Source organism: Musa acuminata, chromosome BXJ2-2, assembly GCF_036884655.1.
Source record: "Musa acuminata AAA Group cultivar baxijiao chromosome BXJ2-2, Cavendish_Baxijiao_AAA, whole genome shotgun sequence".
Classification (NCBI taxonomy): domain Eukaryota; kingdom Viridiplantae; phylum Streptophyta; class Magnoliopsida; order Zingiberales; family Musaceae; genus Musa; species Musa acuminata.
Window position 1 is genome coordinate 16,907,945 of NC_088339.1, and position 72,089 is coordinate 16,980,033.

At 39.5% G+C, this 72,089-nt stretch overlaps 3 protein-coding genes across 6 annotated transcripts; 2 read left to right on the plus strand and 1 right to left on the minus strand.

The window, feature by feature from the left end:
• Positions 1-13,520: 13,520 nt before the first annotated feature.
• Positions 13,521-33,331, plus strand: LOC135605166 (uncharacterized). Its single transcript, XM_065094938.1, has 2 exons — positions 13,521-13,678; positions 31,963-33,331. The coding sequence occupies exon 2, from the start codon at positions 31,975-31,977 to the stop codon at positions 32,995-32,997; it is 1,023 nt and encodes a 340-aa protein (XP_064951010.1). The 5' UTR covers positions 13,521-13,678; positions 31,963-31,974; the 3' UTR covers positions 32,998-33,331.
• Positions 33,332-34,625: 1,294 nt separating this feature from the next.
• Positions 34,626-41,933, minus strand: LOC135605167 (organelle RRM domain-containing protein 1, chloroplastic-like). Of its 4 annotated transcripts, none has more exons than XR_010484382.1 (10): positions 41,520-41,933; positions 41,327-41,424; positions 40,018-40,261; positions 39,843-39,940; positions 39,686-39,751; positions 36,446-36,514; positions 35,389-35,457; positions 35,209-35,315; positions 34,890-35,129; positions 34,626-34,811 (listed from the first exon to the last, which is right to left on the minus strand). XR_010484382.1 is itself a non-coding variant. In XM_065094940.1 (10 exons), exons 1-10 carry the CDS (start codon positions 41,870-41,872, stop codon positions 35,025-35,027), a joined length of 1,101 nt encoding a protein of 366 aa, XP_064951012.1. In that variant the 5' UTR covers positions 41,873-41,933; the 3' UTR covers positions 34,626-35,024. The 4 variants fall into 4 exon arrangements, 2 of the variants coding, with proteins under 2 accessions (XP_064951012.1, XP_064951011.1); XR_010484383.1 differs by having other exon boundaries at positions 34,886-35,129; XM_065094940.1 differs by having other exon boundaries at positions 34,626-35,129; positions 40,018-40,105; positions 40,214-40,261.
• Positions 41,934-42,321: 388 nt separating this feature from the next.
• On the plus strand, positions 42,322-43,220 carry LOC103969053 (small ribosomal subunit protein cS23). The gene is made up of 2 exons (XM_009382471.3): positions 42,322-42,685; positions 42,790-43,220. The coding sequence occupies exons 1-2, from the start codon at positions 42,416-42,418 to the stop codon at positions 43,066-43,068; spliced, it is 549 nt and encodes a 182-aa protein (XP_009380746.2). The 5' UTR covers positions 42,322-42,415; the 3' UTR covers positions 43,069-43,220.
• Positions 43,221-72,089: the final 28,869 nt, after the last annotated feature.

A 72,089-nucleotide genomic window follows, 5' to 3' on the forward strand; every position in this document is an offset into this window, starting at 1 on the left:
CTTTGCAAGCAAGCATGAGAGGTGTATTTATAAGCCCCAAATAGCTTCACCACTTGCACTAGGCAGTACCACCACTTGTTACCCTGAGCACCGGCAGTACAATCACTTATTTGGGTGGTATCACCACACGACATAGTCTAAAATAACGTGCCTTGGTAGTACTACCGCTAGTTTGGGTGGTACCACCACCAATTTGGACAGCAATACCGTTGGGTTTTTCGAAAAAGTATATTTCGTACATTTCAGCTCATAGGCGGTTCCATTGCTTGGCTTGACGGTGCCACCACTTGGTCCAACTTTAGATCACTGAATTGGCCTTTTAATAAGCCCAATTCACTCAAGCCCAATGGGCCCCTAACTAAGTTAGATTGGTTACACCCAAAACCAACTCAATTATGTTAGGATCAAGAGTGACACTAAGAGGAGGGGGCGGGGGGGGGGGGGGGGGGGGGTAAATTAGTGCAGCGGTAAAAACGTTGGTTTAAAAAACTGAGTTCGACGAAAATCATTTCGATTCAATTCGTTTCGTGAGAAATTGAATTTGAAAGCTTTCGTAAAAGTGCAAAGAGAAGATTAAGGAGGTCTGTAGTAATTTAAATTGCACAATTAAAAAGTAAACCGATTTATAGTGGTTCGGTCGTCGTGACCTACATCCACTCCACCGATTCCTCTTCCGTTGAGGCCACTAGTATTTACTAACGGTCTTCCTTCAATAGGCAAAGACCAACCTCCTTCTTACAACTCTATTCTCCTTTTGCAGGTTTAGGAGAGAACCCTTACAAGTCTCACACCTCACTTGAATGATCTTAAAACTTAGAAAGGGAGGAGGAAGACTCTAACACTTTTATACCCCAATAACTCAAGATTATGTCTATCATTTTCTTTTTCTTTTAGGCAGAAAAGGGTGGGTTTTTTATAGGTCCCAATGGCTTCAAAATTGGAGTAAAAAGGTATCATATCCCTAGATTTCGAGGTACTGGTACTACCACCGTCGTTACTGGACAGTACTACCGTCGGTGATCTGACACTAGGTGGTACCACCGCTTAACAGGGGTAGTACCACCATTGGCAGCATTCATTGTCGGCGGTACCACCGCCCAGACAACCCGGGACATTGTCTCCCAAGCAGTGCTACCGTCGGTTGGGCTTTCAGGTGTTGAATGAGCTATTCAATTGTACCCAATTCAGCCCTGTTAAGGGCCAATTGGCCCCTAATTAAGTTAGTGGGATTACCTCTCAATCCTAACTCCAATTATGTGCTAACTACAAAATTTAAGATATTTACTAAGCTAAACAAGTCCGTAAGTTTAGGTTTCTTTCGACGAGCTTTCGGTGATCTTTCGACAAACTTCTGATGAACTCTCAGCAATGTTCCGACGGACTCCCGACAAGCTCCTAGACTTCACCACGATCTTCTTGGCGAGTTCTGATAAGCTTCTTTGATAAGCTCTAGGACTTCTTGTCAATTCCGATAGAACTTCCGACAAATGTTCGGACTTCCAAAGAACTCTCGAACTCCCAACAAAATCGCGTTCTTGACTTTGGGACTTCATTTTGCTTTATGTCTTGCTATCGTAGTTAATCCTGCACACATAAAAACCAACTTTGATCTAGATAATTATTATAAAGCTTGAATTATGTTGTCCGGCATGTCATTGGTTCATCGACGCTTCGTCCGATTCTTCGGCACATCGTCCTCTCTTGCGACCTATTGCCCAATCGGCTAGTTGACCTCTACAACTCCGATATCCTTAGCACAATATCCGCTCTTCTTGGCCCGATGCCCAAATTCATGGCCCGAAGCCTTCTACCGATATGTCGATCGATCCTCCGGCCCGACGTCTAATCTTCTAACATGTTTGCTCTGGTCCAACATGATTCTTCCTGCTTCAATTGTCTCTCCTTGATCGAAGCTTCCTGCGTCGCTTAAAACACATATCAAATCATAAATACTATCAATTGGTTTCATTATCAAAATCTGAGATTCAACAATCTTCTTATTTTTTATAATGACAACCAATTGATGACAGAGTTTAAATAAACTATCGGAGTTTAACCAAACTCCCTCTATCAATATGTCATATTGATAGAACTCTTATATTCAAAAATTCAAGCAACATGTTATCATAAACTTATGTATAACATCATACTTCCCCCCCTTTGTCATCAACAAAAAGGAAAAGTGCAACTTTCGAAGTGTTTAGACATACAAGTTCAAATCATTGCATAATAAACATAATATCAAGTTTTATCATCATTGCAAGTAAGCAACTATTTTGAGTTTTGCAAGTTTGTAAATTTTGATAGATGTGCAAGTTTAGCATGTTTTGCATCTTCTTGAGATAGACGAGATAAGCACTTTTGCAAGCTAGCAAGTCTTGGTGATGTTCAAGATAGTAAGTTCTATATCATGCAAGCTAGTAAATTTTTTATATTATTTAAAAAAAATCAGCTAGCAATATTTTTGATGTTTAAGAAAACAATTTTTGCTTCTTGAAATATACAAGTTAGCTTTGCTTCTTTTTTGAGATGAGCAAGCTAGTAAGTTTTGCTCCCCTTTTGTCATTGTAAAAAAGAAGGGGTGGTTAGAATAGTACAAAACTTTTCTCATTACATCAATTTTCAAATTATGCCATAATTGAGATAAACCTTGAATTCAAATTGAATTCAAGTCAAAGCAATTTTAATCATGGTTCTCATATGATATGCAATACATCAAATACATCATCATAATAAAATAATAAGTATTGTATGTATCATTCCGAGTCATAAATATTTCACATCATGATGATATCAATTTATCAAATTACATCCTACATCATAACTTCTCCCCCTTTTGTCATTGTAAACAAGAAAGAAGAAGGGAAGAACATAATGGTGTAAAATATTTCAATCATTATACGGCATATAAGTCATAAATACAAAGAAATCATGTTATGAAAGATAAGACTATTTGAATACCAAAAGACATGATTCATATAGTAAATCTCTTCTTTAAATAAAATACCAAAAAAAAATCGTAGAAGTACAAAGAAGAGATCTTGAAAAAAAATCTCAAGTAATTCCAAGAAACCAAGAACATGATTTTGATAAAACTCATTCAAATTCAAATCATCAAAATCATCAAAATCTCAACATTACTTTCAAGAGATTCAAAATGGCATAAATAATTTTATTAATCTCTTAGTGAAAAATCGATAATGTAGGGATTGAGAAGTTTTCAAGAAAAATACTTTTCTCTTTTTGTTTCAACTTATTGATTGATTTCATACATGAATGTTCTTTTCTTTTATGCCAAATCTATGTATCATTCATTAACATCGAAAAAGAACTTTCAAAAGATCGTAAAAACTATCATGCATAGGTTTGAAATATAAACTCGTTAAGCATGCTTTTAAATCATCATTATATTTTTATTAAGACATCAAGCCTGGTTTCATTGAACATAATGTTGAATGATTCTTAAAAATATCTAAACTTCCTTAGTTTCAATTTGTGTGATTAACTTTATATTAGAAATATTTGTTCTTATGTCAAAACTATACATTATGTTTAGGATCAAAAAGTAAATTTCATCATAAAAACCATCAAGTCCAAAAAAATATAATGTATTAAATATAAGGCTTCTTTAAACAAGAGATTTGATTTATCATTTTAATTCCAATGATAATATATTTTTCTTTTTATTTATTTCATTTCAAGTGATTGATTTCATATAAGCATGCTCAAGTTTTTCGTATGAAAACCATAAATCATCGAAAGAGCGAATCTCATCATGAAAGTCATCAAGATCAATAAACTATAAATTACCCAAAAATTACTTTAAATCATCATGCATAATTAAATATAAAATCATCAAGCATGATACTTATATTATTTCATTATTAAACCATTAAGCATGATTTCATTAAAAATGAAGTATTTTTTAATTAAATTTAAAAATCATCAATTTAGATACACATTTTTTTCTCTTAAAAACATACATAGGATTAATCATTAGATTTACATTTTATTATATTTTCATAAAATATGTAATTATCATTATCATTTTTAAAATTACTAGAAATATATGCATGATCTTAAAACTTTCAACATTAAATATGCAAATTTTTTTTAAAAAATTATATAATTTTTTAAACTAAATTAAAAATAACTCATGAAGAACATCAAGTAATTTCAAAGTAAACTAAGGGGATGTTGATTACCTCATTGTAGAAAGCCGTTAAGGCATAGTTTGCCACATCGCTTTTGTTGATTTTTTCCTTGTCTTCGGAGGAGCTCGATTCATTCCAAAGTACTTCCCTCTTCTTGTGTTCATAGAAAGTAGTTGCATTCTTTTTATTCTTTAATTTTTATTTCATGAACTTTTTAAATTTCATAGTGAGGAATTCAAGTTCGCCATCACTTGAGCTTATGCTCGAGTGGTCTTCGATTGTTCTAAGTCTAAAATCCTTCCTGTTCTTTGGAAGGTTGTTCTCAAGCTCGTTTTGTATCATATATGTCATAAAACTCATTTCATAGGTAATTAAACATCCAATTAGTTCTTCGAGTGGAAAATGATTCAAGCTCTTTGATTCTTGTATTGCTATTATTTTCGAATCCCAATTTTTAGAAAGCCATCATAAAATCTTGTTAATGAGTTCAAAATTAGAAAAGCATTTGCCAAGAGCTTTTAAACCATTAACAACATCCGTAAAACGGGTATACATGTCAACAATGGTTACGCTTGGCTTCATTCGAAAAAGTTCAAAATCATGCATCAAAAGGTTTATCTTAGAGTCTTTTACTCTACTAGTGTCTTCTATGTGATTTCAAGAGTATGTTAAATATCGAAAGTCGTTTCATACATAGAAACATGATTAAACTCAGTTTTATCCAAAGCGCAAAATAAGGCGTTCATAGCTCTAGCATTTAAGGAAAAAGTTTTCTTCTCCAAATCATTCCATTTTTTCATTGGAGTAGAAGACTTTTGAAATCCGTTTTCAATGATATTCCATAAGTTTAAACTATATAATGCAAGAAAACTCTCATTCGAGTTTTTCAATAAGTGTAGTCCATCCCATTGAATATAGGAGGATGAACGATAGAAAAACCCTCTTGAAATCCATAAAGAGCCATTTCTCTTGGGTGTTAAACCAAATGAGAAATGAACATGGCTCTGATACCAACTGTTAGGATCAAGAGCAGCACTAAGAGAGGGGGTGAATTAGTACAGTGGTAAAAACGTTGGTTTGAAAAACCTTCGTATGATAAAATCTGATTTCGATGAAAATCATTTCGATTCAATCCATTTCAAGAGAAATTTAATTTGAAAGCTTTCATAAAAGTACAAAGAGAAGATTAAGGAGGTTTGCAGTAATGTAAATTATACAAATGAAAAGCAAATCGATTTATAGTGGTTCGATCGTCGTGACCTACATCCACTTTATCGATTCCTCTTCTATCGAGGCCACCGACATTCACTAACAGTCTTCCTTCAATAGGTAAAGACTAACTTCATTTTTATAACTCTATTCTCTTTTTGTAGGCTTAGGAGAGAACTCTTATAAGTCTCACACCTCTCTTGAATGATCTTAAAACTTAAAAAGGGAGGAGGAGGACTCTAACACTTTTACACCCTAATAACTCAAGATTATGTCAATCATTTTCTTTTTCTTTTAGGCAGGAAAGGGTGAGATTTTTATAGGCCCTAATAACTTCAAAATTGGAACAAAAAAGTATCATATCCCTGGATTTCGTGCTAGTCATATGTGCCCAACAAGCCAATCACGTGAGTGATGGCACGTGTGACTTGATACAGAATCTTTTTGCTTATTATATTTTGGCGTATATCACTTTATAACTATTGCATAAATACATATATATATATATATATATATATATATATATATATATATTGTGATGTCCTTGGATTTGTGCAATGGGAATCGGATCGTGATGAGATCACGATAATGAGATCGATTCACCTTTAAACACATATCCTAAATAATCCCGGTCATAGGTTACTCGAGAGGGACATCGTGATAACCGGACAGATTGGTGTGCTGTATACCCGTCCATATGATGTATGCAGCTGGTCTCATAGCTGCTCGTGTAGGGACACTAGGGATATAGTACAGGTGCTCATTGTAGAATGAGTTCACTGATTGATCCGCTTACGGAATGCTGGATGGTTGATGATGCCTTATTGTCAGACAGCGATTCCGTAGTCCTAGTGGTGTATCTGGTCCTTAGACTTGAGACACTAAGGATATCCTGTATGAGTGCTCCACTCTTTGATACCAGACTTATAGGTTTGGCTGTCCCAAATCTAGTACAGTTGGTCATTGGGAGTGGTAGTCGACCTTACGAGGGCTATTGAGTGTCGATAGAGGATCATCCACTCTCGCTGTCATGAGAGGAATATCCCATGTGTTCTTGCTCAGACAAATCCCTAGCCAGGGTCATTCGGGTTGAGAGAGAAAGAGTTCTCCGGGAGAATCCGATTAGAGCGAGACTCGAGTAGAAACCGCATGGGTCTGACAACACCATGTTCGATATACGGTCTCTGGGATATTAGATGAATGAGGGACTATAGGTACACGGTAACTGAGGACAGACAGGTCCAATGGATTGGATTCCCCTATATCGTTTGGGGACTACGGCGTAGTGTCCTAGTACATCCGTAGTCGATGAGTCGAGTGAATTATTACAGAGATAATAATTCACTGAGTTAGAAGGAGTTCTGACAAGTATGACTCACGGCCAGCTCGATATTAGGCCTAGAGGGTCACACGCATATGGTAGGCATTGCGATGAGTAGAGGTTCGGATATGAGATATCCGACGGAGCCCTTGTCTTATTGGATGCAGATCCAATACCCACTAGGGGAGGACCCATTAGGGTTTGACAGGGGACCTCTATAAATAGGAGGGATTCAGAGCCTCATAGGCTAGAGCCTTTACTTGCCTTTCCTATTCTCCTCTCCCTCTCTACCTCAAAGCAGGCCTGGAGTTTTGAGGAGTGTCGTCGCAACCCTGCTGTGTGGATCACCGCTAGAGAGGAGGATGCTTGACCTCCTTCACCCTCTCCTAAGAATCTGCAAGGAAACATGGATATACGATCTCCCTAGGTAATACAATCTACTCTATACGCAATTTTAAGTTTCACGGATTTTGCGCACCAATCTTCGCATGACGACGAACATCTCTTTAGGAGTCAGGGATTTTGTTTTCTTGTTCTTCCGCTGCGCATGTGATGTCGCCCCAAGATTTCTCAACATTTCGGGGTAATGGCAGTACCACCACCGTTACTAGGCGGTACTACCATCCGTGATATGACACTATATCACGGACTTAGCTGATTTTGCCTAAGTCATATGGTACCCTTGCATGTCTGTCCGTAAATGTCAGCCTCCCTAAAACCTCCCATGGTCTCTTAGAACCTATAAAAGAGAAAACATGTTAGAGAAAGTGCCTCACTCGGGATCCATAAGCAAACATTTCCGAAAACACCTCATAGACAATGCAAATTATAAATAGACTTTATAAGCTCTGAACGGTTGAACAATAAAATATCAAAATAGTCCATTACAGACCGAATATCTCTCACAAGTGTCCATATGATAGAACATTTATTTACAAGCCTAATAAGGCTATCAAAACTAACTAAAATAGGGCTATTAAGCCTTCGACAATTCCTCTACATGTTGTGCAAAGCATGAACAAACAGAAAGACACAGACATACATAAGTATTACATCAAACATCTTATTTAGAATTTTATTTATGACATTCTCCTCCACTTATTCCTTCGACATCCTCGTCGAAGCCTTTGCTGAAACTGTAACTTCTCGCCTTTGCTGAGTCTTCAATCTTCTGCTCTAGCTGTAATGCGCCTCTTGGCTCCTAGTTGCTCTCCATTGCTATTTTTGAGTAGTCGAATCTTTAATCCACCATGCTGCTTCAACTCGTTAATAACTCCAACTCTAGTGTGGGGTTGGCTGAGTTGTGTTGATCCATGTCGGTTCCTGTGGATCCTCTAGATAAAGAAAAAGAACATCCTTACTATGTGCTAGTCTCTCAAATGCCTCATGTTGCTTGAACTGGATGGATGCTTATTAGAGCTTTAATGAGCATCACCTCGTAAACTTCTAAAGTTTTGGGTCCTTCCTCCATAAAATTTGCTCATTGACTCTTCTTTCACTTAGTTGTCACTTCCAAGTAGATTCGCATCACTTCCACTTTCGATTAGCATTTTATTAGAAAATGAAGCGGATAATCTACTCTCAGTAGTACTAATCACCATTGGTGAGGATTTAACAACTATTGTCTTCTAATATCTTCGAAGGGTCTTTAAACCTGTGCAGAGCTCCTCTACTGGATAGATAAGAGAATTAGGGTACTCAGTTTCACCTATTCTCATAAGAGTTGAGAAGGCAATGTTTACTTGACTTCGCCTGCCTCCTTAAGGGTTGTACTCCATGCATCGAGCTGGTTACCGACCTTCACCTGCTCTTTGCTTATACTTCTAAGGCACTTGAAGTGTTTGCACTCCTTGCATTGAGTTAACTATTGTGATTCACATTCTCAATGCCATCGAACTTCTGGAATGTAGAAATTTTTCACTCCAACTTGGAGTAAGTCTCTAATAGTTTGACTCCTCGCCACTCACTTAGTCCATTGAGCTTCGTAGAGTTGTTATTTTTGAGGTACTCCTCCTCAACATGTGCAGTCTGTTGCACATGATTCTCCCTTTGGAGAAATGAGATCTATCCCTCCTGGATAACTATCCCATTGGAGCAACATCTCTCTACACTTCTTTCTCTCTAAAAGTTTCGGAGACCACCATCCCCTTGGACTACTCTGATTTGCTAAACAAACTGTGTATTGTTCTACCTCCTGCAAACGCACTTGCTAGATTGTGACTCCACGTCAATACAACCCTTGCAGCACCACTCAAGACCTAGCAACATGCTAAACTCACTACACACTTCAGCCTCCTACGGACGTATCCTTCACATGCCGAAGAGAAAGTTTCAATGCTCCATGGCGTCGAGTTTCGATCGCCTTAGGATGGCCACGAACATTCCATCGTCCGCATATAAGCCCTTGCATGAGTACTGAATTCTTCGAGTTAACAATTCCCCTCACCTTTGTGAGCTTTGCACAACTCTTTTGGTCGCTGAGCAACTCATTCCACCTTACATGGTCTTATCCTTTACTAAGCGCCTCGCTTGCCTTGAGCACCATCAAGTGTTGTTGTCAACGTCGAGCCATAGCTCTAACTCAACCATCCTAACCTTTGTGCACTTTGTATTCTTCCAATCTTGCTTGTTCTCATGGTGCTTCTTACGCGAAGGGTTGGCCATTCCTCTAAATGCCAATCTCAGATGTCTGCTCCTCTTACGACTCCTTTTCCCTACATCTCCATGCTCGTTTTCCCCCAAATAGTTGCGCATGCTGACTACCCTCAACGCAGCCCCGCAAGGTCCCCACATTTATATGCCAAGTGTTTTTATGAGTGCTTGTCCGACTTTGATACCATCTGTCACAGACTTAGCTGGTATTGCCTGAGTCATGCGGCACCCTTACGTGTCCGTCTGCAAAGGTCAGCCTCCTGGAAACCTCCCATGGTCTCTTAGGACCTACAAAAGAAAAAACGGGTTAGAGAAAGCGCCTCACTCGGGATCCATAAGCAAACATTTCCGAAAACAACTCATAGACAATGCTAACTATAAACAGAGTTTACAAGCTCTGAACGGTTGCACAACAAAGGGTCAAAATGGTCTCATACAGGCCAAATATCTCTTACAAGTATCCACATGATACAACATTTATTTATAAACCTAAGAAGGCCACCAAACCCAACTAAAATAGGGTTGTTAAGCTTTCGACCATTCCTCTACATGCTATGTAAAGTATGAACAAACAGAAAGATACAGACATATATAAGTATTACATCAAACATCCTGCTTAAAACTTTGTCTGTGATAACTAGACGGTACCACCACTGGCAGCATTCACTATCGGCGGTACCACCGCCCAAACAACCTGGGACACTGTCTCCCAAGCGGTGCCACTACCGGCCTTAGCGGTGCCACCACCGGTTGGGCTTTCAGGTGTTGAATGGGCTGTTAAGGGCCCAGTTGGCTCCTAATTAAGTTAGTGAGATTATCTCTCAATCCTAACTCCAATTATGTACTAACTATAAAATTTAAGATATTTACTAAGCTAAACAAGTCCGTAAGTCTAGGTTTCTTCCGGCGAGCTTCCGGTGATCTTCCGACAAACTTCCGATGATCTCTCGGCAAGCTCTTAGACTTCACAACGATCTTCTTGGCGAGTTTCGATGAACTTCTTTGACAAGCTCTAGGACTTCTCGATCAATTCCGATAGAACTTCCGACGAACATTCGGACTTTCGATGAACTCTTGAACTCCCAATGAAATTGTGTTCTTGACTCCGGGACTTCATTTTGTTTTATGCCTTGCTATCGTAGTTAATCATACACACATAAAAATCAACTTCAATCTATACAATTATTACAAAGCTTGAATCATATTGTCCAGCATGTAATTGGTTCGTCGACGCTTCGTCCGATTCTTCAGCGCATCGCCCTCTCTTACGACTTATTGCCCAATCGGCCAGTTGACCTCTGCAACTTCGATATCCTTGACGCAATATCTACTCTTCTTGGCCCGATGCCCGAATTCACAGCCCGAAGCTTTCTGTTGATACGTCGACCGATCATTCGGCTCGACGTCCAATCTTCTAACATGTTTGCTCTGACCCAATATGATTCTTCCTACTTTAATTGTCTCTCCTTGATCGAAGCTTCCTACATCGCTCAAAATGTATATCAAATCATAAACACTATTAATTGGTTTCATCATCAAAATCCAAGATTCAACAAATTAAACTCTAACCTACTTCGATCAAGACACAAATAATTATAATCATGAATCCTTTGTTGTTCGACATATTATTGGTTCATTCGGTATTTTATCTGAACCTTCGGCGCATCGTCCTCTCATTTGGTATATCGCCCGATCTATCGATATGTTGACCTCCTGCAATATCCGATCTTCTTGGCGTAATGCTCGATCCTTCTGACCTGATGCCCCAACTCATGGCACGAAGTCCATCTTCTAGCACGTTGATCAATCCTCCGGCCCAACTTCTAATCTCTAACATAATGCTATCTAGCCCAACGTTTAATTCTCTTGCTTTAATTGATTTATCTTTCCATGATCGAAGTTAGTCCTGCGTCACTCAAACACTCATTAGATCATAACTTTATCAATTAATTTCATCATTAAAATTTGAGATTCAATAATCTCCCTATTTTTTATGATGACAATCAATTGATGAAACTAAACCCTCCCTTTCTATATGTCATACTGAAATAAACTTAAATTTAGAAAAAATAACCTTCTAATGCTAGGATGAAACTATTTTAGTGAAAGTGACTTTCACACTTCATACACATAGTTAACATATCATATCAAATCATGAGTTAAGATATCATTACATACATAATTTCAAGGTATATCATGTATGATTCCAAAACATTAAAATTTCAAATCCTCATAACTTCTCCACTTTTATCGTAACAAAAAAAGAAAAAAAGAGTGGCAAATATGTAAGTTAATAAATATTTGTCACTAGAGATCAATTTGATGATGAGGTATACATGTCATAAACATAAAGAGTCTTTTGAAATAAATAAATCTCAAATTATGAATATCGAAATAGCATAATTCATTTTGATAAATATCTTTTTAATAAAAAAATATTATGAGATTAAATATCTTGATTCATACAAAAAAAAAAGAAAAAGAAATATGAAGTCATCAAATCTGATAAATTAAGAAAAATTATAATTCATTTGAATAGTTTTTCTCTTTTGTAAATAGAAAAAAAACATAGGATTGATGTATGTTCAATCTTTTTTTTTTTTTTAATGAAAAACGAATTTAAACATCATCAAAATCATAAAAAACATTGCTACTTCCTCTCCCCGTTACAAGCCAGAAACAACAGATCTCTGTAGGAAGCTCTTTTGTACGCAAAGAGATCCAACATTCGTAATAATTTTGTAAGTGGATCAAAACCTACTGCTTGGTCCCTTAGATCCATCTTCTCAGATATTTTGAAGTCGGCTGATGAGATCAACACAGTAGAATTTTAGTTTTTGCCGAGAGAATTAAACCAACTGCACCGCACATGTCAAGTACGATTTGTGGCATTGCTAAGTAGCCTCACTTGGGGAAGCTTCTTCTCGTAATGTCTGTCTCAAGCTCTTTGATCAATGAAGTCCATTTTTCTTTTAAAAGAAAATTTGATGATGTTTCAACAAAACTTCTCATAATTGCCCACTAAATTACAATCAATCTTATCGAACAAAAACCTCAAATACGTACATTGAGATGGAAAATTAAGCTCTCTCTACATAAAATTTTACTCCCATAATATAGATAATAGATATATTCTAATTTCAGTATTACAGACGTATTGTTAAGTCTCCTCCTATCGCCCAAGTCTTACAGCCGACTCACTCCCATGTTCTTCCTACACCGATCCTGAAATGAAGGCGCAACCTCGTTGACTCTATAATACTTGGTAAGACAACTGGAATCGAAGATTAACAATAACCACTTGGATCCCTTTACTGAAAATTCATATGATGTTACCAATTTTATGTATACGACTCAAAGGCATGATGAGTCTTAGTTATCTACCTTTAACTTTATAATATCGACAAGTGTAGAGTTAAGGAAAGAGAGAGACTTCACTGTGACGTAACGTTTGAAACTAGGTTTCACTGAAATTATGAGACAAAATTATTTAAAAATTAAGAAAGGAAGTCAAAGTGATAATTCATAAGAAAAGCCAATAAGACCCAAATCTCGATCATATATTCATAGACTCAAATCTATGAAGTGTTTTATAGAATGTTTGTTTGTGGATCCCGAGTAAGGTATTTTCTCTGATCCGTTTTATCTTTTGTGGGTCTTAAGGGATCATAGGAGACCGATCTTTCTGGACGGACACATAAGAGTGTCGTATAATTTAAGCAAAATCAGCTAAGTCATGATAGATGATTTTATAGAAAAAAAAGTGATAGTTCCATCACCATTATTATATCACATACCGACCTTACTTCACATTTGAAACTAGGTTTCACTGAAATTATGAGACAAACTTATTTAAAAATTAAGAAAAGAAGTCAAAGTGATAATTCATGCGAAAAGCCAATAAGACTCGAATCTCGATCGGTAAATTGCACATATATTCACAGAGATATAATTCATGTGACATCATCTATCTATTGAAATAAATTGAAATAAATTTGATGAAACAAAATTGTCAAGAGTTGAATTCAAGCACTATTTTAAGTTTTTTTAGTAATAATTTAGTTACAGAATTAATAATGTTTTTTCATTATACTATTTACAATTGTATAACTCTTTTTATCTTTTCCTACTTACTAAATTTCAATTCTATTCGATTTTTCTTTCGTTTCTCTTTTCTTTTTCGTGTTTCTTCTTTTCCTCTCTGAGCAGCTCAGCCTCTCTTCTTTTCTTCTCTCTTCTTTTCTTCCGAGGGAAGCTACGAGTCTGCCTTGTGGTCTCCGCCTTCCGCTCTCCCCGCTCCGCCGTCCGCCTTCCGCCTCGGTCGCACTGCCCCGCCTAAGAGGTAACTCCTCCTCCCCTCCCCCATCCATCCTCCTCCTCGGGTTGCAGCTGGGGACGGTTGAGCCGGTTCGAGCTGATCCTTGAGCGGATGGGCCGATCCGCTCCAATTCGAGCAAACCGTCGGTGCGAATTCAGAATCCCCACATTATCGCTCTTCTGGGATTCAACGAGCCCGATCCCTCGGCGGATCGGTCAAGTTGGAAACCTTGATTCTATAGAAGCAATAAACTGATCTGGCCGCAACCATTTGTTGTTCAACGTTTACTATTAATTCTCAAACGTTTCATTTCACGTTTGTTATCTGAGGCTCAATTTCATGCGTTCATCTCCGTTGCAGATCCCTGTTCCGGGATGGTCAATACTGTAAATGGTATGACAGGCTTGCTGCTAATCACCGGTTCGACCGAATGCCACTGGTTGGTAGGCGATTGACTGATTAGACAATGATTGCGGACCATTTGTTTGTTCAAATGCCCCATAGGAAAAAGCACGATGCCCTAAGGTTTGAGGCACGCAAGATTTCTGGGTTCTAGGTTGCAGATCATTTGATACAATATTGATGGTGGGTTGGGCCCTGGTTTACCCGATTGTTGAGTTCATTTCATCAGTAGGTTTGGCCGGATGTGACCCCGATCTCACAAAACAGAGTGCATGACAGATAAGACCACCTCCTACATTGTCTTTCCTTAGATGGGTGGAGCAAGTCAAGGCATATTTTGACCTGATCTTAAGTATAAATGGATATTTGGCCTGATCTGAAGCACTGATCAGGTCATGTTTGCTTTGATTTAGAGCCCCTGATCGAGGTAATCTGGTTATGGCAATTGTGGTGGCCTAATTGAAGTAGTTGACAGGAACAAATTTGGGTCATTGGCGATCAGAGTAGTAGAAGCTGCCTCAGTCCAGTTGTTGGTGCTTTTGGGTCCCCATGACTGGAGTCAGTGATTGTGACACTATTGGGCTGTGGATGATCAAAATAGCAGAAGCTGTCTGATTGTGGTGGTGTTGGACCGCCAGTATGTCACGGACAAACTTCTAAACAAGGTGTTTGATGTAATGCTTATATTTGTCCGTGTCTGTTGGCATGTTCATACCCTGTACAGAATGTAAAGGGGCGGCCGAAGGCTTAATAGTCCCATTTTAGTTGAGTTGGTGGCCTCTTTAGGCTTGTAAATAAAGGTTGTGTCATGTGGACACGTGAGAGAGCTTTTCGGTCTGTAATGGACCATTTTACCCTTTGTTGTGCCACTGTTCAGAGCTTGTAAAGTCTGTTTGTAATTTGCATTGTCTATAAAGTGTTTTTCGGACATGTTTGCTTGTGGATCCCGATTGAGGCGTTCTCTCTAACCCGTTCTCTCTTTTGGTGGTCCTAAGGGACAATGGGAGGCTTCGGGGAGGCTGACCTTTGCGGACGGACACGCAAGGGTGCCGCACGACTTAGGCAAAACCAGCTAAGTCCGTGTCATATGGTATCAGAGCGGGACAAGCACTCATAGAAACACTTGACATGCAAACGTGGGGGACCTAGCGGGGCTGCGTTGAGGGCAGTCAGCAACGCGCGACCGTTTGATGGAAAACAGGCATGGAGATGTAGGGAAAAGAGTCGCTCAGAGGAGCGGGCATCTAACATTGGCATTCAGAGGAATGGCCAACCCTTCGCGCAAGAGGCACCACGAGAACAGGCAAGCTTGGAAGAATGCGGAGCGCACAAAGGTTGGGATGGCTGAGTTTGAGCTACGGCTCAACGTTGACAACTTTACTTGATGGTGCTCAAGGCAAGCGAGGCGCTTGGCAAAGGACGAGACCATGCAAAGTGGAATGAGTTGCTCAGCGACCGAAAGAGTTGTGCAAAGCTCACAGAGGTGAGGGGAATTGCTAACTCGAAGAATTCGGTACTCATGCATGGGCTTGTATGCGGACGATGGATTGTTCGTGGCCATCCCAAGGCGGTCGAGACTCGGCGCCATGGAGCATTGAAACTTTCTCTTCGGCATGCGAAGGATAGTCCGGAGGAGGCTGAAGTGTGCAACGAGTTCAGCATGTTGCTAGGCCTTGAGGGGTGCAGCGGTGGCTGTATTGACGTGGAGGCGCAATCTAGCAAGTGCGTTTGCAAGAGGCAGAACAATGCACAGTTTGTTCAGCAGATCGGAGTAGTCCAAAGGGGATGGTGGTCTCCGAAACGAAGAGAGATGTTGCTCCAACGGGACAGTTATCCAGGAGGGATAAGTCTCGGCTCTCCAGAGGGAGAATCATGTGAGACGGACTTCACATGTTGAGGAGGAGTACCTCACAAACAACAACTCCACGAAGCTCAATGGACCGAGCAAGCAGCGAGGAGTTGTCGTATGATCTCGCTCGAGAGAATGAATTGGTGGATGCATTGCGAGATCAAGTGGGGGAGCGACCTAAAGCAACTTAAATGAAGGCACACTTGGAGTCGATGTGGAGATCAGACTCAAGGGAGGGCTGACCCGTGGAATGGTGGGCACGAGGGCCACCATCGACTTAATGCAAAAACGAGGAGCGGAGCAACTTGGGTGTAACTTGGCGAAGTACCCAAGCCGCATGAAGGGAGCCAGCAGAGAAGTTGGAACATGGAGCAGAGGCACAGTGCTTTCCTTAGACAGAGGTCAAGGACATGAACGCTTGTAGAGGCAAGAGCAGGATCATGTTGTGCCATGGGTCCTTCATTCTGACGGAGTGGACTCATCTTGCATGGTGCCAAAGACGAAGGGAGCTTCTGGGCACATGCACCTTATCTCGGAGGAGGGTTGATGGAGGAACTAAGGCGACTCAATTTGCGGAGGCGAAGTTGGGTTCAGAAGGCCTTAGCACGGGGCAAGAGGACGCAGAGGCGGGTACTCTTGAAGAATATGCCACAGTGTTGCCATTCAAGTTGCCATGAAGGAAGCAGTGCGCAGCGGAGATTGTGCTGGTAGGGGCAGAGGCCCAGGATCCAGGCAATGGTGCACAAATTACAGCGAAGTCGGTGGACTTCGGGAGTTACTAGGCGACGGACTGTCCTAGAGCGGTGCTTCATCTAGGTGTGACCCAAGAGTGGGTGGATGAAGGTCGATTGCCAAAGCGAACAAAATCGAAGGTGGAGGAGACCCTGCGATGTATTGGCAGAGGCCACACATGGAGGGTTCACAATTCGAGTTTATTCCACAAGGATCAGAATGCAATGGAGATGTCACCAGGAGGCGACATGGTGCAGCGGATCGTGGTGGAACAGTTCGTGGCAATGCGACACACACGACATAGTCCCGGGAGGGACTGGATCATATGGAGGTATGATCGGGAGCTACTGGAAGCTCCACTTCGGTGAACAACACGACGGCAAGAAGGGCTATGGATTCAAGGAGTGAAGGCCATGGTACCGCAGAGGCGGGTCTTTCGGGCGTGCATCGAATTTTGCACCGGATGAAAACCTTGGTCATCAGCATATGGGGGCTGTGTTCCACTAAGGGAAAAGTTCGAATGCAAGTACCAGTGAGTTTCATGGGGGGGACTTGATCATGCAGAGGTATGATCGAAGCAGCTGGAGAGTTGGACTGCTCCAGAGCTCATATTCGCTTAAGGGAGCCCGACAAGTCAGAGGACAAGGTCGAGTAAGCGAACGTTGCTACCAAGGAAGCTAAGGAGAACAGAATCGGTGCAGACCCTTTAATGCGATGGCAGAGGCCATGCATGGGAGTTGCAGTCTGTCTTTCCATCGACCAAACAGTCTGCTTAGAGAACACAGAGGTGTTGAAGCAGGGGGTCGAAAGGGGCGAGGAAGCGACGACGAGTCCAGAGGGACTTAGCTACCCAAAATCAAGCAATCAGTTAGAATGGAGGTGGACTCGGAGGAGTGTCACGGAGGCATATCTACTGATTGTGAAGAAAAGGGATGGAGATGCGAGGCGACGGATAGTAGTGCCATGGGCATGGCAGCGCCATGGTACCGCAGAGGCGGGACTTCCGTGAAGGTCATTGATCCCTTACTCTCATGGAGGGAGAGTGTTTGGTCGTGAAAGGGGCCGAGGAGGTGGAGCATGCAGAGGCAATCTCCAAGTACCGAGACAAGGCTGAAGGGCAGAGGCCGAGGAACTTCGTAAGACCGGTGTCAACAAGTTTCTCATCAAGATAGCCGTAAGTGAAGGACTTCGGGTCATGCAAGAGTGCACGACCAAGGAACGAAGCAAGCAGTACGCGGTGCTGTACCTTTGCTACTCAGTGGAGTAGGCGGCAGGGTTGATGGAGAAGACGGTACAATCCCAGAGGCGACCTCATCTATCAGAGAATTACTCCAAGTTGGGGTGAAAACTTCCTGCATTCCAGAAGTTCAATGGCATTGAGAAGGTGAATCACAGTAGCTAACTCAACGCAAGGAGTGCAAACACTTCAAGTACTTCAGAAGTGTGAGCAAAGAGCAGGCGAAGGCCAGTAACCAGCTCGATGCATGAAGTACAATCTTGAGGAGGCGGGCGAAGTCAAGTAACCTTCGCCTTCTCAACTCTTAAGAGGATGGGCGAAACCGAGTACCCCAATTCTCTTATCTATCCAGCAGAGGAGCTCTGCACAAGTTCAAAGACCCTTCGAAGATAACGGAAGACAATAGTTGTCAAATCCTCACCAACGGTGATCAGTGCTACTGAGAGTAGATTGTCCGCTTCATTTCCCAACGAAATGCCAATCGAAAGCGGAAGTGATGCGAACCTACTTGGATGTGACAACTAACTGAAAGAAGAGTCAATGAGCAGATTCTGTGGAGGAAGGACCCAAAACTTCAGAAGTTTGCGAGACGATGCTCGTTAAAGCTCCAACAAGCATCCAACCAGTTCAAGCAGCATGAGGAATCTTTGAGAGACTGGCGCAGTAAGGATGGTCTTTTCCTTCATCTGGCGGATCCGCAGGAATCAACAAGGATCAACACAACTCAGCCAACCCCACAACAGAGTCAAAGTCATTGGTGAGTTGTAGCAGCATGGCAGATCAAAGGTTCGACTACTCAAAAACAGCAGTGGAGAGCAGCTGGGAGCCAGGAGGCGCATTGCAGCTGGAGCAAAAGATTGAAGACTCAGCAAAGGCGAAGAGTTGCAGTGTTCACAAAGGCTTCGACGAGGACGTCGAAGGGATAAGTGGGGGAGAATGTCACGGACAAACTTCTAAACAAGGTGTTTGATGTAATGCTTATATTTGTCCGTGTCTGTTGGCATGTTCATACCCTGTACAGAATGTAAAGGGGCGGCCGAAGGCTTAATAGTCCCATTTTAGTTGAGTTGGTGGCCTCTTTAGGCTTGTAAATAAAGGTTGTGTCATGTGGACACGTGAGAGAGCTTTTCGGTCTGTAATGGACCATTTTACCCTTTGTTGTGCCACTGTTCAGAGCTTGTAAAGTCTGTTTGTAATTTGCATTGTCTATAAAGTGTTTTTCGGACATGTTTGCTTGTGGATCCCGATTGAGGCGTTCTTTCTAACCCGTTCTCTCTTTTGGTGGTCCTAAGGGACAATGGGAGGCTTCAGGGAGGCTGACCTTTGCGGACGGACACGCAAGGGTGCCGCACGACTTAGGCAAAACCAGCTAAGTCCGTGTCAAGTAGTCAGAGCCATTGACTGATTTTTTTAAGCTGTCGACAATTGAGGCTATAGAAACCTTAGTTCAAAGAGCCTTGGTTGGAAGTCTGGCTTCGATGGAGGGACCTTTCTTCTAACTCTAGATGACGGTTAGGTCCGATCGTCTTTATTGGTGGGAGGCTGGAAGCCAATTTAGGCCTTGTTTTGCGACTTTCAAGTGTTGAAATGGATCATGCTGATGATGCTATGGCTTGCAAGATGGAGGCTATTATTGTAGGATCGCCTACTGATATATAATAAATCAATAGTGAATGGGAATTGAGAGAGCTAGGGAGTCCGCTAGTGGATGGAGAGATTCCCCTTACAGCTTACCCACCCTGCCCTTTATAGAGGCAGGAGATTTAGCAAAGGCAGCAACAAAGACATTGCTGTTAGGCAAGCAAACTGTGACATGTGGATGATGATTGAATGAGCATTATGTACAATATACAAGCCACATGGATAGGGTATACATTATCCCTAACACTAGCCACCATTAGAATTATGGTCATTGTCATCTTCACACTACTACAACACCACAGTTACATCTCGGCTCCATTAACACCATAATTATTGCTGCTATTGTCACAATCATTCCCACCACAACTGCCATCTCCACCACCATTGCAGCAGCATGACCGCCATCCTTACCATGCTATTGTTGTCACCATTACCACTATGAAAGTAGGGATGTTTTGTTTATTGGTAGTGGTTGTTCCCCCAAGTTCTTTTGGAACATGTTCCTTTAAGTTGAGGAACCCTTCTTATAAATGTTTATATGGGTTTTGGTCCATTGCTCACTATAAAGTCCTGTATGATCAATTTCCTTTGAAGATTGAGGTTAGGCAGGAGATTTAGCAAAAGCGCCAACTGAGGTGGTGTATTTAGGTAAGCACAAGGTGACATGTGGATGATGATTCAATGAGTAATATATACAACATGAAAGCCACATGGATAGGGTGTACATAACCCCTAACAATAGCCAAGACTAGAATTATCGTTATTGCCATCATCATGACTAGACCTAGGCTCCATTAACACCATAATTGTTACTGTTATTGTTGCTATCATTACCTCCATAATCTGAAAATTGCATTAACCAGAAATAAATAAACCAATATTTTCCTTGTATAACTTAAAATAAAAAAGAAGATTCTAATGCAACAATTGTTCTTGCATCATTGTGATGTACAAGTTAAGGAAACACTTTTTGTTATTCGAATATACTAATATTAGTATTGCTCTAATTGTATTCATGCCTTTTAAAGATTAAATGTTGTTTTTTCTCTAAGAAATTCGATGCAAAGTTACATTTAAAGGACAATATTCCTTTTCTTGTTACCTTTTCTTCACTATAATAGGCAATGAATGCCTTTTCACCTAGACGGGTAAGAACCGGATGGTAAGTACCAGCTGGGCATAAACTCGTACGTAGACTCCCTCCGCTTTGCGAAGATCGATCCAACCAATAAAAAAAAGAAAAAAATAATTTAATAGGTTACGACTTGCATTTGCGAGCCTTCTTCCCAAGCCCTCTTCCTTGACACACACCTAAGTCATTGTTGTTGCTTGTCATTGCCATTGCCGTTACTTGTTACGGATTTAACATGTTTTGCCTAAGTCATACGACACCCTTTTATGTCTATCTATAAAGGGTTAGCCTCTCCGTAACCTTACAAGTGCCCCTAAGGACTTACAAAGAGAAAATGAGTTAGTAAAAACATTAAACTTGAGATTCCATAAGTAGACATTTCAATAAGCACTTGATAGGCAATGCAAAATACAAGGATAAACCTTGTAAGCTCTAAACGGTTGTGTAACAAAGGGTCTAAGGTAATATATCACACTTAAAAGTCCCTATATATAAGTGGCTATATGACACTGCTATGGAGCCAAGCAACGAACCAACCCAAGACCCTACTCCAAAGGCTTATCTATTCATGTGTCACCCGGGTAGCTCCAAGGTACTGAGATAGATAATATTTCTTACTTCTCTCTATACATGGAAAACATCCAAAATGGTTGGCTGAAGGCTCTTTTTTGGGGTAGTTTCAATGATTTAAAAAGCGTCATATGCGAAGATCCCAAAATGCTCGAAGCGCTAGACGCTTGCCCAAGCAAAGCGAGGCGCTATGAAATATTAAAATATAAAAAATATATAATACAATTGGTAAATATGATTATATAAATAAAAATACGATTTTAAATTAAAAATATCTAAAATATCAAGTCATATTATTTATCTTCTAATAACAAAAATGTCAAAAGACTCAAAACAATAAAGTTTTATATCAAATTTAATCATCATCACAATCAACATCGTCATTCTCAAATATATCATTTTTCTCTTTCTCTTGTCCATCTTCATTAAAATAGGTTTCTTCCTCTTCAACAATGGTGGGAAATGAACTTGAGGCTTTTGCACTTATTTTTGCCTTCGTCATTTGTCTTGTATATATCTGTAATTCTCCAACACTTGAGACTCTTGCCACATCTTCCCATGTCAAGCTATCATCTTTAAATACAAGCTCATCTTTGACATCTTGCAAGTTCGCACATATTTTCTCCACCAACCATTCATTTGAATCATTAATGTCTAGTAATAAGATTGGATCAATATTATTTTGCAAATCATGATGAGCCTTCAATGGTTGATTATATTTTATATAAATCAGATCTTATAATCGTTGATGCTTTAACTGATTTTTTCTCTTTGTATGAATCTGTCATATCATATAATTTTAAAATATATTAATATCTCTATCTAAAAAAGAATAGGTTAATTACAACAAAAATATTCTGTGATCCTTACATGCTTAAGGATACTCTAGTTTCGCTCAAAACCTACAACACTACAAGTCAAACTAAGAATTTTGATAGTCAATTATGCATGTTTGGGGTGGAATTTCCAAATAGACTCTACCGTTCAACTGGAAAATTTATTTTATTATTAACAATAACATAATATACATGAAATTAATTATATAAATTTATAAATACCTGGCGATATAGTTGTCCTGGATCGAACTATCATCGGAATTTCAAAAAGACCAATGACATTCTTATATAAAGATAATTCATGTAAGATCTTATCTTGCATCTCAAGGCTTGGAATCAATCTTGCAATGCATATATATAACCAATTTATAATTTCTGTATCAAACTGAATGGAGGTGTTGTTATAAAAGAATTCTAGATTCAAATAATATCCTACTGCATGCAACAGACGATGAAGTTGACAAGTTCATCTTTCGTCAATGATTGTAAATATTTTCTTATACATTTTTTTATTTCTATCAAAAGACTTTTGAATCATCTCCTTTGTTTTATCCACAGCCTCATAAATATATCTCATTATAGGCTTTTTTTTATTATCTGTCAACCAAAGAAATCGAGCAAGAGGGTCCATTACCTTTAACATATAAACTATAAGATTCCAAGAGAATGACATTAAGATGATATCATCGGCCGTCTTGTCTTTTACTTCATTTGCCCATTTGCTTATCACCCATGTCTCTGAGGTAAATATGTTTCTCATGTTATGTTTTTGACGATGCATACTCCGTAATGTCAAAAAGAAAGTAGCAAATTGGGTGACATCATATCTTACAAATTCCTTATTGCTTATTAATTCTCTTATCATATTTAAAACTCCAGTGTGATTATAGAGAAATTCAATGACAAATATTGCCCTTTTTAAAGTCTTCCTGATGTCAAGAATCTTTTCAATATTCTTCAACATTAATCAATATAATGTGCCGCACATGGAGTTAAATATAAGTATTATTTTTTTTCTTCAAGTAATTTACCTAAGACAAAAGATAACAAAATTGATAAGACTTATGAGTCACATAGTTCTTCCATTCAAATTGAAGATAGAGTAATTAAAAGATTAAAAAAATCAAAACATAAATCTTACCAGCTAACACATAGTTGCTTCCATTATCGATTATAATTTGGATAATATTTTGTTCACCAATTTCTTTCACAAATTTGTTAAGCAACTCATATATCTTTTCTTTAGATTTCATAAAAGTTGATGCATCTATTGACTTTACAAACATGGTTCCTAAAGAACGGTTGACCATAAAATTAATTATACTCCTATGTCTCATGTTAGTCTATGTATCTGACATAATAGAGCAACCATGTTTTACCTATGATTTTTTATGGCCCTTTAATAAGTCATTTGTAAAATCCAACTCTTTTTTCAATAATGAAACGCGTAACTTATAATAATTTAAAAGTTTTAATCCCCCACTATATCTTTCAATAGCTTCAATCATCTCTTTAAAACTGCCTAAACAATAAGTATTAAGGGGAAGGCCAACTTGATAGAAGAAGTGAGCAATGTGCTGAATCATTCTTTCCCTTATTTCCTTATCACAAGTATCACTTATATTTGTTTGTCTTAATATTGCTCTAGCTTGCCCTTGTTGCTTCTTTGATTCTTGATACATATATAAGTCCATCGATCCCTTTTTATCCTTCTTAACAATCATGGCTTCTTTTCCTTTTTGTTATATACTCTTTTCCCACTTGGATTGACACTTTCTAAATAATCTTTTTCTTCATCATCTCTAATATGTTCAACATTTTCATCGGGTAAAATCCTGTAAGATTCATTCCGTTGCATCTTTTTTTAGTCATATAAGCCAACAACTCTTCTTTTATATTAGGTGGACACTTGTATGCTAATGCATTCTTAAAGTTCATTACTTGATGGTGCTTTGCACGAAAAATATCATCTATAGTAGTCCTATCACAGAAGATGCAAGTAACTGCATTAGGATCTTTAAGATCCTTTAGATAATTGTCTTTCCAAGCAAGATCCTTTCTTGAATTTTTTGATGAATCTTTTGAATTACTTTGTACACTTGCCATTAATCCTCAAACTCTAATAATAGTTCTAAATAAATAGAGATTAGTAGTGATGAAATTTAAATATGGATTATTATATGATAATAGTAGTTAACAATCTACTATTAATAGTAGTTAGAGAAAAAAAAAAGTCATCCATGGTAAAAAGTGGGGAAAGAGAGGGCGATGGTGATGGAGGAACTTTTGGACGGCGGCGACGACGGAGGAACCTGCGGGCGACAGTAGTAGCGGTGAAGAAAGCTTCAGACGATAGCAACAGCGGAGGAAGCTTTGAACGACAACAGTTGTGACGGAGGAAGCTATGGATGCCAGCAGTGGCGATGGAGAAAGCTTCAAATGGCGACGACGGAAGCTGCGAACGACGACGTCGTGGGCAGAGGAAACTTCATAGTAGTGGAGGAAGCTGCGGTCCTCTCCCTTGACAGTGGAAGGAGCTGCACACGGCAGCAACGATGATCCTATGTGTCGGCAGCAAAAGCAACCACAAAGGAAGCATTGGCAGCAAAGGCAGTTGCTGCGCTAGGGTTTAAGGCTTAGGGTCACACGAGGGTCGGGGGGTGAGTTTTGTAATTATAGTAATATTGTGTAGCTTAGTTGGTTCAATCGAGCCAACTAGTTACTGTTTAACTAAACCATACTAAATAGTTTGGTTCAGTTGCATGGCTTCAACTGCGCACTCGTCCAAGGCGTCGGATGCCTGGGTTTAGGTGAGCGCCCAAGCGGCACTTCACTAAAGCGTGTTGCTTGGTCAATTTGTGAGGCGCTCAAGCCTCGCCTCGCGTCACCTCACCTGAGCGCCTAGGTGAGTGCCCGAGCACCTATTTAAACCCTTGGGTAGTTTTGCATCTATGTGACGATCACACACATGTGTTTACAAGCTTGAAACAATCACAAAACCCAACTAAAATGGGGTTATTAAGCTTATTGCAAGCCCCTTACATGCTACGTAAAGTATGAATAAAACCTAAAAGCACAAACATACACAGGCATTACATCGAATACCTTTGCTACAAACTTTTCCATGACACGTCCCCAGTTGTCATTTCGAGTATGTTTCCTCTTCTCCTCGTCTTCTGTATCCTCCTCCCCTCTTCCTCAACCACTTCCTTTTCCTTCATATACCTCTTCCTTCCTCCCATGGTTTGTTGTGCTGACCTATACCGGGCAGTATGTATTGGTCCGATTGGGGACTGACATGCAGATCGCCATATACTGAGCGATTCATAACAGGGGCGATACAGGGTCTGTACTGATCGAAATGGTCAAAATCCAACCATTACCGACCTATACCGATTAATAACGATCGAATTTCAATCAATACTGATCAATTGTTAGGATTTGTTGAATTCAAACGGTCTATTTGATCGTTTGAACCAAATCTAAGGGTTTTTAAATTCTTTTTACCCCTTATTCTCTCCTCTTTCATTCTCTCTAACTCGTCTACCCTCAATTTTTTTAAATGGTTCGGAACATACCACAAGCTATTCCTCAAAGTCCGAAAAAGATATGTTCCACTATTCATTTCTAATTTAGTTTAGTTTTGCTAAAATTATACTAAAATTATATTTATTTTTAACTTAAAAACCCTAATCTGACTTTTTTCTATTTTAAAAGAATTTTTGGAACTATTTTGACCATTTTTCCATGTCGTCGGTACGACCCATCATTCCGACACATGATATGTTAGTACGAAACAATATGTATCATACTGTCGACCGATTGGTACACTAGTATAGACCGGTAAGGCGAACCTTGCTCACTCCTTCCTCCTCTTCCTCTATTGCCTCCTCTTCTTCTTTCCTCTTCTTCCACTCTCTTTTTCTTCCTCCCACATTCTCCTTTCTCGTCCACCTTCCTCTTCCTCTAATGCCTCTTCTTCTTCCTTCTTCCTTCTCGTCTTCCTCCATCGCCATGTATTTTATTGGTATATATCGATGTTTTGTGTTGGTATATCAGTATTGATTGATATGTATCAATTCAACCAGGGATTGATATGATCGGTCAGCATGCGACAATATTCCTTGATAATAGGACAAACTAGTTTAAAGTAATAAATGGTCCATTTACTTAAACTTGTACATGATTATTTATAAGATTCTTGTCTATTCATGTTTATGTACAACTATGTGGAAATGGGTTAATTTTTTCATGTATTGAGATATCCTATGTTAATTCATTGTCCAAGACAACATTTGTGCATTATCCCAAATTGCTTGGCTCTGATAGTAAAAACTCCATCACACAAAATGGAGATTAGTGATGCCAAATATTTCATCAAATTTTTTGTAATATCTATTTCCTCTGCTTGTATGATGCTTTGGAGATAACACAATATCTTGATCAATATGTCATACTAAGATCGAACCAAATTGTATTTTATCTAAGTTGTTGGATTGTTAATACGAAGTAGAACTTTATTAACATTTTGGTGTTTTGAAATGATTGGTTATATGAATTTACTTAGACCATAGACCTTGTTCCATCTAAATTGAATTTTCTATTGATCTTCTCCTTGACACTGCACCAATTTTTACACCTCTCTATAGAATGACACGAATTGCATAATAGGAGTTAAAGAAACAAATATAGAAGTTATTGGACAAAGGCTTCGTTCAATCAGGTGCATCAGAAGGAGGATGGATGTATGAGATTGTTTATTGTTTACAAATAACTCGACCAGGTGACCAAATATCCCTTTCTCGATAAATGATTTGTTTAATTACTTCAGGACTCTCATATATATTCAATGATTGACTTAAGGTATGTATATCACCAACTGAATATAAGAGATGAAAATATATGAGAGACTATAATGAGAATGAGATAGTCACTAGGAATTTCTAATGATGTCTTTTGGGTTAACCATGACACCAAGTGCCTTGAATCATATGAATAAAGTCTTTCATCCATATTTAGATAAATTTATGATTGTGTTCATCGATGATATTCTTATATATTTCGAGAGTAGGGCGGAGCATGAATAATATCTTAAGACAATTCTAGAAGTTTGAAGGCATTCAAGTTGAACGAGTGGAAATTTTGTTTCAATGAAGTTATGTTACTCGAGCATGTGATATCTAGTGTAGGTATTTCTATTAGCCCATAAAAAATTAAAGTAATTATGAAGTCGGAACAACCATCTAGTGTCTCAGAGATTAAAAGTTTAATCTTAATGATATTATAGATGATTTAGAGAAAACTTTAAAAAATAGCGGCTCCTTTGACAAATTTGACATTGAAAAATGTAAAAATTTGGAAACACATTCTTTATTTTAGAACTTTTGAAATTTTCACATATCAAAAAGCCTTGTATATATCTTCGTATAAAGAGAGTTGATGATAAGACAACATAGGCAATTAGCACAATCATTTCTAATGTGAGTTTATTTCTTAAATAATTATGATTTCAATATTAGTTATCATCCTAGAAAAGCTAATGTGGTTGTTGATGGCTTAAGTAGGAAGATGTGTTAGACATGTAAGGGTTTGTTTGGCACAATCCTTTTTTTGTGGAAAGAATCAATAAAAGTTAGGAAGAAGATGAATACTTTCATACCATAGCTAAAGAAATTACTCAAGGTTTTTCACCATAATTTCAACGAGGATGTTGTTATTAGATTCCATCAATAACTCTTATGTTTTTGAAAGTCACCTGGTGACTATCACAAGAAACTCATATATTGAGATTTACTATTCATCCTAGGAGTAGCAAAATGTATAGGGATTTGTGTTAGGGATATCAGTGACAATGCATGAAGAGAGAAAACTAAATTCGTCTCCAAATGTTTAGTTTGTTAGCAAGTGAAGGATGAGCACTAAATACATACGGAAATATTATAGAAAATGCCAAAACCTAAATGGAAGTGGGAGTAGGTTAATATGGATTTTGTGTTGGACTACCTAAGACACAGAATGGACATAATGAAATTTGGATGATTATTGATTGTCTCAGTAAGTCTATCCATTTTGTTCCCATCAATAAGAGTTATTTATTAGACAAATTAGCAAAGTCATGTCGCAGAGATCATTCGATGCCATGGGGTGTTAGTTAATATCATTTTTTATAATGATTCGGGACCCAAATCGAGGTTTTGGGAAGCTTGCAAAAGGCTTTGAGAGCTTAACTGTAATTTAGTAGAGTTTTTCACTTTTTAAACAAATTGTTGATCTAAAAGGACAATACAAATCTTAGAGATCTTTTAAGAGCATATGTGCCTTGGATTTAGGTAGTAGTTGGGATAAGGATATCCACCTAATAGAATTTGCATTGGAGAAAATGTAAATCACCTGTGTATTAAGATGATGTTGGAGAGCGGAAGTTTCTTGGACCTTAGTTAATTAAAATAGATGCTGTGCAAAGGATTCGATATGGACCGTTGACAACTTGGAGTTGATAGAAAAACATATGTAGATCACAGAAGGGATCTAGAAATTTGAGGTTTGGTTCACATCTTTTTGAAAGTATCTCGACAAGAGGAGTTATGAGACATGGTTGGATGGTTAGCTCTTAGATTTTTTTAGCCCTTTCGAAATCTTGTAGAAGATCACTTTGTTGTTTATCGATTAATCCTACCCCTAGCACTTATATGCATCCATGATGTATTTCATGTCTCGATGCTTAAAAAATATAGCAAGGATCCATCTCATGTTAACTCATATTAGCTGCTATAGTTGAAAGATAATGCTAACTTTCTAGAGCATGTTTTGAGGAAGGTTATGCCATTAATGAAAGTTCGATGGTAACAACATTTGGACCAATTAACCACTTGTGAAAGGAAGAGAATGTCAAAATATAGTACCAACATCTATTTTTTTTAGGTAAATCAATTTTGGAAACCAAATTTTCATAATAGGGGAGGAATGTAATAGTTGAAAGATTTTAATTTATTTTTTAAAATTAAAATATTATAAATTAGGATCTTATCTTGGATATGTTAACTGTTTCCTTATTTGGTAGGTCTGCTTAAGAAGTTGTTTTCTCATGGGAATGTAATTTTTTATTCACGATGATTAGGTATGGTTAAGATTAAATAAAATAATTAATTAATAATTCCGAAAAATATCATATTTGGTTTCCTTCCTTGAAGTGAGAATCCAACCCTCTATTAGTTAGGCCTTAGTTTCCTGTCAGCTTAGGAGATTCTAAGGGAGGAAGATATTTTTAGAGATGTAGGTTCTTCAATTCTCTCTTTTCATTTCTTTTTAATTTCGAAATTGTTAATTCAAAAATTTGCTTGTTCATGATTTTAAAGATTAAAGGTATGTTATTGATTTATGATTTCAATATTATGATTTGATTAATGATACATGATTCATGTTTAAAATTTTGTTATATATATGTTTAGTAGTTGATTTATATTGTTGCTCTTACATGATTTTCTAAATAGTTAAAATATTCATGTTTTAGATACTGCTTTTATGATACTGTAAGTTTAGGGTTTTTATTTTATGTTTAAATAATTAATTATGAACTTAATTATTGATTACATAATCTTATCTTCTCTGTTCATGATACATGTCTTAAATCTTTAAATCAATCAGTTTTAATTGCCTAATTAAAAATATTGAAATTGAAACTGATTTGAGGGTTCGACCTAGCAATAATCAGGTACGAACAGAGTCAGGCCGATAAATCAGATTGAGTTAACCTAGCTCAACCAATCCTAGTGGCCAACGCCAATTGCTCGTGTGTGTGGGTAGGACCTAGACTTGTGGCTTGATCTATGTGACTTGGAGTCTATGGCATGGGGTGGCTCGTCCAAGTGGCTCAACAGAACCCAATGCGACGCAGAGGCTCGACACGGCTATGGTCTGCAATGCAACTTGAGGCCTAACCCAGTATGGCCTATGGGTCCTCATATCCGGTGACTTGCAACCCGACCTAGCATAGTGCAGCTCAGCCCAGCTAGGCCTGGCGTCTTGTGTGGCTTAGTGGCTTGGTAGCTTGTGACCCGGTGTGGCGTGTGGCCCAATGTTGCCCAACACGTGTGGCCCAAGTGTGAAGCCCCAAGCACGGCTCAACATTGTGGCTCGGCTAGTGCAGGTGTAGTTTGAGCCCAACTTAACCCCTTGTTGCAACCTAATTTGGGCTAGGCCCATGGCCCGTAATGGCCCAATGGCTGTGACCCTGTGTAGGCCAGTCCGTGGCCCATTATGACCAGGTTTGTGCCCTATACAGTGGCTGAACCAAATCGATCTGGTCGTTTCAAATTGGTCTAGGGTGATTCTGAACCAATTCTGTTTAGCCCAAATTGAATCTATTTAAGTCCAACTAGACCAATTTAGTGTGATTGCAAACCAAACTAATGTAAAGGCTAGTTCAATTAGTTTCTAATTGAAATTGATCCGGTTCAAGTTGATTGAACTAATTTGGCTAGGGTTTAAGCCAAATTGAGGGTTGTAATTGGATTGGTACTTTATGATTTGGATGTTTTATGAATTTAAAAGGTTTATTGATGCATTTGTTATGGATTTGAATGAAATTGATGAAATTTCAAGGTAAAATTGGACCATGTGATCGATACGACTTATATGAGCCCTATTATAAGATATAAGAACTCTGTTTCTTAGCTGGGGGCAAGTAGGTCAGTATACTGGATGATTCTCTTTAGGAATTATCAATTATCAAGCTAGACGTTGCAGCTAGATAGTTCCTTTGGTCATTGTTAGGAGGAACGTGTCCCCATGGTAGGGGATTTTATTCTTACATATTTGTTATTGAAAGTGTGATATGAGTTAATCTTCATCTACTATTGGAAGAATAAAGAGTTCATCTAGTGAAGTGAGACCTTTTTATCCACTATTGGTATGGTGTATAGTTGGGTATTCAGCCTTTGCCAGCTTCTAAGACCTCATGAGACCTAAGACTTAGAACTGAGACATGATGATTTTGATATTGGCATGTGGCATAATTTGATTGGCATTTGCTTATGATTTACTTCGTTTGAGATTTTGTTACATGTTTTGATAGGATGTTTTAGGAGTTTCCTTCTAACACGTTTGCTTATATCTTTTGTTTTTGTATTCTGGAACAACCTTATGATATTAACTCCAATTTCGACACAGAGAAGACCTCTATCGTCAGGTCGTCCTGTGAGAAAATTTAGTGTTTTTTTGGTTTTTAGTACATGCTAATAGGGCTGAATTTTCCTCTTTGTTAGATGATAGTTATTTTGTAGACATTTGAAATTTCTGTTTGAATAAAATTTAGTTTAGTTTTATATTGTTCTAGATTTGATAGTTGCGGAAAGATCGTCACATTTTGTATGTTGTGGAAACGAAAAGAAGTTTAGCGGCAGGATGTGACATATTTAGAAAACAATGGGAGCATGAGAGAGAGAGAGAGTAAAGATGTGAAATAGGAGGGGAGTAGCTTTAGACCTGCCAATGGGTCTTCTTGGATTGGATCACCTGACAGGCTTACTGTCCAGTACAAACTCATTACAGCTCTTGTGCCCAATGGTAAGTGCAGTATTATCTAGCCTCAATCTGTAGTCAGAACAGTAAATGCAGTCCATACCATACTGATCCAGATGGTAAAGAATTCCTTCCTGAGGAAACAAATAAAAGATTGGTGCATAGATGTGAATTTTAAGCCAAATGATTACTGAATAGAAGGAAAATTATTTTTGTTTTGTTTATGTGATATCTCAAGTTGGATTCAAATTTGATTGATCCAATCTAAGTTGTTGTAAATGATGTCATCAGCTTCCTCTAGTAATTTTTTGCAGATGAGAATAATTATGTATACTATAACTTTGTAATATATTATTTAATTTTAACGTTTCTTTGAATATTATTTTACAGATTTTCTCGACAATGGTGAGAAGTTCCGGGGTCCTTCGCAGACTTTCTTCCCGGAAACTCAGGTCAGCTCCGTATACAATTCCTTCAAGGAAGTTCTCAGAGAACGAAGATGGGTCAAAGAAAACATCAGTGACCTTGGAGAAAAGGGATTGGGAAGACGCCACCTGTTCTGTGTGCATGGAGTACCCACATAATGCTGTTCTGCTGCTGTGCTCTTCTCATGACAAGGGCTGCCGCCCCTACATGTGTGGGACGAGCTACCGTCACTCGAATTGCCTCGATCAATTCAAGAAGGCATATACAAAAATGACAACCTCTCATCACGATCCTCTGGCTGACAACAGGACCCTAGGATTAAATGTGCCACACTTGCTTGCATGTGAAAAGTCTGATATTATGGAGCTTGCATGCCCTTTGTGCCGAGGGCAGGTAAAAGGATGGACTGTGGTGGATCCTGCACGTCATTATCTCAACAACAAGAAGAGAAGCTGCATGCAAGAAAATTGCTCGTTTGTAGGGACTTACAAGGAGCTAAGTAAGCATGTTAGGTCCGAGCACCCTTCTGCAAAGCCTCGTGAGGTGGATCCAGTGCTTGAACAAAAGTGGAGGACGCTAGAAAATGAAAGAGAGCGACAAGATGTGATCAGTACAATAAGGTCATCAATGCCAAGGTCAGTGGTGTTTGGTGATTATGTGATTGAAATGGGCGACAACGACCATGATTCTGATGATGAGATCGGTGATGGGTATGGAGATGTTGACTTGGAGACTCGAGGATTTAGTAGGAATATCCTATACTTAATTCTGAGAGCGAGCACAGGTCTGATGAGGCTTCACAGGGACAGTGGGGTATTAGAGGACAGAGGAGATGATCATGAAGGTCCTTTAAACAGCGATTCTGCTGATGCTTTTCCCTTGGATGGAAATGATAATGTAGCTCCAGTAATAACTCAGGATAGCGGTATGGATGCCCTGAGATCTGAGAGGCGGCACAGGCGGCGCCGTAGGAGCCGGGGTGAGTTCAGCCGGCTTTAGTTGAAGAACGTGGTTGGCATAAAGTACATATCAAACTCGGTTTGTCGTACCCGATTGTTCAATGTTTATTTGATGTGCTGATTTATATCATAAAACGGAGAAGAAACTGTGTTCTTGTATTTTTAAACAGATTTTACTTTCACAGGGTGACCAGTTATGAACACCACAATGCAGTGGTCACCACTTTATTGTGGTATATTGCCACATCACGATTCAATGTTGTGGCGGAAACCATACAAAGATGATGCTCTATCTGTCAAGACGATATCTGAGCCAATGTAATGTAAAGCTGATACATGTGCTTGGAATATAGAGGGGGCATACCATTGCAATATGAACTTTTCTTGTTGCTAAATAGTTCTTGAAATTGTTGTTATTGTTGCCAAATGCCACTGATCTCGTCTTATATGACAAGAAAACGACACAATTCTTTTAACGAGAAGATCCATTTTAACACTAAATATAAAATTTGAAGGGATCAAATAGAAATAATGAAGAATATAATAAATAGCATGATAAAACTATATTATATTAACAAAATAAATATATGAAATCATATTAACTTTGAAGTACTATTATATTATATTGCCAGTGACGTTGGAAGCTTATATATATATATATATATATATATATATATATATATATATATATATATATATCATGAATAATTTTATTCATTAAAATAATCTTTTGTTAGTATGATTTCTGTTCATATATGCATAAATATGATGATAATTTAAACTAGAAAAATGAATAATTATGTGGCGTGAGGTTGCGTAGTCCAAGTTGTGTGTCTGATCTTCGTACCATTCGATATTTTTTAAATTATTTTTAAAGAAAATATAGGTATGTATACCAACCATTATACGTAACCAAAATCGACAATACATCAAGATTTATATCGTTTGCATTACCTATAAATTAAAGATAATGATGCCTCATGCTACTCCTGTGGCATGATTTTGACTAATTAATTACAAAATCTCATCATAATAAACTTTTAATGGAACAAATCAATTTCATAATTTATCCGGTGGCGTTCTCATCCCCTAAATTTTAGGTTTCTACACGTTACGTGCAATCAACTGGTGGCTATTCCTTGTTTTATTCATGATCTTGTACGCAACTCTGCTTTAAGATATTAATCTTTCTTAGATCAACTATAATTAGGAGTTCAAAATTTGTTCTTCATTCATCATGATGAGTTACACACTCGATCCTTCCCTACGTTACCCATTTATGCACAGCCTTTATCATCCAACTCATATAAATATAAATAAATAAATAAATAAATAAATATATATATATATATATAGTTATAGTTATAGTTATAGTTATGAGAATATCTCTAACGATGAATTTCATATTACATTGAGAGTACTTTTGGTATTTAGTGACAACATACAAATTAAGCATATGAATCATACAAACTATACTCATGCTTTGATGCTTATTTGCTACCATATCACCTTGTTCTGGTGCTGCCATGACATGCAAATTGTCAAAAGAAGCCCACACAATGGCTCATGCAAAGTCCAAGTAGACACACCATCATGGGCCAGATCAGCACACACCAATGCCACATCAGCATGTGTGATGCCGATAAAAATTCAACCATAAATTTAGCCTTGTGGCCAAGAAAAAAGGAAACAATTAATCATGTATCCTTACAAAGATTGGAAAAGCCTTTGAAAAGAATCAGATAGTACTTTTGAAATTAGATCCAATTACAGTAGATTATACAATATGAAATAAATTTCTTCCTCTTTAACTGTTGTTGGCAAATGCTGAACCCAGTTCAGTTTCTTCAGATGCTGGGCAAGGTATATGATAATACATCAGCAAAAGTTCACTAAATTTAGCAATGTACAATCTGAGTTGCAGTTACCTACACCAGGGGATGAATCCAACAGACAAAAAATCTGAAGGAATGCGTGATCTGCAAAAGCGACTCAGGTAATTTGCCTAAACTCGGACCAGGCAATTAAACATTCACCCATGCCTTCGTCAATTTCGTGTGAGGTCATTTAGTTTGATGAAACGGATGAGCTTGATGGCCGTGGGTGCCCTCTGCTGTACTTTGGTGGGTTAGTTCTAGCAACGTCAACGACTATCATCCAGCCATTGATTATCTGCAGACATCAAAGACAGTGTAAGTAATCTTCTGAATCGATGCTTGGTTTTGCTCAAGAGACGATGAACTCTGGTTACCTTGCCATTCATCTCTTTCAGGGCTGCACTTGCAGCTTCTTCAGTTGTATACTCAATAAAGGCATAACCTTTTGACCTTTTAGATATTTTGTCCATTATAATTTTAACTGTTGTGATACAGAACAGAGTGCCAGTAAGCGGATAAAAGACAATAAATAGAAAACAAAAAACTGCACGTACCTTCAACCAACTCACCAAAACCTTCAAATGCTGCACGCAATGTTTTCTCAGAAGTATAGAAAGATAGTCCTGCAAACAAGAGTTTCAAAATGATCAGCATAAAAAGAACAACACCTGCATGATGTATATGGAGTGCACTGAGAGAGAAGTAAAAATTGGCAACCAATGAAGTACCTTCTTAATCATGAGATGAAACATCAGAAAATTCAGGATAATTTGTATAGCCACTATAAGTCCCACCCAAAAATCTTTAACACAAAAGGCCGATTATTTGGAGCCAAAGTAAGGATCTCTAATGGACCATCTAAGACCACCTAGGAGTAGGCACACCCCATATAGCATGCAGAAAAGTCAGAAATGTGGAGATAAAGAAGCTCAGTCTATCATTCCATTCTTATCAATTCAGTTCATACATAGGTGGACAAAATGACACCAAGTATTTTACCTGGTCTGCATGCAACAAAAATATCTAACTATTCCAATCTAATATTCGACAACTCATTCGAGTGAAACAACCAGCCATGAAAGATAGTATTGCTTTTCCATGGTTCAATCATTGTCTATGAAATATGCATCACTTAAAAGTATGATTTATATCACAAGGAATGATTTCTCCTTGTTGGAGCAACTAATTATCAAATCTCACTTATAACATGCTATCATGGTGTGAATAGATGATAAAATTTCTATTCTCTGTATAATCCAAAAATATGTATACTGGAAGTAAATTGCTATCCAAGTCTTTTTTCCTTCGATTTGAGAACATATCTCAACTAAAGATTTGATAGAATCATCAGGATCAACCATCAAAAACCTGATAATACCCAAGTCTAGACAAGTCAAATTTAAGAGAGGGAACATCATAAAACTTGAAAAACTATTTGGCAGGGACAAAGACTCAATTGCTTCCAATTAAGTTCATGCATCCAAGGAGCAACATCTGATCAAACTTTTCATATAAAATGTTCATGTCCCAGCTTCCTTTTGTTCTTGCAACACGAGAGAAGTTTAACTTAACCTTTGCATGCTTTAGCTTAAAAGAATTATATCATCTTACCAGTCACAAAAAGTCTTTTGGTTCTGATTTTCTGCACTTCATTTGTTTCTGATAAATCAGGATCATTACCTGCAATTAATTAATGAGTCAAAAGATAAATGATCATCTATGCACATGTGCAAACATAAATATCCAAACTTAAGCTACTCAACGTCAACTAAAAGTTCTGAATCCTCTAAGCTAGACAAGTGATATTGTCCACAATAAAGCTTAATGACAAAAAAATATCCATATAACCAAGCCTTGACATTAGGGCTTCTTGTTATTTCATGTCCACCAGAAGTTGGACATCATAAGATAATCTACCACTTTGATCATTGTCACATATTTATGACACATGACGGTTGATAGCAAGGTCTTGAGATCAAATATCATCTTCACTACTTATATTTTGGCAAAAAAAAAAAGAGAACATTTATGACATATCACCCACAATGAATCCAAAAGAATCAACAAACTATTTTCTTAAGGAACAGTTGTGAAATTCAAAATAAAAAATAACAAAAATTTGGCAGTGTGAATGTTAGTGGACAAAAAGAGAAACACGTTAAAGTTTAACCAAGGAAGATAACCAACAATCAGAACAAACAATTAAACACATTAAGCAAAAGATACAGTTGATCATCTTCCAAACATTACCAACATCTATAAGTTGGTATTTAGAAGTTCAACTATTCTTTACTCACAACTTTCTGTAGAGCAGTCAACTTCCATTTTGAAGCATCACTTATGACGACATCTAAGTGAAAAGTCATGCTAACTCAACCATAAAAAACATGACTGTATTTACTTGACACCACCAAACAGACTAGGATATCTCAATATCAGGACAAAGAAATATGCTGACATGTATTCGCTATAAGCGAATTTGTTTAAAGTACTTGCATATACCACAGTATGTGATGGAAACCTGACTTGAGACCTTTAACAAAGAGTTCTTTGAAAAACATTTTAAACAGTTGTATCTAAAAATTTGGTAATGGATTTTTGAAAAGCAATCTACCTATTCTTTTTTTCTAAAATTTACTCCTTTCATTCAAGTATTACATAACATGTTTACTTAGGACTTGAACTCCTGACTTCTTGACTGCACACACTGCACTTTAACAACAGTGGATGTATCCAAATCTAATTAGCTAAGTTTCTTTGCAAGATCTTCCAAATCTAATATCAATAAGTGGCCATGATTTTCCTAGTTGCTAATAGTGCCAGGCAGTAGTAATGGAATGATGTGAAGCATAACAACAGGAAAAAAATGGATGGATTAGGAGACAAGAGGGTGCGTAAGCTAAGATCCTTCCTTGGTTTTGTTAACTATTGTCGGCGCTTCACCGAACTTGGCAAAACTGGGCCAAAACTGCCCTGTTGTCACGTGCCATGATATGATTTCTCAAGCTTACAATGTTGTGTAAAACGTCAGCCATCTCAACCTCTTGGAACCCTCGGGTGACATAGGGTTGGATGGGGCTTTGAGTAGTGTTGGTCCCTATTTGGATTCATAAGTTTGTATGCAAAGTGTGCATAGACTTGCCTAACACCTTGACACTTGATTGAGGAGTCGTTTGTCAACTTAAAACTATCTTTTCCTTTGCTCTCTAAGTATTTGTGTATTGCTTGCTTGCTAACGCTTTCGGTGAGACGTCAGGAATTGTCCATCGTTCATTTTCTTAAATCTAATCAATATTCTCTTTTGCAAGTCCTTTGAGACCTCTACGTGGTTGCCTCTTAGTTAACCCTTTGCAAACAAATATCGCAAGGGTGCCTCACGATTTCGTCAATTTCAACCATGTCTGTGACACTCGGCCGCAAGTTTTCCTGCTTGTTGCAATAAGTGTGAAGCAACGGTTGTTGTTTCACCCGATTTGGCTTGTAGCCACCAATCATTATCGGTCCCAGCTTGAACTGAGATGTGGATTGTGCCCATTTTGGGCGGTAGCCTATTAGAAAATTGAAAAGAAAACCAATATAACTCATCCATTGCTGATTTAGGGCTCATGTTCACAAGCCCTCTTCGTCATACACATGAAGCTCGTGAGTCACCTGCCACTGACGCCACCACCCATCGCTCGCCATGCTATCATGGACGGCTACCTCCTCTTCTTCCTCCTTTCTCCTCTTCCTCTACCATCTCCTCTTCTCCTTCTTCCTCCTAGGTACATATCGGCGTATCAAGTGTCACACAACTCCACTAGATTGAAGATTAAAAACCTATTTTATGTTGGTTAAAGATGATTACATATATAGGTTAAGACATATTTTATCATTTAAGTATGCTTTTGTGTCAGTTCAATTGCAAACATTGATAATCTTTTGTCATTTAAGCATACCTTCTTTGATGTTGTTGTTTTGCCATTTAAAAATATCTTGATTATTCTTATTTCAGCTAGTCTTGTTTATCTCCATAAATAATGATCAATTAATGTTTATCTAAACAACATGGTGGAGAGTATATTTTTGAATGTGGAATACCTAATACTTTTAAAAGGACACTTAAACTTGGCTATGAGGAAGAGAATTAGGAAGGAGACAAAACTCAGTATGTACCTACTAATTTTTGACACCCTCTATATTGGAATGTGCCATAACTTTCTTAATGTTCATCCAACATCCTCCAAACTCTGCAAAAATAAGTCTATAAAATTCACATCCACTAAAAATAAGTGTGACAAGTAGGAATGGTTGAGATTCTGCATGCAGGGATATTTAGGAAAAGACCTCCATGTGCATTAAAGATATTGCATAATTTCCTAGAGAAAGCTAGGATATGGGTTGGGACAGCTTGAAGTGAAAAGTAGCAGGCTCTAGAATGAGCTTCAGTATTCAAGACAAATGAAAGAGACACATTATCTGTTTCTCAGATCACTAGGTGTCAAGAAAATGTCAAATCCCACTTGCACTTTACAGGATTGTGGTGCTTAAACTTCTATTAACCAAATAAAGAAATCAACTTCTGTTGAGAAAGCAATCATGAAAGGTTGGCACATGCAAAACTACATATCTATACCTCTATTTCACTTCAATTACACAATGCATAACATATGGCACAAGAATTATACATCAACATCAAATCAACACTTGTGGTGCAAAATGTCAGCAGTAGGCATTCACATAGCCATTCAAAAGAATAGGAGGGAAGTAAAAGTGAATTGCAAATTGCAAGAAAGAAGCAAAGATGTTCAACCAAAAAAGACATATTTACAAAGCATCATGAGAATTACATGACTTAAAAGTATGACAAACCATTATAGTTTTTGTTCTCTGACTCAAAATTCATATCAGGCCGAACAGACAACACCCCAGGAACATCTGCCATGCAATTTAGAACATCTTAGACCAATTGAATATAGATGCATTGATGCAATGACATATTTCACATCTATGAAATACAAATATTTACCAGCTAGTTCTCGTGCGTATTCCTCATCAATATGGCAACAAAACCCAAAGTCCTTTTCCCATGAGATATGATATATGCAGACTTGTGCATCCTTCTCACTGCAATATCTTTTAATGAGTATCAAAGAGAAAAATACAAGGAAGAGATAGGAAAATATGAAAAGAGAACAACTTACTTTCCCAAAACCTTTGTTAGGGTTTGGGCATAGTAGTCCACCATTTGTGCCTTGGTGACAACTTCTACACCAGGTTTCTTGATCCGGACTAGCCAATGCTCATTTTTTCCAATGGAGGAAGAAAATATCCGAGTATGGCCATCAGTTTTCATTTGATCAGCTGGTAACTGGTCCAAGTAGCTATAATTTTTCTTACCATATCCTTCATTTGTGTCAGGTCTAACGGACAAAACCCCTGGCATACCTGTATATCACATCATGTCAATGGAAAAATATCAGAGATAATATTAATAGCTAAAATATTATGGAAACAAATTAAAATAAACATTATAATAGAGATAAAATGACAGTAGGTCTTCGTTTCAACCTTACAAAATCCAAATGGCGACGACAATATCAAACACCTATCTTGTGAAAAGCCTGAAATTTAGTTTCATCTTCTTTGTCATAGAGCATTATGATGTCTAACTTACTAAATCAGAGATCCTCCTCTTCTCAATTATGTAGTATTAAGATCAGAAAGGGATAAAATTCTAGTACATGACCAAGGAAAAGTTCTTCATTTAAAGTTTAACCGGTGAAGAATTAAACATATCCGTAAATTGTAAATCAGTCAGCAAGACACCTAAGGAAAAGATCTCAGATGCATTTTCACTTAAAAAATATGCTTTTTTTCCCAAGAAAAACTAGAAAAGTTTATTACTTCAAAAGACGAGTACAACCATTGTTTCTACTTTCTAGCATCCGAGGTAATCAAAACAGATAACTTGGAAGGCCATTCCTCCCTCCAAAACATATCTACCCTATTGACTCTAGCAAAGTTTGCTAACCAATTAGCCGAGTGGTTTCCTTCCCGAAACACATGAACAACTTGAAATTTGTCAAATAAAGCTAAGCAGTCCAAAATGTTCCCGATTACATTCTTGAAGAACCATGGTGGTGTAGCCCTATTGTTAATGAACTAAACCAAAGTCACTGGATCGAGCTCCAAAATAATTCTCCCCACTCTCTTCCTGCAAGCAGCTAATATTCCTCCCTCGAGACGTTGCTTCATTGTATGATATCAATGTCCACCGGGGTATGTTTGCAACCACCCCGGGATTTGAAGAATATGCTCTTTACTACAACAATTCAAGCTTTGAACGGAGATGAGCCACCTTTAAAAAAGTTAACGTTTTGCAGCACCTTGCAGAAGGCTGATAGATTGAAGTATAAGAATGATCACAACCTCACAAATTAATAGACAAAAATAGAATATAAAGACACACATGATGGGAAAAGAAAGAGGGAAAAGACTTAGAAAACTCACGGGCAAGTTCACGAGATGACTCCTCGTCGATGTCGCAGCAGAAACCATATTGGCTTCGCCAAGAAGCGTCATAAATGCACATCTGAGCCTCTTTCTCGCTGCTTAGAACCCCCAAATTTAAGCACACCCAAACAAGAGGAAGAATCCCCCTCAAGAAAAAGAAATGCAAGACAGAAACAAAGGCCACGGCTACCTTCCCAAAACGCTCGCGAGGGTTTCGACGTAGTAATCGATGACCTCTGGTTTGGAGGAGCCGCCGCCCGGGGGCCTCTCCATCACCACCATCCACCGCGTACGAGGAGTGGAAGACCAAAGGGAGCCCGACGCCGTCGCCTCCGCCGTCGCCTCCGCCTGGGAGGGGAACGAGGCGCGCACGGAGATGGCGGTGCGAACAACAACAGCGCGGCGAGCGGCGAGCTTGTTGGAGAAGCTGACAGCGAGCTTGGTCGCGACGAGGACGGGGTTCGGCGGTAAGAGAGCGAGAGGGGAGCTGGTGGTGGTGGCGGCGGCGACGGACCCGCCGGCCGGGAGAGAGAGGAGGTCCATGCCGGCGGCTGGATCGTCCCACCGCGGGGCAAAGAGCTGCGGATAACAAAATGGCTATCGATTATGTTATCTAATTTATTTTATTTGATAAAAAAAAGAAACAATAGAAAATATTTTTTTATTATTAATAATTCTAATAATCAATCCCCAAATGAATAAATGAATCAATTTAGTAAATAAATAAATAATACTGTTTAGAGTTAGACTTTTGTTTTCTTCTTTTTTTTGCTTCAAAAATACCATTTTTCTCCCAAAACTGTAATTATAATTTATTTTTCCTCATCTTTCTTTCCTTCCCTTGGAATTGTGATTGTAATCTTCTCTCAAAGAAATTGTAGAGCCCTTTGTGTTCCTTCAAATAGCCACATCTTATGGGCCTCATCAAATTGGGCCGCGTAATAATTAGGCCGGTCCATCAACCGGCTTTGGTTTGCCAAATTTGATGGCTCTCCTTATCCACCCGCACCAGCGAACAACTGCGACGGCGCCTCGTCTCCCGACGAGAGCAGAACCAAGCAAAGGGGGGGGGGGGAGAGGAAGAAGATGCAGTCTCTGAGTTTTCTCACCGCCCAACCCATCCTCCCCATCCCACAGCGCCGTCGCCTCGCTTCCCCCAAACCTTTGGTCTTCTTCTCCTCCTTCTCTTCCTCCTCAACCACCTGCATCATTTCTCTGTCTCAGTGCCAAAACGCCAGCGCCCGCTCGCAATTGAAGAGGCTCACGCCTTTGGCCTCCGCCGGGGCGGGCGCGGTCCTCGATGACTCGTCGGACGCCAGCCGAGTCGAAGAGGCCGAACAAGCGGAAGAGAAGCAGGTAAGCGAACCACCTTGTTTCTGTAGGTGCCCTATTTTTTTTTTTATTTTTTTATTTTTTTTTTCTGCCTGATCCTGTCCTGTGATGGGATTTGGTGTGCGCAGAAGTTGGGGATGGTGGTGAAGCCGCCGGAGAACCCGAGGCTGGTGCTGCGGTTCATGTGGATGGAGAAGAACATCGGGCTGGCGCTGGACCAGGTGATCCCGGGCCACGGCGCCATCCCGCTGAGCCCCTACTACTTCTGGCCGCGCAAGGACGCGTGGGAGGAGCTCAAGTCCAAGATCGAGGCCAAGCCATGGATCTCGCAGAAGCGCATGATCATTCTCCTCAACCAGGCCACCGACATCATCAACCTCTGGCAGCAAAGCGGCGGTAACCTGTAGACGCCCTCTGTCTCTTCACTTGGAATTTTGGTTGTCATGCCCTCTTCTTGCTAGAAGATAAATTACCTGCATTGCTTTTTGTTCTAAATGTGCCTCTCTTTCATTGTTATAGAGTAGTACATTGGAGAAAAATTAAAATACATTTCGAGTCAGATATCCAGTCAAATAATATATGAGAAAAATTAAGAGCCAAAGGTGTGAATGACATAGCAGCCTAAGAACTCAAATCAGGATTGTTAAAAAGATAGATAAAAATATATTTTTAGAATAATAACATAAAATTTTGAGTTTATTTTCGATAATCGAGTACCAACAAAAAGCTTGGTGTAATCTGCACAACTAAATCCACTCTACTATGGATTTGAAGGATATTATAAAACTTCTTTACATCATATACAACTCTGTGCAATAAAATAATGACTGACAAAATTAAACAAGGATGATGATAATAATATTGATGTAGATAATTAATCACTTGAAATAGAGCAATTATGGCGGCTCATTTGGATGATCAACTTGCAATTGTGCCAATCGTGTCTTTATAATAAACTCATGCCACAATCATTTATGGTTGATGTATAGATTCTTAATTAATAATGATCGAAATACAAAATCATCAACCGATATTTGTTCTTGGGATTGCTTGAAACTTCACCTGCAAATAATGTCCAAGTAACGAGGGATCATTGTGTTGTATTCCACAATTAATCTTTTTATTTGTGAACGATAATAAAAGGGATTACACAATAAATAATAATAATAATAAGACTTGTTATGATGATTTAGCTAGTGATAATCAATATTTTTCTTTTTCTCAGACTGGAGTTGTTGTCTTTTTGACCATTTATACATCTTCCATGTTCTATGGACAGCAATGCAAAGATCGTAAGCTGAGTACAAATGTCAAATTGGTCATAATGAGAGTTAATGTCGAGGAGAATTTTTATCGTAACAAGTATAAGATTAATTAAATTAAGAGGATACTATCGATCTTAATCTTTTAATCAGCTGTTCATCATATATAGTGGGAGTTAGTTAAAGAGTCTTCATATTCATTCAAAAAATCTTACCATCAACTCTCTTGGGATATTTTGTATAGTGAAAATTCCATTATACATAAATGTGCATTTAATGTATTTTAAATGTGAAAATTTGTATAATGAAAAGTCTTCATATACCTTCATCATTTAGATTTAGGTTAAAATTCATTTTAACTCGTGTGATTTTTGTATGAATTACTTAAATCCTTATGGTTTATTCTCGTGTCTAAAATAATTTTTATATTATAAAAAAAACATAACATATAAGCCCCTATTACTTATGTGACATGTTGACTCACAATAAATCATTAATATAATGACACATATAATTTAAATTTAAGAAATGATTAATATCTATTTTAGCTCTTGTGATTTTTGTCATTGGTCATTTAAGCCATTATGATTTATTTATATTTAAAATAACTCCTATATTTTAAAAAATATAACATATAAGCCCCCTCATCAAGTTTGAATTAATAGAAATTAGAGTTTATTTACGTGGTATGTTGACTCATAATAAACTATTAATATAATGATAAATATAATTTAAGTTTAAAAAAGAGTTAAGATCTATCTTGTTGAGGAAGGGGAAGTAGCAGAAGCCATAGTGATGGATTATAATATCTCTCACTTTTGAAATTTATATAAGGATCTATTTGTAAATTAGAGGACCTATTTATAAATATAAAAATTTTAGGGATTAAACTATTGAAGTTAAAAAATAAAAAATAGTAATTTTATCCCATTGCCTCCCACGCATCTCTGTTTCTCACACGAGGAAATAAAGGAGAGGAGGTGTGGTGCATCGAGGAGGAGAAGGGAAGAATAGGAGAGTAAGAGAAGATGAAGAAGAGGAAGAAGAAAAGAAGAAGAAGAGGGAGAAACTAAAGATACAAGTATAATCTTTAAATGAAATTTTAGAATATGCTCTTCAAATGAAGATAGATGAAAAGAAGGACCAACAGGAAAAAAATTCAAAAACTAGATCTCAAGAGAGAGATCAAAATAGTAGAGACCATGGATAATCTGGTGCTAAGGCAAGGGACGAGGTCGATCAAATGAGGCTCAGAGGAGCTCTAATAAAGGTAACAAAGAAATTCGTCAATGTTTTTGCTGTAAGAAAATTAAATATATTGAAAAAAATTATTGGTACAAAAATGAAAATCTAAATATTCCTCTCGGCTCTCATTGTAAAAAAATGACCATCTTAATAAGGATTGTTAGAACAAAAATCAAGCAAATTATCATAAAGAAAATAATAGTAAAAGAATAAAAAATATTTTCTTTATAGCATCTGATAAAGAATATTCTAAATATGTTTGGTTTTTGGATAGTGGATATAGTAATCATATAACATGAGATAAATGTTTATTTCAAAGGCTTGATGATTCAATCAAATCTATAGTATATATGGAAAATGATAGTAAGGTTCAAATGGAAGGAAAAGAAACAATTGATATGAATACAAAATCTAGTAAAAAAATTATTGATAATATGATATTTATTTATTGTTTAAAATAAAATCTCATTAGTGTCGATCAAATGATCAGAAAAGGATATTAAGTTATTTTTTACGCTAAAAAATATTTGATTTATGATAAGAAAATAGATAAATTGATAGCAATTGTGAAGATAACAAAAAATAAAGTGTTTCCTTATTATTTTCGTATTTCTCATTATATGCCTATTGTTACTAATGAATCAATATTATAGCATAAAAGCTATGATCATCTGAATTTTTATGAGTCATCTTATATGGTGGCTATAAGATGAAATACCATAGTACAGGTTGTGGTAATCGGGGAACTGTAGCTGACGAGTCACCTGCATAAGAAAAGAATAGGTCCTAAACTCCAATGATAATAAGTCTACAATTGAAAAGCTATCGGAACAAGAAAGGTCAACATTATTCGAAGAGACTAATGATAATAAGGAAGGTACAACTAATGACTCAAAAAGAAAGGAAAATGATAAGGAGATAACTTTGGAAGAATATGAAAAGATTAAGGAAGAAAAATGAAAGGCCATAAGTTCGAGAAGAGAAATGTCAAAATTGATAAGGAGTTATAGTCTATGTAGCAATTGTCTACTAAAATGGAAAATGACCTTATCTTTGTTAAGCTGGTTCTGACAAGGATTCAAGAAGAAAAATATTGATAATGATAAACGAAGAAAAAAATCATTAAGCTTCAATGAATTCCTAAAGCTAGCTTAAAAAGTTCTTAGATATATTAATAGAACTCTTAATTATTGCATTTGAGGAGGTAAAATATTTTAAGTTATATTCTTATATTGATAGTGATTAGATAAAGTACTTTAAGATTTGTGCACAGCCTTGGTTCAAGTATAATTTTATGGATAAAAAAAAGAAAAATGTATTGCTCTCTTAAGTAGAGTATGTTACGACCACAAGTACAACATGTTAAATAATTGGACTTCGAATATTAGCATATCTAAAAAAAAAATAGATGCACTAACTAAATTCTACTATAACAATAAGTCTACTATAAGAATCTATTTTCTATGAGCATTCCAAACATATTGAAATTCGATGTCATTTTATTCATAAACCGATTGATAAAGAAGAAATTCAAATGGACTAGAAGATTAACTTATCAATATTTTGACAAAAGTTTTGATGAAAGAAAAATTTTATTTTTTTAAAAGACAACTTTAAGTTACTAACTATTTTAAATTAGGGAAGTGTGATAAAATTAATTCAAATAGTTAAGATTAAATAAAATAAAAAATAATAATTTAGATTAAAATAAATAAATGAGGGTGAAAACTTTTATTAAGATATAATATTTTTTTATTATTTAAAAAGTTTGTACTTTATCTTTTGACTAATGTAAATTAGTACTCGTCCTTCAGTAACAACTATTATGGATAAGTTTCATGAATCCTTTTTATTTTTTTTCTTATTACAGAGATTTGTATAAACCAATAATTTTTAGTTATTTTTTTAGAATTATTTTACCTCGGATACTAATTCTAATCTGCTCATCATGCTGGTTACAAACAACCAAGAGGACAGATCCTTCATCATGCTGGTTAAAATGCCTCGGGGGCTTGAATACCAGTAACTACGGCTGGGCTTGAATATCATTTCTTACAAATTTCTGGAAGTTCCGATACCAGTAACTAGAATAGCGCATAAATAAGTAGCGGAACTTCCAGAAATTTGTAAGAAATGATAAGCACAAAGAACTAATGAAAGCTTAAAATGCTTACAAAAGACTGGATAGAGACTCTTAGTTTCCTCAAGTAGAACTCTGGTTTTTCGACCGTGTTCTGCAAGAGAGTGAACTAGGAAATATATAGAGGGAGAGGTGAGAACCGGGTACTCATTGGGCCCCATCGCATTCTTATCCTTTCACCTGATATATTTCTAACTCTTCTTAGTGGCAAAGGAAAGCAGATTCCTTTGTACCATTACTACGAGTGGCTCCCCGAGGCTCAACTCGTCTTTACTTGGTGGCGAAGGAAAGCAGATTCCTTCATACCATTATTAGTGACACTACGAGTGGCTCCCCGAGGCTCAACTCGTCTTTTCTTGGCGGCGAAGAAAAGTAGATGCGCTCCAGCTATTGTAGGGGTCCGCCATGCTCCTAAAGGCTGAAGCCGGTTGTCCTTTGTGAAACATCTTTTGTTAACGCCAAAGCTCTTTCCAGCTGGTGTTGTTGCTGGAGGACAACTGGTAGCTAGTCTTTGTACCAGTTGTCTTTTCCTCCACTCCTTTTTTGATACTCTCTTGTCTTCATTGAGTGGATGTCCCTGAATTGCTGAAGTGCCTCAAATGCTTGTCGGGCGACTTCTTTTTGAATTGCTCCGAGTCTTCTTTCCGCGAGTCCCATCTCATTGAGTGGGAGTCCTCCTGGCCTTTGCATTCTGGATTTGAGCTTATCCAGTTCTTGTTGGTATTGTGTGAGGAGGTCACCTGGTTTATTAGTTGACTCAGGTGCATTGCTGCCCTTGGATTCGGCTGGGCTCGAACCTCTTGGGTGGCTTCTGTTAGTAGGAGTATCTGTTCGTTCGGCCATCCTGAAATCAAAATATTTATTAGTCGGGATAAAGAGTCGGCTAGAATATTACTGGTCCCTTCGATGTGCTCAAATTTGACTTCCACGCCGCTTCCGGTAATGTAGTCCACAAAGGCCATCCACCTGACCCTTGAGGGTTTGTTTTGGGCAGACTTGTTGAAGAAGCTTATTATTGCTTGATAGTCCGTTCTGATGATGATCTCCTTTTTATCAAGAAAATAAATTTTTAACGCCTCTAGAGTTTTCATGACTGCATGCATTTCAGCGTCTATGGTGGACTTGATTGGACTATATTTTCCACTAGCGTAGGCACATATTTTTTCCGTATTTCTGTGGTCATGTTTCTGTTTTTTCCATTTACAGATTCCTTCCCATCCTTCCATGCATCCGTCTGTTTCAAGTATTATGAAACAGTCTTCTGGGGGTACCTCTAGATCTGGGAGATTTTGTACCAGGTTTTTGATATCTCTAATTAATTTCCAATCCTGTTCGTTTAGCCTTTTCTCTCCAATTGGGCTTGTTTTTGAATATAACGGGCCTAAAAGCCTGCCCAGGTTGGGTATATAGTTTCTTGCATAGTTTAGGATTCCTAACCACGATCTGAGGCCTTTCTTTGTAGTGAGATCTTCTTCTTGATAGCCAATGATCCTTTTGATAATATGGGGTTGTAGCTTGATTCTAGAATTTCCCAAAACTGCCCCGAGAAATTCAATTTTTCTTGCCGCAATTTTAATTTTTGAAGGGCTTAAGACTAAGCCGTTCTCCTAGCATATCTCCAACATTCGAGCTAGGTGCAGTGCATGGTCTTTTTCATTCTCTGAGAAGACCAGAATATCGTCAATATATACTGCAATGAAATGTCCTGTGCCCCTGAAGCAGGTGTCCATTTTCCTTTGGAATACGGCCGGGGCGTTTTTGAGACCAAAGTGCATTGCCAGCCATTCATATAGTCCTTCGGGGACCCAGAATGCGGTCCATTCTATAGAATCCGGGTGCATAGCAACCTGGTGAAAGCCAGATTTTAAATCAAATTTTGAGTAAATTTTACTTTTGCTGACCTTCTTAAGGATGGTGTTGATGCCGGGAAGGCTGTATTGATCTTTTTCTGTGATGTCATTAAGCCTCCTGTAGTTGAAAATCATCCTCTCTTTTCCTTTCTTTTCAATTCTTGTTATGCCCTTTTGAATGTAGCATCTTTGCATTCTGCTTCTAAGTATTTGTAGGAGAAAAGAATTCTTGGGATGACCCCTATCGTATTTCCCCTGTATTTAGCTTCGAACGCTCCCTTTATCTTTCTTCCCAGCTCTCCAGGCATCTTTGACCATAATTTTTCCGAGAGCTCTAGGCTTGTGAATAACCGTCCTGTCTTGGATGCAAGCCTCATATAATCATTTAGGAATTGTATAATGTATTTCAGGTTAGTGTAGGATAACCTTTCGAGGTCTCTGTATGCTACTTCTTGGGCGGTTGTTGATCCCTGAAATGGATCTTCTAAAATAAATATTGTTCTTAGTTGCGAGAGGATATTCTGAGTTCCTCCCGTGCCATCAGCGTTGGCCATCAAAAGTTGGTATTCCTCTGGATACGCCATTCGCCATTGTATCCAGGCTAATTTTTCAGATTCGCCCAGTAGGTTTTCAATAAATTTCATTTTAGCCTGTGGGTCAGTAAATCATTGAAGGGAAACCAAATTCTTTGTGATAGATTCCCACCTCATGAATACCTCGTCGAACATTCCCAACTGGGATGGGATTATGAACATGGCTCCTTGTTGCTGGAAGGCTGATGGAAGGTTCCAAGCTTCTGAAAAATCTTTTGCTTTGAACCTTGGTTGCCTTGTGTAGCCTTCAAAAGTTGGTCTCTGGCTTGTAGACTCAACATTTACTGCTGGGGGGTAATTTGCTGGCCCCATGGTAGTATCTGCCGGTGGTCTGTAGTTTGAGACAGCGGAGGATGAGTATATCTGTTGAGATAGTCATGCTAGTTGCGGATATTCCATTGCCAAGTCTTCCTCCAGGCTTGCTGCTATTACTTCTTCTTTGAATTTTTGGGGGTATGGTGGTTTCTGTTCCCCACCACCTTCTGAAACGTGATTATCCTGGAACCAATAGTTAAGGTTATCACGTAATTCCTCTGTTTCACCTTCGCTATCGTCGGATAGTTGGATTTTGACAGCAATTGTATGGCTTCGGATTTCCTCTTCATCGCTGAATGTTTCGTCATCAGCGGTGTTGTAACTGATCCGGCTTGACGTGGATGCTGCTTTGTAGTTGTCGAAACTTATGGATATTCTTCCATCTATCAGATTGCGGCTTCTCACTTCAGATGGCTGCATTGGTATTGAGACCTGGGTCGGTCGAATTACCCAGTCTCTGCCATGTATTTCTGTTGTGGAGTACCTTCTTCCGGGGAGAGCCCGGACGCCATGGCTTGTTAGGTAGTCCACCACCCCTGAAACCTCATAAACAAAGGCGACATTCGGGGTATTTGAAAGTCGCCCTACCATCCCTCGGGTGACGAGCAAATTAGCTTCACCATTCCGCCTTGTGTCATATCCTTTGGTGAGGATTGAGAGTTGAATATTGCTGTAAAAGTCCCCTATTGTCATCATGATGTCGGGGATTACGTAGACCAGCTGACTCCCTCGAGTCAAGTCTACTTCCATGGTGGCAATGATGGACCGATCATCCATCTATCTGTTGTCCCTAAACACTAGTAGCGCTAGTGTTCCTTCTTCCTGTCGATGCAGGGTTTGCAACCGTACTTGCAGTATTCCTAGGTGGACATACTGCAGTCTACTTCTCTGAAGCCTTTCGTAACTTTCCTCCATGATGAAGGATCTGTCCTCTTGGTTGTTTGTAACCAGCATGGCTTCTTCAGACCTGTGAACGTATACCCTGTGATGGATATCGTCCCTTCTTGAGTGGTATAGCACCTCAGCTGGTGCTATAGTAGATCTTTCGCGCATAGATAACCTTAGTTGTGCCTGAGGGTCTATTTGCTGTTCTAGGATCTGTTGGGTGGAGATTGAACCTCCAAATAATCTTTGTCCTACTTGCCTCGTTGCTTGGCGAGCGTTAAAGATCCTGCGTTGATTTCTCCTGTAATCTCGGATTTGATCTTCGATCAAGGGGACAGATGTGGAGACTTCCTGAGTCCTGGTTGTCATTTCTGAACTTGTTTCAGGATCTGTATAGGATCTTTGAACACCAAAAATTTTCCTTTGGCCTCTTTAGGTCTTTCTGAGGGACCTAGGCTTAAATTGGAGAGCTTTGTTATCAGATATTCTGGGATGCTCTGGGGTGGTCCTGTCTTAGCTTGCTGAAGCTCCCTTATGTTTTGTAGTTCCGTTCGTATCCCTTTTATATCCTCCGCGATTTGTGTGAGGAGTTGGATTTGTGTGTTGTGCTGTTTAATTACAGCTGCTTGGTGGCTAAGGGTCCCCGGGTAATCGTTTGTTTTGAGAAATCCTAAGGATGGGGGATCGATAGGCTCTGTGGCTTTAAGGGCTTCTTCGTAGGATTCGGTGTTTTTGGAGAACAGATAGTTCATCCAAAAATTTGCTTTTCTATCCTTGATAGAAGTTGTTCAACCCTCTGCAGCTTTTGATTTAAGCTTTGAGTTAGTCTAAGAGCTTCTTCTTCCACAAGTTTTGGTTGCTCGGAAATCTCTGCAACCAAATTTCGCACTTCTTGTTTCGTGAGAGGTCTATTTTCCGAGAGTAAGGCAGTGAGAGTTTTTATGGAGTGCTTGAGTCCTTTGATTTCTTTTTCTAGACTATGATTCTTCTCAATAATGGCCTTGAAAATTTTCAAATAGACTCTACTAGATAGGCAGATTCTGTCGTAGATAATCGAAAGATTATGGGCTAGTTCTTTTCTTGTAGGATTTATGGTTTCAGCAAGATCAAGGTAGTCAAGCTTAGAGGTATGGGAATTAGCATACCATTGTTGTATAGCTTCTTCCCATCTATCAGACATCTAAGAGATCATAAATAAGTAGAATAGCGCATAAATAAGTAGCGGAACTTCCAGAAATTTGTAAGAAATGATAAGCACAAAGAACTAGTGAAATCTTAAAATGCTTACAAAAGACTAGATAGAGACTCTTAGTTTCCTCAAGTAGAACTCTGGTTTTTCGACCGTGTTATGCAAGAGACTGAACTAGGAAATATATAGAGGGAGAGGTGAGAACCGGGTACCCATTGGGCCCCATCGCATTCTTATCCTTTCACCTGATATATTTCTAACTCTTCTTATTGGCAAAGGAAAGCAGATTCCTTTGTACCATTACTACGAGTGGCTCCCCGAGGCTCAACTCGTCTTTACTTGGTGGCGAAGGAAAGCAGATTCCTTCATACCATTATTAGTGACACTACGAGTGGCTCCCCGAGGCTCAACTCGTCTTTTCTTGGCGGCGAAGAAAAGTAGATGCGCTCCAGCTATTGTAGGGGTCCGCCATGCTCCTAAAGGCTGAAGCCGGTTGTCCTTTGTGAAACATCTTTTGTTAACGCCAAAGCTCTTTCCAGCTGTTGTTGTTGCTGGAGGACAACTGGTAGCCAGTCTTTGTACCAGTTGTCTTTTCCTCCACTCCTTTTTTGATACTCTCTTATCTTCATTGAGTGGATGTCCCTGAATTGCTGAAGTGCCTCACATGCTTGTCGGGCGGCTTCTTTTTGAATTGCTCCGAGTCTTCTTTCCGCGAGTCCCATCTCATTGAGTGGGAGTCCTCCTGGATAATGGTATGAAGGAATCTGCTTTCCTTTGCCACTAAGAAGAGTTAGAAATATATCAGGTGAAAGGATAAGAATGCGATGGGGTCCAATGAGTACCCGATTCTCACCTCTCCCTCTATATATTTCCTAGTTCAGTCTCTTGCAGAATACGGTCGAAAAACCAGAGTTCTACTTGAGGAAACTAAGAGTCTCTATCCAGTCTTTTGTAAGCATTTTAAGCTTTCACTAGTTCTTTGTGCTTATCATTTCTTACAAATTTCTGGAAGTTCCGCTACTTATTTATGCGCTATTCTAGTTACTGGTATCAGAGTTCTACTTGAGGTATGCGCTATTCTAGTTGTAAGAAATTTGTAAGTTACGAATATCATTTCTTAAACAAATTTGAGGTATGCGCTCTGATACTATTACAACGACGAAGAATCTATCTTCTATGAGCAACATATTGAAATTCGATGTCATTTTATTCGTAAACCCGATTGATAAAGAAGAAATTCAAATGGACTACTATGACATCAAAGATTAACTTATCAATATTTTGACAAAAGTTTTGATGAAAGAAAAATTTTATTTTTTTAAAAGATAACTTTAAGTTACAACTATTTTGAATTAGGGAAGTGTGATAAAATTAATTCAAATAGTTAAGATTAAATAAAATAAAAAATAATAATTTTGATTAAAATAAATAGATGAGGGTGAAAAATTTTATTAAGATATAATATTTTTTTTATTATTTAAAAAGTTTGTACTTTATCTTTTTTGACTAATGTAAATAAGTACTCGTCCTTCAATAACAACTATTACGGATAAGTTTCATGAATCCTTTTTTTTTTTTCTTATTACTGAGATTACTGAGATTTGTATAAAACAATAATTTTTAGTAATTTTTTTAGAATTATTTTACCTCGGATACTAATACTAATCGGCTCATATGTTATTGTCATTTTAAACTATTCTTTCTTAATTTATTCTTTATCAAATTTATATTTATTCTTTTAAATAAAAAAATCCTATGCATTCATCATATCATCTTTATAGTGAGTGTTCCTTCCATAGCATCTATAAAGTTCTTAAAGCCCTTCCCAACACCCACACCAAAAGCTCGTTAAGCCGTGGGTGCCAAACGGTGGTGGATGAATACCATAGTTGCTGTGACGAAAACAAAGCAACTCTGCAAGGAACATCTTCTTCGTTTCCTCTTTACTTGCTCCGATGCAGAGAGCTTAGTTTTGATATTATTCTTTCACTGCTGTTAACATGTTCTAATGTCGTTGTTGCAGCTACATGATTGAGAAGATCAACACTACTTTTTTGGATTAATTCCCTGATATGGACTCTTTGATGATGATTCAGGATAGGATTTCTTATGGAACAATTAGTTCTTCGGATGATGGGACTAAGGAAGCTAAAACTTTGCAGTGAAATATGGAGTGTTCCGTTGGAAAACCTTCTTCTCGAAAGATTAAAGTTATCTTAGGTTTCTTCCTCGTAAATCTAAGAAAGATAAAAGAGACAATACGTAAAAAAGATAAACAAGAGGATTTATAGGTAACACTCCCTGTGATTGGGCATATTTTGACACTGCCCACATGGACCCAAGTAAACAGACACGACGATACAGATGTGAAATCTCAAGTACTATGTGGCGCACAGCACATACGTGGCGGGCAACCGCTTGCCACCCCCTCTGAACGAACGACATCATCACGGTACAATCGTCCCGGAAAGCTCGGGGTGGCAGCGCACAATGTCGATCCGTGTAGGTCGGTCGATGCTCGTACAAAAGCTAAAGTCGACCATCCGAGGAGCTGATCGTAGTTAATTGACCCCGAACGATCAACTCATCCTCGCAGGTATAAAAGCTAACCCTCCTTAATCAGGAGGGAGGAAACTTCGAACACTTAACTCTATCTCATTTTACAAAAAGCTAACTTAAGCTTTGGAGGGGTCGAGTTAGGAAATCTCCCTCTCGACCTCGACCTGTGTGCAGGAGTCCAGCGGTAAAGAAGCAGACCACTCGCTAAGAAAGAAGACCATGCTCGAGGGACGAAGGTTGAACCCGACCCGACCCGACGCTCGTCCTCACCACCTGAGCATCCATGTGGGCAACATTGTACATCCGAGACTGGACTAAACCGTGTTGACACCTCGACCACGATGTAAAAGTTCACCAACACTTTGTATTAAGGGCATTAGAGTGGACCGACTATTATGAATGACCGACGAGCTTCCAATAGTTTTAAAAGTTAGGGTAGCTTTATTATTAATTTTAGTTAAAAAATTTTATTATAGTGTCTGTCATTTCATTAAATTAATAAGAATGTTATCATAAGACCAAATCAAAAGGTCTGTTTGTTGTCGGTCATTAGGTCGAGCCGTTACTAATTAAGCTTGTCAAGAATGACTCGTTCGTTATAACGACGTGGCCTCCCATTATTCTTGCATTAAGAATGACTCCTCCCTCTCCTCTGTCACCCTCTCCTTCCCCATCTCTTCCTTTCTTCTTAGACCTCAAGATCTTCCTCAGCTGCAGGCCTTATCGGTCTCCGAAGGTACTCCTACCCCCACAACAGCACTGGCTGCCCCTTCAGAAAAACACAACGCTCTCAACGCCGCCGACCAGCCTGGGCATCTGCAACGTCACCCAAGGCACAACGAAGATATCGGCGAGAGCTCATCGCCTGGTGATCCATATGCGGCCGGGCCATCAGCCTTGGAAAGGGAGCTACACGCCTGCCAGGAGGAAGTCCGCAGCATGAACGTGCAGATTCACAGGATGCGCTACCGCATCTCGATGAGGAAGGTCGCCGAGGAATGGTACCCGGTTCGTTCGTCTTGCTCCTGCCATGTCCCTGTTCCTTCTCCCCCTTTCCAGCTCCTGTTCTCCGTTGATGATGTCTTGCTGTAGACGGAAAGGCGCAGCAACGAAGACCAGTTGTGGTTGTGCAAGAAGAGGACGGCACAACTGGCAAAGCAGCACAAGAGGCTGCTTGCCGAAACCAAAGCTTCTCAATCACAGGTATGAGATGCATCTTCCCACATGTTGTGGATCTTGAGGGCGAGGAACTATTCTATGTCTGTCTTTCTTCTGCATTCTCATCTTTCTCTTTGCTTTGCGGGCATCCTTGTAGTATTTGGCAAGATAAGCTGAGTGCCACGCTTCGACTTCTAAGAGATCGTTTGGTGATGAGGGCAGTCATCTTAGCGTTGCACAATGATGCTCTCTTGTGGAGAGAGAGAGAGAGAGAGAGAGAGAGAGAGAGAGAGAGAGAGAGAGAATAGATGGGTAACAATCTAATAGAGGAGGTTATTCTGACAAGTACCACACAAGACAAATGTTCTTTATAGTAAGGGATACATCAATTTTTGAGGGCAAATATCTGCAGAATGCACTTCTTTTGGTTTTCCTTGGAAGAATCTGCAAACATATTTTCATTTCAGTGCAGTATAATTTCTGATATGAATCATATTAGACTACTGTCTGGTTGAATATGAACTCAATATGATCATGGACAAATATAAGTGTGTTTATGCTTTCCTTGTTGATGTTAGAAGAGCTAAATACAGATACTAGTAGTAAATCTTGAATGTCCGCAACAGTACTGCTTTTGTTCTTCTGTTTTGCTTCATGTGTTTTCTTTTGGTTTCTCAAAATCTGTTCACCAACTGAGATATCTTTGGTCGATTAGATTGCAAAACTGAAATCTAAGATCGAATCCCTGAGGAAGGCAAGACCAGCCGAGCCCTAAGCCATCAGAAAGCTGACACAGAGGTATCAAATTAGCTGCTTTTGTTAAACTCACAAGCATTATATATACTTAATCTTTTGTGATTGGCAGTGACTGATCAACATTAATTCATTGTCAGATCGTCCGTTGGCAACTTCCAGAGCAATCTGAACTTTTATATTGGATTGGCAATCATCAAAACCTTTCTTTGCCTATTTCTAGTTTACATATACTAGTTTTGCATGACATAGAAGCAGCTGATTCAGATGGTAATGGCATTGTTAGTAGGGCAGAGTGGGAAGAAAGCCAGAGAGTGTCAGTGCAATGTTAAACTGATGCTTTTATCTTAGAGAGGACATGTTATTGATACGTATTGTAAAAAGGACTTGGGAACTGAGATTTGACTTTGACTAAATGAGACTTTTTGTTTGCTTCTCCAACTGTGATTTGTATGTGGAAACATGTTTTTAACAGCTTTTTTCGTCATCAAGTTTGGTAGAGAAATCGGAATCAGATTTCACGTGTATATTTCTACATACAAACATGCATCTAATCTACTATCTCGATGAGAAGCTAAACGTTTTTAGTTACCTCCTATTATCAGACAAAACAATTAACTAACTTACCTTCGATTTTTCTATCATTATCTTTGCAATTGAAACCTTTAGCCACGATCTATGATTTTAAAATTTTTAACACTCCATGTCACGTGTGGATGACAGACTGATTTGAATGCCATACTCTTTTTTTTTTTTTTACCCCCCTTTTTATGTCATAGGTGTTTACACACTAATATTGATAAGATATATTTTGGGTCCAAGACACATCACAACTAATGTCACATCGCACTACAGTCGAGTCAACAAAGAGAGCACCCCCACGCACAGAATCTGAATCTGTACCAAGGCGCTCGGATCGAGAAACGTTGATTAACACTCCGTCACGAGGGCCCGATCGACCTCGACATCCAGCTTAGTCGATCGAAGACTCCCGACATCGACTTGTGGACCGGACTGTGCTGACTCATCAGCCATGGCATATTTGTTCACCAACAAATATCATGTTAGATTTTTTTTATGAATGCCACTATATTTAAAAACGAACAAATTTCTCAGAAGAAACTTCATTTTTCTTTTTCCTTTTTCTTACCTTCGTGCGTGTAATAGATCCTATTAGTAGCTATCAATATATATTGGCCTTATTGAAACAGAGTTCTTTTACTCTGCTTCCATGGATCTTGTGATGCATATTCCTCTCCTAACAATAGTTAGCAAATGGAATGCAGAACCTGTCCATCTCCATGCGTCAGATTCACCACGTCGTGCTTATGCACTTATATAGCTATGCCGAACTTCGAATTTGGTTTGATTCATCAATTTTGTTTGATTTAATTTTTGATTAAAATGTTTAAGTTAAATTCGATAATAATATATTTACGAGATCCTTATAAATTAATCTTAATCTTATCTACTTTTACTATAAGATTAATCGAAGTATTATAATTTCTCTCGCTTAAGGTTTGATATTCTGTCAAGGCCATAGCCCAGATCAAACTCCAATAACATGATTGGCATCTGAGGAAAAATTAACCCATATTGGACTGCAAATATAGCTGCATAATTTGCAACAGGTGAAGACTTTGTTGTCGATAGCCAGCCAATATCAACTCCAGCTTCCGAAATAATGTCAAGTGTCAAATCTTCTTAGTTGCACAACCTTCTTCCAACTCCAAGGTTTCACTGATTAAATACTCCAATTAGTCAGCATCATCATATAAGATTAGCATTGGATGAAAGATTCTGTAGGCGACTAAACATCACAGTCCTATTCTAATTGTTAGACGACAGATATGCCGTGGCTGTTGAGTCAGCACGGCTAGGTCCATGGGCCGTTGTCGGGAGCATTCTGCAGGGTGATTCGGATGATGAGGTACCCGAGCTCTCGGGAAGGAGTGTTGGTGGGCGTTGGTCGAGATCGGGACTGATTGGCGACTCCTTGGTGCCGGGCGGATCGCGCTCCCGTGCCGAGTCTCTCACCATCGATGAGTGGTCGCCCTCCTGCAAAAATAGCCTCTATTGGGTGGTATCCGACCGTGGCCCCTTTGACGAGTAAGTTACTAACGAGAGGGATTGCTTTTTTCATTCTTTTTTCTTGTCTTTTCCTGGCCGGAGGCCAGCCAGGGGTTTTATACTGTGGCACGAGGGCTGATGGTGAGTCAATTCGACGTCACTACTACTGACCCCCGAGAGATGAGACGACCCTTCGGACCGGCCGCCGTTCCGAGACGCGTAGAGCGATGTCAGACGATACCGCCTCGAGCTCCCGGGATGAGACGTGTGACATATCTTCTTGGTACGAGCTCCCGAGTCAAGACGGGTAGTGTAGGGCTCCGATTTGGCATGCGGTGTCAACGGTGACATGTCCAGGCTACCAAAATATACCATATCACTAATCTTAATTTAAACACATTAACATCAACTCACACCTTCCTTAAGATTTTAATAATCCCGAAACCAAGCAACCAAAATCCATCTTTATCATAACTGGTTCGTTTACCATTTAATGAAATCGTATGAAAAATAAATTTGAAATAACAACATTGAAGGCAGAACAAATAAACATAGTCAGTTGTTAAGAAGACTTACATACCAGAAAATATAGCTTTAATAGATTCTTGTGCTTTGATAGTCGTATGTTGGTGAATTGAGGAGCACCAATAGATAAGAACTGGGAAGGACTTCCAGCTTCCTACTGAAGCACTGCTTTTAGATACAGTAACAACAACAAGTTATAAAATTTTGATTATTTGTAGATAGTTACATGGATCCCTACCGTCATTTAACTCGGGAGAGCATTAAAAAAAATTTTCTTTTTTAATCTGTTGTCAATTAGCTATAGTGCATATTTATATCTTCTTAAATGATTTATTTATTTATTTATTTTTTGTCAAAACTATACCTTATTATTAATCAATGAGGAGATTTGGTTTTCTACCTTTCCGATGACTTCACAAATAAATGCTACCATCTACCAAAATGCCTTCTATGAAGCTTTTATGCCACATTAATATCTGGATTCTGTTGGGCTGATGGCCCATATTCAGCCCATGTGGGCTTTATCAGCCCACAGCTCACACCCCCTCTTAACCTAACCCTAATTAAGATTAGGGGGGTGTGGTGGCTGCGTTTTAGAGGCAGATTAAAGCTATAAAAAGGCAGCAACGAGGCAGATCTTTGTAGCGACGAGATTCCAAAGAGAAGAAGGAGAACAAGGCAGAAGAGGAAGAGAAAGAAAGGGAAGAAGACAAGGACAACGCAGAGAGACTGTTCACAATCATCTAGCAGTGTTCTCATCTCAGGTTAGATCAAATCTACAGTAGGCTCTTGCTGTGATTACTTGGGAGGTTTTAGATATTGTGGGCAGTAACGTGATCCTTGTATCCCAGTTATTCTCTTGTGGTTGTTGCTTGGGTTTTGAGCAAGAGATTGAGATTTGTATATTCATTATTCTCATAGTGGATTATCTCTAGTTTGCCCCGTGGTTTTTGCTAGTCATAGGTGCCCAGCAAGCCAATCACGTGAGTGATGGCACGTGTGACTTGATATATAATCTTTTTGCTTATTATATTTTGGCGTATATCACTTTATAACTATTGCATAAATGCATATATATTGTGATGTCCTTGGATTTGTGCAATGGGAATCGGATCGTGATGAGATCACGATAATGAGATCGATTCACCTTTAAATACATATCCTAAATAATCCCGGTCATAGGTTACTCGAGAGGGACATCGTGATAACCGGATAGACTGGTGTGCTGTATACCCGTCCATATGATGGATGCAGCTGGTCTCATAGCTGCTCGTGTAGGGACACTAGGGATACAGTACAGGTGCTCATTGGAGAATGAGTTCACTGATTGATCCGCTTACGGAATGCTGGATGGTTGATGATGCCTTATTGTCAGACAGCGATTCCGTAGTCCTAGTGGTGTATCTGGTCCTTAGACTTGAGACACCAAGGATGTCCTGTATGAGTGCTCCACTCTTTGATACCAGACTTATAGGTTTGGCTGTTCCCAGATCTAGTACAGCTGGTCATTGGGAGTGGTAGTCGACCTTACGAGGGCTATTGAGTGTCAATAGAGGATCATCCACTCTCGGCGTCATGAGAGGAATATCCTATGTGTTCTTGCTCAGACAAATCCCTGGCCAGGGTCATTCGGGTTGAGAGAGAAAGAGTTCTCCGGGAGAATCCGATTAGAGCGAGACTCGAGTAGAAACCGTATGGGTCTGACAGCACCATGCTCGATATACGGTCTCTGGGATATTAGATGGATGAGGGACTATAGGTACATGGTAACTGAGGACAGACAGGTCCAATGGATTGGATTCCCCTGTATCGTCTGGGGACTACGGCGTAGTGGCCTAGTACTTCCGTAGTCGATGAGTCGAGTGAATTATTACAGAGATAATAATTCACTAAGTTAGAAGGAGTTCTGACAGGTATGACTCACGGCCAGCTCGATATTGGGCCTAGAGGGTCACACACATATGGTAGGCATTGCGATGAGTAGAGGTTCGGATATGAGATATCCGACGGAGCCCTTGTCTTATTGGATGCAGATCCAATACCCACTAGGGAAAGGACCCATTAGGGTTTTGACACGGGATCTCTATAAATAGGAGGGATTCACAGCCTCATAGGCTAGAGTCTTTGCTTGCCCTTCCTATTCTCCTCTCCCTCTCCACCTCAGAGTAGGCCTGGAGTTTTGAGGAGCGTCGTCGCAACCCTGCTGTGTGGATCACCGCTAGAGAGGAGGACGCTTGACCTCCTTCACCCTCTCCTAAGGATCTGCGAGGAAACAGGGATATACGATCTCCCTAGGTAACACAATCTTTATACGCAGTTTTGTGTTTTGCGGATTTTGCGCACCAATCTTCGCACGACGACGAACATCTTTTTGGGAATCTGGGATTTTGTTTTTCTTGTTCTTCCGCTGCGCATATGATGTCGCCCCCTCAATGATTTCCCAACAGTGGTATCAGAGCCAGGTTGTTCGTGCGAATGATTGGTTTTGAACTGCGTGTATTGTGTTTAGGAAGAAAATTGACGTCAAAATCGTTGACGCAAAAGCGAGGAAGGGCAGCAACAGTTGCTGCCCTCGATCTGCATGCCTGCAGCCACCTGCAGCGGCAGCCGCAGCCGCAGCCAGGCAGCACAGCGCCGGCGCATGCGCAAGCGCTGTGCCTGCAGCAGCCGGCCGGCGGCCTGCTTGCAGCAGGCTTGCCGCCGGCGGGGCTGGCAACCCACGGGCAGAGGCGCCGCAGGGCAGCGGCGCCTGCCGCCGAAAGGAAGCGGCGTCTGCCGCCGCTGCTCCCGCGGGCGGAACTCCCCCCACAGGGGCGGCCGCCCGGCGGGACAGCACCGCCTGCGGAGGCAGCGGCGCCCGAAGGGGGCGCCCACCCGCAGCGGCATCGCCGCCAGCGGGCGTGCCGTCTGCAGGCGAGGGCAGCGCCCTCGCCCCGCCGCACAGGTCGCCGCCAGCAGGGTGGCGGCGGCGGCAGCGGCAGCAGAAAGAGGGAATTAGGGTTTTCTGGGAAAAGACAGTTTTGCCCCTCGGAATTTGAGAAATTCCAGTTTCTGTCTTTTGTCCAAATTACGAAAATACCCTTAGGAATTGAGAAATTCCCTATATGTCCCTGATTTCAGAAAAATATTAATTAATTAAAAGATTTAGTTGATTATTATTTTTTATTATTATCTAGTAGTCCTACATGATGATGATTATTTATACATGTGATGTATGATGTGTGGACGGATGATCATGGACCGTGTGATGTGTGTACTTGTGATTATTATTATTGAGGTCTGCGAACCTCCATTATATTTCTCGTTTATTGTCGGGCCTGCGTGCCTATGATTAAGTTGTAATCACATGAGGAGGCGCAGCGGGAGCGTGGATGCGACAGCAGGACCCACGAGACGAACGATCCTGATGCATGGAGATGCATCAAGATGTCGACGAAACCGACGAGGACGAGATGGACGATCACAGGGCATGGAGATGCACCGTTGCACACATAGATCTTGATGTGAGTGATTAGGCCTACTGGCTCGGGCCTAATCATATTAGGTTGTGGTCCATGATCATCTGATGTGATTGATTATACACATACTAGATATGTATATATATTTGCATGCGATGTAGATATATATTAAATATGTATATGTGTGACATGTCATATTAGGAGACCAAATTATAGAAACATCTCTCGATAATATTAAGTCGGTAAACGTGAGGCAATTAGATTGACCCACGTGGCCTTCCATCGTTATGAGTAGGAACCGAATCCCGGTGTAGGTTGAGTTGGTCGAGTCCCTCGAGACTCACCTATATCGCGATTCGCTATCTTGCTTACGACATAGAGATGTCACCGGTGACCTGAGGACATGGTATGCTTGGTCGAGTCCCTCGAGGGTATATCATCAAATCAGACTCATCTTGTAACGAAGGTGTTGACTTAACCGAGCATCATGGTTGGTCGAGTCCCTCGAGGCCATGGTGATTCGGAGGCCGAACAGGACGGGAATCACAAGGAGTTGTGATCGGTAAGAGTTGCCTACCTTTTAGGCTTAGTGTGATTGGTCGAGTCCCTCGAGGTTACACTAAGACGCTGATTGGATCCTGATCCCCACTAGAAGTCTGCCGGAGACTTCCGTTTCACGTGCTGAGGGTGTCGCGTGACTCGTTAGTAAAATAGTGGGAGCATATTAAGATAGAAGTCCATATCTTGATAGTTTATTTCTTGCAAAATCTGCATGTTATTCATTTTGCTACATCTTTATTTTCAGAAAATGTCGCTTTCAAATCCCTTACGTGGCATACTTGATGTCAACCGCCTCACTGGTCCAAATTATACGGATTGGCTCCGTAACTTGAGAATTGTTCTCACAGCGGAGAAAATCGTGTACGTCCTTGATACAGTGATGCCTACGCCCGAAGAAGGGGCAAGCGAGGATGAGATCGCTCGTTACGTGAAGTACATTGATGACTCCACTCTTGCTCAGTGCTATATGTTGGGCTCTATGACTCCAGAGTTACAAAGACAACATGAAAAGATGGATGCCAGATCCATTCTCCTACATGTCCGTAAATTGTTTGAGGAACAGGGAAGGACTCAACGATATGAGATATCCAAGAGCCTTTTCCGCGCTAGGATGACTGAGGGGACACCGGTTCAGAACCATGTCCTAAAGATGATTGAGTGGATAGAGAAACTCACAGGTCTAGGAATGGTCCTAGAGGATAACTTGTGTGTGGACATTGTGCTTCAGTCCCTACCAGATTCCTTTTCACAGTTCATAATGAATTTTAATATGAACAAGCTTGAGGTGACTCTCCCAGAGCTCCTCAATATGTTGAGGGAGGCAGAGAGTACTATTAAGAAAGAGAAGCCAGTTCTCTACACTGGTGAGACCAGAAAGAAAAGGAAAGCAGAAAGGTCCCTTAAGAAGGGAAAGGGCAAGGGCAAACAAGGTAAAGCAAAGGTTGCTAAGAAAGACCCAACAAAGGACAAAGGCCAGTGCTTCCACTGTGGTAAAGATGGGCACTGGAAGAGAAACTGCAAAGAGTACCTTGCAGAAAGGGCGAAACAAAAGCTTGATGAAGCTTCAGGTACATTCATGATCAGTCTCCATTTTGTCAGACTCTTATGATAACACATGGGTATTAGATACCGGTAGTGCTTATCATATATGCAATTCGTTGCAGGTTCTGGCAAGGCCTAGGAGACTAGAGAGAGGCGAGATGGACCTAAAGATGGGTAATGGAGCAAAAGTTGCTGTATTAGCTGTTGGCGAGGTCGCTCTACATCTGCCTAGTGGAGCTTTTATTGCATTAGATGCATGTTATTTTGTTCCTTCTATTATCAAAAACATTATTTCCATTTCATGTTTAACAGTTAGTGGATATAAATTTGTTTTTGAGAACAATGGTTGTTCGATATTATTAGATGATAAGATCATCACGAAAGGAACATTGCATAATGGTTTATTTATGTTAGACACCACTCCACATATCATGAATGTAAATGTGTCTAAGAGGAAACGAGATGAGGTGAACAATGCATACCTGTGGCATTGTAGGCTAGGTCACATCCATGGAAGAAGGATTCAAAAGTTGCTAAATGATGGATATTTAGATCCATTCGACTATGTGTCATATGCAACTTGTGAGCCTTGCATTCGTGGAAAACTGACCAACTCTCCATTTAGTGGAACTGGAGAGAGAGCCACTGAGTTGTTGGAATTCATACATAGTGATGTATGTGGACCCATGTCAACTCATGCCATTGGAGGTTACTCCTACTTCATTACATTTATTGATGATTTCTCAAGGTATGGATATGTGTACTTAATGAAGTACAAGTCCGAGGCCTTTGAGAAATTCAGAGAGTATAAGAATGAGGTGGAGAACCAGACTGGAAAGAGTATCAAAACTCTTCGATCAGATCGAGGAGGTGAGTACTTAAGTACAGAGTTTACTCACTTCCTCAAGGACCATGGGATATTATCCCAATGGACACCTCCTTATACACCTCAGCTCAATGGTGTCTCTGAAAGGAGAAATCGTACATTATTAGATATGGTACGGTCCATGATGAGTTTCGCTGACCTACCCATCTCATTCTGGGGATATGCCCTAGAAACCGCAGCTTACCTTCTGAACAGAGTTCCAACTAAGTCGGTAGTGTCTACACCATATGAGATATGGAAAGGGAAGAAGCCTGATCTTAAAGTTGTTAAGATTTGGGGCTGTTCTGCCCATGTTAAAAGACACAACCCCGATAAGTTAGAATCAAGGACAGAGCGATGCAAATTTGTGGGATACCCCAAGGAAACTTGTGGGTATTATTTCTATCATCTCGAGGACCAAAAGGTCTTTGTAGCTAAGAGAGCAGTGTTCCTTGAGAAGGAACACATTCTTGGCGGAGACAGTGGGAGAATGATAGAGTTGAGCGAAGTTAGGGAACCAAGCTCAAGCACCACTCTACAGCCCGAGTCTGTTCAGGTACCTAATACACAAGTATCAACTTTACGCAGGTCTGATAGAGTATCCCATCCTCCTGAGAGATATGTGGGACATATTAGAGCAGAGGATGTAGAGGATATTGATCCTCAGACCTACGAGGAGGCTATTATGAGTATAGACTCCGGGAAGTGGAAAGAAGCCATGAATTCTGAGATGGATTCTATGTACTCCAATAAGGTTTGGAACCTAGTTGATGCACCCGAAGGTATTGTACCCATCGGTTGCAAGTGGATCTTTAAGAAAAAGATCGGAGTAGATGGAAAGGTAGAGACCTATAAAGCAAGGCTAGTGGCTAAGGGGTATCGTCAAAGGCAAGGTGTTGACTACGACGAAACTTTCTCACCCGTAGCAATGCTAAAATCCATCAGAATTCTATTGGCTATTGCAGCACACTATGATTATGAGATCTGGCAGATGGATGTGAAAACCGCATTCCTCAACGGGAACCTGGAGGAGGAGGTGTATATGATGCAACCTGAGGGATTCGTGTCCAAGAACTGCCCAGATAAGGTGTGTAGGTTGCTTAGATCCATTTATGGACTAAAGCAAGCTTCCCGAAGTTGGAACATAAGATTTGATGAGGCAATCAGATCTTATGACTTCGTTAAGAACGAAGATGAGCCTTGTGTGTACAGAAAGGTAAGAGGGAGCGCTATCACCTTTTTGGTGTTATATGTGGATGACATCCTCATCATTGGGAATGACGTAGGAATGCTATCCACAGTAAAGACTTGGTTATCTAGACACTTCTCCATAAAGGACTTAGGAGAAGCATCTTATATCTTGGGGATTAGAATCTATAGAGATAGATCCAAGAGGATGCTTGGCTTGTCCCAGTCCAGGTACATAGTAACCATTGTCAAAAGGTTTGGCATGGAAAATTCCAAGAGAGGTCTCATACCGATGAGACATGGGATATCGCTTTCTACGAGTATGTCCCCAAAGACTCTAGAAGAAAGGGCGAACATGGATATGATACCTTATGCCTCAGCAATAGGGTCTATCATGTATGCCATGCTATGTACTAGGCCTGATATAGCGCATGCTCTGAGTGTCACGAGCAGGTATCAGGCGGATCCAGGCTTGGAGCACTGGAAAGCAGTAAAGTGTATCCTTAAGTACTTGAGAAGGACTAAGGATCTTTTACTAGTATATGGAGGTAATAGCCTTAAGGTTGAAGGCTACACTGACTCAAGTTTTCAGTCTGATGTCGATGATAGCAAGTCGAATTCAGGGTATGTGTACACCTTGAATGAAGGAGCAGTGTGCTGGAAGAGTTCCAAGCAAGATACCACTACTGACTCGACCACAGAGGCGGAGTACATTGCTGCATCGGATGCAGCAAAGGAGGGAGTCTGGGTGAAGAAGTTCATCACAGATTTGGGAGTCGATACAGATAGCGACAAGTCGACTTCCTTATATTGCGACAACTATGGGGTGATTACTCAAATAAGGGAACCCGGGTCTCATCAGAAGTGTTCTGAGGAGGTTCCAGCTTATAAGAGAGATCGTAACCCGAGGAGATGTAATAGTGGAAAGAGTTCCATCCGAAGATAACATTGCAGATCCACTGACAAAGCCGTTGTCTCAAATTGTCTATGAGCGTCACAGGAGTCTGATGGGGATCAGACACATAGGTGATTGGCTTTAGGTCAAGTGGGAGATTGCTAGTCATAGGTGCCCAGCAAGCCAATCACGTGAGTGATGGCACGTGTGACTTGATATATAATCTTTTTGCTTATTATATTTTGGCGTATATCACTTTATAACTATTGCATAAATGCATATATATTGTGATGTCCTTGGATTTGTGCAATGGGAATCGGATCGTGATGAGATCACGATAATGAGATCGATTCACCTTTAAATACATATCCTAAATAATCCCGGTCATAGGTTACTCGAGAGGGACATCGTGATAACCGGATAGACTGGTGTGCTGTATACCCGTCCATATGATGGATGCAGCTGGTCTCATAGCTGCTCGTGTAGGGACACTAGGGATACAGTACAGGTGCTCATTGGAGAATGAGTTCACTGATTGATCCGCTTACGGAATGCTGGATGGTTGATGATGCCTTATTGTCAGACAGCGATTCCGTAGTCCTAGTGGTGTATCTGGTCCTTAGACTTGAGACACCAAGGATGTCCTGTATGAGTGCTCCACTCTTTGATACCAGACTTATAGGTTTGGCTGTTCCCAGATCTAGTACAGCTGGTCATTGGGAGTGGTAGTCGACCTTACGAGGGCTATTGAGTGTCAATAGAGGATCATCCACTCTCGGCGTCATGAGAGGAATATCCTATGTGTTCTTGCTCAGACAAATCCCTGGCCAGGGTCATTCGGGTTGAGAGAGAAAGAGTTCTCCGGGAGAATCCGATTAGAGCGAGACTCGAGTAGAAACCGTATGGGTCTGACAGCACCATGCTCGATATACGGTCTCTGGGATATTAGATGGATGAGGGACTATAGGTACATGGTAACTGAGGACAGACAGGTCCAATGGATTGGATTCCCCTGTATCGTCTGGGGACTACGGCGTAGTGGCCTAGTACTTCCGTAGTCGATGAGTCGAGTGAATTATTACAGAGATAATAATTCACTAAGTTAGAAGGAGTTCTGACAGGTATGACTCACGGCCAGCTCGATATTGGGCCTAGAGGGTCACACACATATGGTAGGCATTGCGATGAGTAGAGGTTCGGATATGAGATATCCGACGGAGCCCTTGTCTTATTGGATGCAGATCCAATACCCACTAGGGAAAGGACCCATTAGGGTTTTGACACGGGATCTCTATAAATAGGAGGGATTCACAGCCTCATAGGCTAGAGTCTTTGCTTGCCCTTCCTATTCTCCTCTCCCTCTCCACCTCAGAGTAGGCCTGGAGTTTTGAGGAGCGTCGTCGCAACCCTGCTGTGTGGATCACCGCTAGAGAGGAGGACGCTTGACCTCCTTCACCCTCTCCTAAGGATCTGCGAGGAAACAGGGATATACGATCTCCCTAGGTAACACAATCTTTATACGCAGTTTTGTGTTTTGCGGATTTTGCGCACCAATCTTCGCACGACGACGAACATCTTTTTGGGAATCTGGGATTTTGTTTTTCTTGTTCTTCCGCTGCGCATATGATGTCGCCCCCTCAATGATTTCCCAACAGTTTTTACCCTTCACATTGAAGGGGTTTTCCACGTATATCTTGGTGTTCTATTTGATTGTGTTTCCATTTTATTCCGCTGCGTATTTTGGTCTTCTAGTATTTGTTCCTATACAAAGGTTATTCCTGTTTATATCCCCATCAACTGGTATCAGAGCGGGGTTTTGGTGATTTAATTTTTGTATTTGAACATGGAGGCCAGTAATATTTCTCGCATGATTAGTTTGAATGGAAATAATTGGATGATATGGAAACCAAGAATGGAAGATCTCTTGTATTGCAAAGATTTGTATGGACCTTTGCAAGGGGATAGTGCAAAAACTACAACTATGATAGATGACGAGTGGAAGAGGTTAGATCGAAAAACAATTGGATTTATTAGACAGTGGCTTGATGATAGTGTATTTCACCATGTTTCTACTGAAATTTCTGCATATTCTCTTTGGAAAAAATTGGAAAGTCTCTATGAAAGAAAAACAGCTGGCAACAAAGCTTTTTTGATCAGAAAACTTGTGAACCTAAAATATAGAGAGGGTGCTTCTATTGCTGAGCATTTGAATGAAATGCAGAGTATTACTAACCAGTTATCCTCTATGAGAATGTCTCTTGATGATGAGTTGCAGGCATTGTTACTTCTCAGTTCATTACCAGAAAGTTGGGAGACACTGGTGGTTTCCCTTAGTAATTCTGTGCCAGATGGTATTGTCACTATGAGTCAAGTAACAAGCAGTTTGTTGAATGAGGAGTTGAGAAGAAAGAGTTCGGCAACATCTCAGAATGATTCACAGGCACTTATCTCAGAGAACAGAGGAAGGTCAAAGTCTAGAAGCAGTTCACGTATGGGTAGGAGCAAGTCAAGATCAAGAAAAGATATTGTTTGCTATAACTGTGGTGAGAAAGGACATTACAAGAACCAATGTAAGCAACCTAAGAAGAACAAGAAAAAGGGAAAAGAAGTGGAGTCTACAGAGTCAAACGATAATACTACAGCTATAGTGCAGGGTGGTGATTATTTGATTTTGTCTCCTTTTGATGATATTTTTTCTTGTGTGTGTCAGGATCTTGAGTGGGTGATTGACACAGGTGCTTCTTATCATGCTACACCACGGAGGGAGTTTTTTGCTACATACAGGTCTGGAAACTTTGGTGTTGTCAAGATGGGCAACTATGGCACAGCAGACATCATTGGCATGGGTGATATCCATTTAAAGACCAACCTTGGCTGTAAGTTGGTACTTAAGGATGTGAGGCATGTGGTTGACTTGAGGTTAAATTTAATTTCAGTTGGAAGACTAGATGATGAAGAGTATGAAAGCAGATTTCACAGAGGGCAATGGAAGCTCAATAAGGGTTCTCTTGTTATAGCTAATGGAAAGAAATGTCATACTTTGTACAGGTTGCAGGCTAAAGCTTATGGTGAGCAGTTAAATGCTACAGAGAAAGACTTCAGTATGGAGTTGTGGCATAGGCGATTGGGACACATGAGCGAGAAGGGGCTGTAAGCTCTTTCCAAGAGAGAGGTATTACCAGATCTCAGAGGTATACATCTGAACCCTTGTATTGATTGTTTGGCTGGTAAACAACATAGAGTTTCATTTGCTAGTGCTGCTTTGTCTAGAAAAATGCATGCCTTAGACCGTGTTTATACAGATGTATGTGGTCCTTTGAGGACAAAAACTCCTGGTGGATCTGTTGATGTTCTTGGTATAAGTGGTGCACTTTATTTTGTCACTTTTATAGATGATTTTTCCAGGAAAGTTTGGGCTTATGCTTTGAAGACCAAAGATCAGGTTATTAATGTCTTCAAAGAGTTTCATGCCAGGGTTGAAAGGGAGACAGAAAGGAAATTGAAATGCATAAGATCAGATAATGGTGGTGAGTATATGAGATTGTTTAATGACTATTGCAGGTCGCATGGGATCCAACATGAGATGACAGTTCTTGGTACACCTCAGCATAATGCAATTGCAGAGAGGATGAACCGCACCATCATGGAAAAGATCAGATGTATGCTTTCACAGGCCAAGCTACCCAAAAGGTTTTGGGATGAGGCTTTGAGGACTGCAGTTGATGTGATCAACTTATCACCATGTACAGCCCTAGATGGTGATGTTGCAGAGCATGTATGGTCAGGGAAAGATGTTTCCTACAGGCATTTGAGAGTGTTTGGTTGTCGTGCATTTGCACATGTTCCAGATAATGAGAGGTCCAAGCTAGATGGTAAGTCTAAAGAATGTATTTTTCTTGGTTACTCACATGATCAGTTTGGTTACAGGCTTTGGGATCCAGAAAAGCAGAAGGTGTTCAGGAGTAGAGATGTGGTCTTCTTTGAGGATCAAACCTTTGAGGATTTGAAGAAGAAGGCACCAGCCAAGACTTCTGTAGAAGGATTAGCAGATTGTGACCCAGTTATTCCTCCAGTATATCAGGGTGATGGGGGAGATGTGCAGGAAAATAGTGTAGAGCCTGATATTGATTTACCTGCAGGACATGTTGAGCAAGAAGAAGTAGGAGAGCAAGTTCCCGTAGAACCTCAATTGAGAAGATCTTCTAGACAACGTCAACCTTCCAGAAGATACTCTACAGATGAGTATGTGATGCTTACTGATGCAGGTGAACCAGAGAGTTACCAGGAAGCAGTTGAGAGTGAGCAGAAAGAGAAGTGGTTAGTTGCTATGCAGGAAGAGATGGATGCTCTTCAGAAGAACCACACTTATGATTTGGTGCTGCTACCAAATGGAATGAAGGCCTTGAAGAACAAGTGGGTTTTTAGGTTGAAGACTCAAGAATATTGTTCTCAACCAAAGTACAAAGCTAGATTGGTTGTGAAAGACTTTGGTCAAAAGAAAGGTATTGACTTTGAAGAGATATTTTCTCCTGTTGTTAAAATGTCTTCTATTCGTGTTGCTCTTGGTATTGCTGCTAGCCAGGACTTGGAGGTTGAGCAGTTAGATGTGAAGACAGCTTTCCTTCATGGTGATTTGGAGGAGGAAATTTATATGGAGCAACCAGAAGGCTTCAAAGTCAAAGGTAAAGATAATTTTGTCTGCAAGTTGAAGAAGAGCTTGTATGGGCTAAAGCAAGCTCCAAGACAATGGTACAGAAAGTTTGATTCATTTATGACAGAAAATGGATACAAAAGAACGGCTTCATATCATTGTGTGTACATCAAATGGTTTGGTGAGAATTTTATTATTCTCTTACTTTATGTTGATGACATACTT

Coding starts and splice junctions, on each gene's coding strand:
- LOC135605166 (XM_065094938.1), top strand. CDS start 31,975: ATGGTGAGAAGTTCCGGGGTCCTTCGCAGACTTTCTTCCCGGAAACTC.
- LOC103969053 (XM_009382471.3), top strand. CDS start 42,416: ATGCAGTCTCTGAGTTTTCTCACCGCCCAACCCATCCTCCCCATCCCA. Junction 42,686..42,789: donor AACAAGCGGAAGAGAAGCAG/GTAAGCGAACCA, acceptor TGGTGTGCGCAG/AAGTTGGGGATGGTGGTGAA.
- LOC135605167 (XM_065094939.1), bottom strand. CDS start 41,872: ATGGACCTCCTCTCTCTCCCGGCCGGCGGGTCCGTCGCCGCCGCCACC. Junction 39,941..40,017: donor CTAACAAAGGTTTTGGGAAA/GTAAGTTGTTCT, acceptor AAGATATTGCAG/TGAGAAGGATGCACAAGTCT. Junction 35,458..36,445: donor CAAAAGACTTTTTGTGACTG/GTAAGATGATAT, acceptor TCTTGTTTGCAG/GACTATCTTTCTATACTTCT.